The 67,840-nt window shown below is 37.2% G+C and overlaps 1 protein-coding gene and 1 non-coding gene across 5 annotated transcripts; both read right to left on the bottom strand.

Moving 5' to 3' along the window:
* Window positions 1-8,568: 8,568 nt before the first annotated feature.
* Window positions 8,569-58,587, bottom strand: LOC105052397 (uncharacterized). Of its 4 annotated transcripts, XM_073244264.1 has the most exons (9): window positions 58,303-58,587; window positions 57,970-58,208; window positions 25,885-26,015; window positions 22,829-23,076; window positions 21,457-21,609; window positions 21,184-21,340; window positions 19,342-19,496; window positions 19,219-19,254; window positions 8,569-9,757 (listed from the first exon to the last, which is right to left on the bottom strand). In XM_073244264.1, the coding sequence occupies exons 3-9, from the start codon at window positions 25,958-25,960 to the stop codon at window positions 8,858-8,860; spliced, it is 1,725 nt and encodes a 574-aa protein (XP_073100365.1). In that variant the 5' UTR covers window positions 25,961-26,015; window positions 57,970-58,208; window positions 58,303-58,587; the 3' UTR covers window positions 8,569-8,857. The 4 variants fall into 4 exon arrangements, with proteins under 4 accessions (XP_073100365.1, XP_073100364.1, XP_073100366.1 ...); XM_073244263.1 differs by lacking the exon at window positions 57,970-58,208; XM_073244265.1 differs by lacking the exon at window positions 57,970-58,208 and having other exon boundaries at window positions 25,885-26,003.
* LOC140852319 (small nucleolar RNA R71) lies at window positions 44,719-44,824 on the bottom strand. Its single transcript, XR_012135221.1, has one exon. It is a non-coding gene; the product is annotated as a small nucleolar RNA R71 (small nucleolar RNA).
* Window positions 58,588-67,840: the final 9,253 nt, after the last annotated feature.

Below are 67,840 nucleotides of genomic sequence, written 5' to 3'. Positions count from 1 at the left end.
ATATGAATTGGAAGATAATATGAAATTGACAATCTGACTGTGTTGAGGACCCCGCCAATGGGGGCATATACATTGGCAATTGACTGTCCTGAGGATTTATGTCGCCAATGAGACCAGCGACATGTCGCCAGATAGACCAGCGACAAAACTGCCAGCGAGACCAACGGTTCCAAAGGACTTGGCTGCCAGATGATTCGCAGCCCACCGCAAGCAGATACGCGGTATTATGACCCTGCCACAGGGATAATGTGGTCATAGTCATGATTGGTAAGAAGAACTTAAGAAATTGATGAATTTAAGATGAAAAGCATAATTGAAAATTATGATGAATTGACTTTTATATATGATTAATAGTATGATTATGATTTCATGAAATTACATATTGACTTTGTTATATTAGTAAATCGATATGTATAGAAATAATTGCCTGATTTATTCAGTTAAAGGTATACACTGCTTACTGGGCTATTTAGCTCATGATGAGTTTTATGTTTTTCTTACAGATCCAGAAAATTAGCGTGATGCGGGATTTCGGTTGGGAGAGTGATTAGAGATGGAGTTAGTTCATTGATTTAGGATTTTCTCAGAATTTATTTAAGACTTTTAGTTTTGTTTTAGTATTGACTTTGTCAGACAGTTATTTTCTTTTGAACACTGAGTTTTGATTTGTTATTTAAACTAAGGTTTGATTATTAAATATTAAAAAATTTATTTAACTGTTTGTAAAGATATCATGATGAGATGCCTTGTATGCTTATGGAAAAAGTATTCTATAAGTATGCGGCGGTTGCCATGACCCTCGATTCAAATCTCGGGTCGGGGGCGTGACAATTAATATGGTATCAGAGCATAAGTAGATAGATAGAGACATGTAGAATAGAGTGAGAGAGTGATGGGTAGACATTAGGAAATTGAAAGGTTAGTTACGATGATTATGATTTGACTTGTCACAAGTTATAACCTTATTAAGGATAAGTTATTATCTCAAATCTAACATAGGCCATTATGCCTCCACGACGAGCGAGGAATACTCAAGGAGCGGTAGGAGGGACATCAAATCCACCTGGCGATAATACTCCCCAATTAAACAGCGGCACAACTCAGCAGGAGGGAATCCTTGATCCTACCGAAAATACTCCGACAGTACAGGAGGAGCCGAACATGACTCAACTAATGCAAACTCTGATCGGAGTAGTTCAAACACAGCAACAGTTACTTCAACAACAACATGCACAGTCACGTAAGCATTTTCCACCGATACTTGGACATGGAGAACATCCGATGCAGAGAAACAATATCATCAAATTTAAGAAGCTAGCTCCTCCAGCCTTCAAAGGGACCATCGAACCACTGGAAGCAGATAACTGGATTATGAAAATGGAGAAGGTCTTCGCCGTGCAAGAATGCCACGATGAAGAGAAGATCCGCTATACAGTATATCTGTTACAAGGTGAGGCATACAACTGGTGGCGTATACTGGAACAAAAATATGAGTACGATAGGATACCACTCACTTGGGAGAGATTTCGAGACAAATTCTTTGACAAGTATTTTCTCCGAAGTGTTAGAATACAGAAAGAGCAGGAGTTCATTCATCTGAAACAGAGAAACAGATCCGTTGCAGAATATGAAGCTAAATTCACGGAATTAGCCAAGTTTGTTCCAAGATTAGTTGAGATTGAGCAAGACAGAGTACACAAATTTGAAATGAGACTGAAGACAGAAATCAGAAAACAGATTGTACCCTATGAGCTAACTATCTATGCCTCAGTTGTGAACAAAGCTCTAATAATTGAGAGAGAAGTTAATGAAGCTCATGCGGAGCGAGAACGGAATCAGAAGAAGAGAAATAGGTTTAGTGGAACTCAAGGACGAAATCAGAACAATAAGGTTCCAGTAAAGAAGCCAGCAATTGATAAGAATCATGAGAATGAGGCAGCTAGATGTTCGAGATGCGGCCGAAGAGAGCATGAGACTTCTAATTGCCCATGGAATACTGGTTCGTGTTTTAGATGTGGACAGAAAGGATACAAGATTGCAAATTGCCCCCAGATGGACGAAAATAGATCAACACAAGCAAAGGATGGAGGTCAAAGGCCGAAAACTCAAGGAAGGATCTATGCACTCATACAACAGGATGCTCAGGCCTCCAATGCTATGGTGACAGGTACCATTCCTTTATCTGGTTTTCATGCTTCAGTTTTGTTTGATTCTGATGCTACACACTCCTTTATATCCACTACTTTTATTAGACAACATGATATAAGTTGTGAACCCATGAAAACCAAATTATATGTTGAGACACCAGTAGGTGGTATTTTGAGTACTGAAAGTGTGTGCAAGTCCTGTAGTATCAAGATAGGAGAAAGAGAATTACCGACAGATTTGGTAGTCCTGGATATGCATGATTTCAATGTCATTCTAGGAATGGATTGGCTGGCTACTTATCATGCCTCTGTGGATTGTCATGGAAAGAGAGTGAACTTTCACATACCGGAAGAATTAACTTTTAGTTTTGATGGAAGTACAGAAACCACCCCTCCACGTATTATTTCATTTGTGCAAGCTAGACAGATGATAAGAAAGGGATGTAGAGGTTACCTAGTATCAATAAAGAATAAAGAACATGATGAATTGAAGTTACAGGATATTCCTATCGTAAATAAATTTTTGGATGTATTCATTGATGATTTAGTCGGACTACCACTAGATAGAGAAATTAAATTTACTATTGAGTTGGCACCCAATACCAGTCCAATTTCTAAAGCTCCTTACAGAATGGCCCTTATGGAATTAAAGGAGTTAAAAGATCAATTACATGATTTATTGGATAAAGATTTTATAAGGCCTAGTGTATCTCCTTGGGGAGCTCCAGTCTTATTTGTGAAGAAGAAGGATGGTAGTATGAGACTTTGTATCGACTATAGAGAGTTGAATAAAAATACTATCAGAAATAAGTATCTCCTACCTCGAATTGATGATTTGTTTGATCAGCTGCAAGGTGCACAAGTCTTTTCTAAAATTGATCTTCGTTCAAGGTATCATCAGTTAAAAATCAAAACAGAGGACATACCAAAGACTGCATTTAGAACTCGTTATGGACATTATGAATTTCTAGTAATGCCTTTTGGGTTAACCAATGCTCCAGCAGCCTTTATAGATTTAATGAACATAATATTCAAATCCTATCTTGATAAGTTTGTTGTCGTATTTATTGACGATATCTTGATATATTCGAGAAGTAAATTGGAGCATGAAGAACATTTACGGTGTGTACTACAAATATTGAGGAAAGAAAAGCTTTATGCCAAATTTAAGAAGTGTGAATTTTGGTTGGACAAAATAGTCTTTTTAGGACACATCGTATCTAAGGATGGAATTTCTGTGGATCCAGCAAAAGTGGAAGCTGTGATGCAGTGGAACAGACCTACAAACATTTTTGAGATTCGAAGTTTTCTGAGAATGGCAGGATATTACAGACGATTTGTAGAAGGATTCTCCCGCATAGCTACACCTTTGACTCGTCTTACTCAAAAAGGAGTTAAATTCGAGTGGACTGAAGATTGTGAACAGAGTTTTCAAGAATTAAAACAATGATTAGTTTCAGCCCCTATCCTCACTATACCAATAGGAGATGAAGGTTTCACAATATATAGTGATGCATCTAAAAAGGGACTCGGCTGTGTATTGTGCAACATGGTAAGGTAGTGGCCTATGCCTCAAGACAATTGAAACCATATGAACAGAATTATCCGATACATGATTTGAAATTAGCTGCAGTGATTTTTGCCTTAAAAATTTGGAGACATCACTTATACGGTGCACAGTGTGAAGTGTTTACTGATCATAAGAGTTTGAAGTACATTTTTACTCAGAAAGAATTGAACATGAGACAGAGAAGGTGGTTAGAACTGTTGAAGGATTATGATTTAACAATCCATTATCATCCGAGGAAAGCTAATGTTGTTGCTGATGCCCTTAGTAGAAAATCTGTGGAAAATTTAGCAGTTTTAATCACACACCAAAGTCAATTATTGGAGGATATAATAAAACTAGAATTAGACATCCGAATATATGACTCGACAGTACGATTAGCCAACATGAGGGTTCAGCCAACACTCATAGAAAGAATTACAGTTGCCCAGAATGATGATCCACTACTAATGAAAATAAGAAATTCAGTGGAAACTGGTGTTCAATCTGAATTCAAGATATATGAAGACGGTTCGTTAAGGTTCGAAAATAGGATTTGCGTACCCAATGATTCAGCACTCAAGCATGAAATACTTCAGGAGGCACATCAGACCGGCTATACAGTTCATCCGGGAGATACTAAGATGTATAGAGACTTAAAAGAAATGTACTGGTGGAATAATATGAAGAGAGAGATCGCTCAATTCGTGGCTCAATGTTTGGTGTGTCAACAAGTTAAAGCTGAACATCAGAGACCTGTGGGACTACTTCAACCTCTTGATATTCCAGTATGGAAGTGGGAACATATCACTATAGATTTTGTAACTGGACTACCGAAGACTCCCAGTAAAAATGATGCAGCCTGGGTGATTGTGGACCGATTGACAAAGTCTGCACACTTTCTACCAATTAGAGTTGGATTTACCTTGGAAAGACTAGCAAAGTTATATATGAAAGAAATTGTAAGGCTACATGAAATTTCAGTGACCATCGTATCGGATCGAGACACCAGATTTGTATCACAGTTTTGGAAGAGCTTACACAAGGCATTAGGAATAAAATTGAACTTCAGTACAGCTTTTCATCTACAGACTGATGGTCAGTCAGAGAGAACTATTCAGATCTTAGAAGATATGTTGAGAACCTGTATTTTGGATATGAAAAGTTCATGGGATGAGCATCTACCTTTGATTGAGTTCGCTTACAATAACAGTTATCAGGCTAGCATTGGTATGGCACCTTACGAAGCTTTATATGGTAGAAGATGTCGATCACCGATTCACTGGGATGATGTTGGTGAGCGAAGAATATTGGGTCCCGAACTTGTTCAACAAGCAGTCGAGAAGATTCAATTAATTAAAGAACGACTTCGAGCAGCACAAAGCAGACAGAAAAGTTATGCAGACCACAGGAGACGGAAATTAGAATTTCAAATTGGTGACCATGTATTTCTCAAAGTATCTCCTTCAAAAGGAATCTCAAGATTTGGCATTCGTGGCAAATTGAATCCTAGATATGTGGGTCCGTTTGAGATTTTGGAAAGGATTGGTGAGGTGGCTTATCGACTTGCCTTACCCCCTTTACTTGCAGGAGTACATAATATTTTTCATGTTTCTATGTTAAAAAAATATTTACCAGATCCAAGTCACATCGTGGAACTTGAACCAGTACAAGCCAGAAAAGATCTATCATATGAAGAATATCCGATACGGATCGTAGACCGTAAAGAACAGGTGCTGAGACGTCGCAACATTCCTTATGTCAAGGTACAGTGGAGTCGACATTCAGAAAGAGAAGCTACTTGGGAGCTAGAGGAAGAAATGAAGCAAAAATATCCCCAGCTCTTCGAGACTACAGGTATTAAAAATTTCGAGGACGAAATTTTTTTTTAGGGGTGAAGAATATTATAGCCCAAGCCCATGACATCAAGATCCAAGCCCACAAAAAAAAAATAGAGGAAAATCGGGAAGAAGACTCCCGAAAGGAGTCTTCTTCTCCGGCGAAATTCGAGCGATTTGGGAGTCCTAGGACCTCTCGAAGTCCTAGGACCCTCTATAAGAAGATCCCCCCTCTCCTTAGAATCGACCATCGGCCTTCTCTCTCTCTCTTTCTCTCCATCTTTCTCGATCGGAGCCGCGAACACAGTTCGGTTTCTCGCCATGATTTCTCACCGGTGAGGTCACCGGAGGCCGGGGTGAGTCTCCCTCTCCTTCCTCTCTTTCTTCCCTTTCTTCTCATACTTTTGCTTGAGGCTGCCGGCGACGAGTGTCGTCGATTTTCGATCGAGAAAGAGACTCTGTTTTGAGCCTTTTTCCTTGGATTTTCCAGCGCCGGCGATCGAAACCGACCGCCGGCCATGCTCCTCCGGAAACAGGGGAGTGTCCTCCCTCAACCGTCGGTCTCCGCCGCGGCGGCCGCGGCCTGAACGACCGGCCAATGAAGGATCACGCCGGTCCCCTGTTCCGGCGTGGGGAGGGCCGAGAAGAAGAAGAAGAAAAAGAAAAAAAAAGAAGAAAAGGAAAAGAAAAAGAAGAAAAAGAAGAAAAAGAAAAGAAAAAGAAGAAAAAAAAAGGGGGGAGAGAGAAACTCTCTGCTCTGCTCTCTCTCTCTCTCTTTTAGATTTTTAGAATTTATGAAAATAATTAAAAAAATATATAAAATAATAAAAATAAATAAAAATAAATAAATAAATAAATATAATTAGGATATCCATGGATTAGTCCGAAAATCCTGGATGCTGTTGTCAAGTTGATCCTCATGGGGACATTAGATTTTAACAATTTTAATTAGTTTTAATTTGATGAAATTTTGATTAAAAACATGATATTTGACGTATCAAGTTCAGAGAAGGATTTTCGAGATTCCTAGAATTTCTAGTTTGGATTCTCTTTCGAGGTAAGTAGTGTTTACTTTTATTGAATTTATCTGGTAAATTATAAAATTTTGAATTAAATAAATTTATGCATGCTTGTGATTGAAATTATTTATTGAAATAATTGTTGAAATTATTTATGATTAAAGTTAATTGTAGAAATTATTTATGATTGAAATTATTTGTTGAATAATTATTATGATGATGTATGATCACAAAGAATGACATGGTTGATTTGACTCAAATATCATTTATTTATATTATTTTGAAAATAATATATGAATTGGAAGACAATATGAAATTGACAACCTGACTGTGTTGAGGACCCCACCAATGGGGGCATATACATTGGCAATTGACTGTCCTGAGGATTTATGTTGCCAGTGAGACCAGCGACATGTCGCCAAATAGACCAGCGACAAAACCGCCAACGAGACCAGCAGTTCTAAAGGACTTGACTGCCAGATGATTCGCAGTCCACCGCAAGCAGATACGCGGTATTATAACCCTGCCACAGGGATAATGTGGTCATAGTCATAGTTGGTAAAAAGAACTTAAGAAATTGATGAATTTAAGATGAAAAGCATAATTGAAAATTACGGTGAATTGACTTTTATATATGATTGATAGTATGATTATGATTTCATGAAATTACATATTGACTTTGTTATATTAATAAATCGATATGTATAGAAATAATTGCCTGATTTATTCAGTTAAAGGTATACACTGCTTACTGGACTATTTAGCTCATGATGAGTTTTATGTTTTTCTTACAGATCCAGAAAATTAGTGTGATGTGGGATTTCGGTTGGGAGAGCAATTAGAGATGGAGTTAGTTCGTTGATTTAGAATTTTTTCAAAATTTATTTAACACTTTTAGTTTTGTTTTAGTATTGACTTTGTCGGACAGTTATTTTCTTTTGAACACTGAGTTTTGATTTGTTATTTAAACTAAAATTTGATTATTAAATATTAAAAAATTTATTTAACTGTTTGTGAAGATATCATGATGAGATGCCTTGCATGCTTATGAAAAAAATATTCTATAAGTATGCGACGATTGCCATGATCCTCGATTCAAATCTCGGGTCGAGAGCGTGACAAAACATCTCCCACAATTTCTAGCCTTTCTTGGTGCCAGATGTTATGGTGTCAAGACGACAGCAAATAAACCATAATTATGCCACCTAGGCCCAGGCATCATTTGGACATTAAAAACCGCCTCAGGGACAAACCAAGGCCATTCATAACCACAACCATGTCAAGGATTCACAAGCCTTTAATCAGATTTTCTTTAAACCTCCATGATGGCCTAATAATCTATGACTATTAATTATTAAGAAAATTTTCTGTACACCGCATTCAATATAAAAAAAAAAATACACCATCCCATCTGATTGACCACGTAATCATCATTTTTCAACACACACTTAATACCCATAATTTTATTTTTTTATTTAAAATTTTAAATAACAAAAATACTCAACCTCTTCAAAAAAAAATAATTATTACATCCTGCATTAATATTATAACATCCTATTATAACATCCTACACTCAAATTATGGCTTCCTACCTATTATGCCATAATATTTCTTCCAAAAATTATAAAAAAAATATTTTCAATATTAAAAATTTATTAAATTTTTAAATGACGAAAATATCTCTTTTTTTTTTTTATAACATTCTGTGAAAAAATTATGACATCCAATGCAGAAAATTATAATTTAAATAAATCATAATTTGAGTAGAGAATGTCATAATATGATCACAGAATGTCATAATTTTTTTAGAAAAAAAATATTTTCATCATTCAAAATTTCAAATAAAAAAATAAAATTGATATTAAATGTACGTTGGGAAACAGTGACTACATGGCTCAATCAGATGGAACTACATTTTTTCTACATCCAATGTAGTGTACAAAAAATTTCCCTTAATCATTAAGACTTGCATTGGCCCAAAAAACCAACATTATCTGTGAGAAGTGAGAAGATGAGGGTTGTAACGTTAAGTTTACCTCTTCTCTTAATGCCATCAACAGAAATTGGGTCATCATCCAATGAGAACAAAAAACAACTAGACTGTTGAGCTTACAAAGAATGGAGACATGCATGCCCCCACAGATAACAAACCCATGCTTCTGTCAACAGACATTTCCATCAGTGCTGATCCTGCTTTGCCTCGGCTATATCTACCCATTCCATTAAATATGATTACCCAAAAAAAGGGCTACTAATATACATATTAAAACAGATTGGGTCATGTGGAAGACCCGAAGCCAACACTCTTCATTGTCGTTGGACCGGTGGAGTTGTCTGCACCTGCCCATACAAGCCAATTCCTGGGGACCGGTAAAACCCTCCTGGAGCCGACTGCAGCTGCTGTGGCGGCTGCTGCTGCTGAGGCAGTGGCGGAGGTGGAGCGCCAGGTCTTGTCAACCCCATTGATACATGGGTCGGCAGAGGAGGTGGGGGGGGAAGAGGATTACCCACATACCCAAAAGGTACCACGCCTACCATCATTCCACTAGTCTGTTGTGCATACTGCTGCTGCACTGGTGGTGGTGGCACTGGTGGCAAAGGTGGTGGAGGTGGTGAAAATGGTTGACTTGCCTGATTAGCCTGGGAAAATGGCTGCATAGTTGTGGCCGAGCCTTGGGGCAGTGCAAGAGGAATGGATGTCATATGCTGCGGTGCCTGATGCTGAACCTGTCCGAAATAGGACCCATTACTCGTATCAGAGACAGCCATGGGCTTCTCGAGTCGGGGTCTTTTGTCCACTGGGAAAATCTGTGGGCTGCTCGCAAAGACTCCTGTACTTAGACCACTATTTTTGGAAGCAGCTTCTTCAGCAGCCAAAGATGATAGAATAGAGGTCAGCACTTGTGCTGAGGAAGATGAAGCAGCGAGCTTTGCTGCGACAGCTGCTGCTGCTTTCTTTTGCTCCTCTTCTGCACTGGTTAAGGTACTTGCAAAAGTCATCACAGGTTGTGGTGGTTGAACTTGCGGGATGATGGGTTTTGTGGGAGAAAGGTTGGGTTCTGTGACAGGGGTTGCTTCTGGTGGAAAAGTCATGATAGGCTGGGTCATGTTTGGAGGGGCGAGGCTAGGGCTGGCACCATTGCCACTGGTAGCTGAACCAAGTATCTGCCTCATGTTGTTGGCATGTTCAATCTCAGCTTGAGCAACCTGTAAATGAAGTAGGAACATTCAGACCAGTATGAATGCAAGCAAGTGGTTTCACAAAAGATTAGGCCCAAGTATCAGCATGCAGAATGTGGATGATACTTAAAACTAGATTTAGTCCACTCCCCTTTGCTAAGAAAGATAGGAAGAAGCAAAAGCCAATGACTAATCATGATATGGGATGTTAAAAAGTCGTAATATTCCCCCAAAGAAAACATGGAGGCAGATCAACTCATCCACTCCAATGGTGTGAGCAAATGTGTTCATCCAATCATCATGGTTTATTTGCTAAGTGTGAAAAGAAATAATTCAAATCTAAGTTGAGAAGCTTCCACCGATATTAAAGCAGCCAATATGATAGCCATTCTAAGAACTGGTACAGCTGTTGCAAATCTCACAAACTGATACACATACATGATCCTTCAAAATCCCGATATATGATCATTTGAAACTGCTCATAAGGACTAACCCCAATAAACGGCCTTCACCCAAGAGTGGCGCCTTACCTTTTTGCTAAGGGTGGCAAAAATCGACCCGACCCGCATTTGACGCGCCTTAAACAGATTTGGGTTTGGATTAAACGGGTTCAAGTCGTAAACAGGTTGATCTGTTTAACCTGTTTAATAATCGAATCAGATTCAGATTTCAGACAGCTAATCCGTTTAATCCGTTTAATAAATAGGTTGGATCAGATCAAGTCAGATTGTAACAAACCCATTTAACCCATGACACTGGAGAGCTTTAAGGGTTTAGGAATTAAGGGTTCTGTCATTCCTCATTCGACCGGTTCCACTGTTCGCCATCCCATCCTCCTCTCGACGCTCTAGGGTTTTCCATCCCATCTCGTTCTCGACACCCCTCTCGATCGAGGATCCCCCACCATCTTCCACACCGTCGAGGATCCCCCACCGCTGTTTCGATCCACGAGGACCACGCCCCCGCACTCCGTCTCTTCCTCTTTTCCTTCTCCTAAAAAGCCCTAGAGCCCTTCACCCCTTCCATGATACGTCACCGCCACACCCACTCCCTCAGTCGCCTCACCCACTCCCTCCGCCTCACCCAGATCCATTCACCGGTGCCACTCCCGTAGAGCAAACCCTTCCTCCCGCATATGCTCTGGCTCCGAAAGGACAGGCCCGTCAGAGATGAAGATCTTGCCGTTCTCGTCGTATGCCTTCCCGTTGGAGTCCAGCATCCCAAGGGAGAGGGCACCGTGATGTAGCCCTGCTGTGGATCTCCGTGGAAGCAATAGCCCTCAGGGGAGTTGGGCATGCTACCATCGTGGGCGTGGTGGACGGGGACATCATCTTCAATGGCTCCATCGTCGAAGCCTCCGACGTCGCTGGAGGCGACCGAGAGCAAGAGGATGGAGGCCGGAGAGACAGTCGAGTGGAGATGCGGCAAGGGCGAAGATGGAGACGGTCAGCTATAGAGACGAAACAGGTTTTTTTTTAATTTTTTTTATAAACAGGTTGAGTTTTATTTTTTTTAAGGGGTTATAAATGGATTGTAAACAGATCAGGTCGGATAACCTATTTATTAAGTGGGTTGGGTTCGGATTTTAAAATTTGACATGTTTAAATAAATAGGTCAGGTCTAGGTTCAGAGTTTTTTGACTCGATCCGTATTTGATCCGACCCATTTATATCCAACCTGGCCTGACCCAATTGCCACCCCTACTTTTTGCCTTTAGATGCTCCTCTTGGTTTCCAGAGTTTTCATTTTTTGATGGCCAAAGGCTCTGCAGTTCTAGAACAGTCCATCTTTTCTTTCCTCCTAGATCAGTCCATCATCAACATCTCTGAAAAGCCTTGGTTCCCACAAATGAGAAGCAAACACCATCCAGGGCGTAAGTGTAAATCTCGGTGAGAGCTAGTCTCCTAAGTTCCTTTTGTCCTTGGAACCATCTTCTTCACCTTCCCATAGCAAGATGTCGTAGCTTTTAGTTCTTTCAAAAACTCAACAGTGCTACTGACCTTCTCACACACTATTATCATGCCTCATAACCCCTTCATGTAGGCAAAAGTTGGCACAGAAAGCTAGACCTCTAAAATTTAAGCCCCTTAACATGGCCATTGCTTGATGCAACCTCTGATTTTCTGATTCTTTGGAAGAAAGATCTCATTAATTAATTAATTGCTGTTGTACATATAATTTGAATATGACATCATTGACGACAACCTTAGGGTGAATGCCAAGCAAAATGTTTTCCTAGATTGGATCACCACATTGGAAGATTAGTTCAACAGATATGGCATCTTTGGTGAAAGAAAAGTCCACTTAGCCAAAACGTATTCTGATCATTGGTGATGATTTCACAGCGAATGTTGAACCCACATGCTTTTCTAGATTTGATCACGGTATTAAAGAATTATTCCAACTGATATGTCATGTCCAATGAGAGAGCAATCTACAAAACCAATATGAATTTTGATGGGCCAAGCTTAGAGAGTGAAGCAAGATCAACTGGCTCACTAAGGGCACTTGTTTTTAGTTAATTTGCACATGATGAAATAGCTCTTCAACAAAAAATCTTATCACTAAATTCTAAGAAGGTTTACCGGCTACCAAAAGCCACTTGCCAACATACCTCTCTCAGAGTGGTGAATCATCAGGGAACTAACCTATTCTACTCTCTCACATATGCAGAGAAAGAAATTATGATTGATTTTGAAAGTTGAATCAATTTTTAAAGGAAAACTTGCAAAAAGCAAAGAAATTCATAAAACCTGATTCTGGTTATATTTTCTGCGTCAGACCTTTTGCAGGCTTCTATATGAAAAGTCCTATGACATGTTAAAATGAATTTTGTATCTGACAGGGTGATCAACAAGTTGAAACTGCTGGTTGAGATGTACCCACAAACCTACACCATAGAATAGGACAATTGCATGATCATCCTTGTCAAAAAGTTATGTCAAGCTTCCTTTATGCTTGAAAGAATCGACTCTATAATGTGATGCAATATTTATGTAGGACATGCATTGTCATCTCGACTGTTAATCTGTGATTAAGAGATGCAACAAGATAAGAATACAAACACCTTCGCCTCGTGTAGAAGAGTCATAATTTGTGCAATCCAGTGGAGCTCAGGAAGAAAGCAAAAATCCAACAGGGTGAAAGGAGTTGCGCAGACAAAATGGAGCAAGAACAATAGCTAGAGCCTCAGAATAGCTTATGTGAAGATACAACGGGGGAAGAACAAGAAGGCATTGCATAGAAACAGAGAGCAAGAAACCAAAGTGATCTAATTGAAGAAAATGAGGCCATCAATATTAGATATCATGCAACTGTGCCATATGAAGAATAAGAGAAATCTCTCTCTTCCATCATATGACATGATGTCTAACTAGGTTAACATGCATGACAAGATTCCTTTAAAAACCAATATAAGCATGAAGGCATCAAGAATAACAGATTACTATATAGATTGAAATAGAGAGGAGGGCCATAAAATGAAAGCCACATGATACTCGGCTATGTTACCAATTTGCATCCGAACTCAAGATCAAAATTTCCTTCAAGAGAAATATAAGGAACCGTGGATTGCCCAACGATCATATCCAACACTGAACATAATGCTATTCAGTAAAAGGCTATCTCCTGTTGATTGGGTTTCATGTCAAGGATGATGAAAGATGAAAAAACCTACTTTATTAACCATCTTAAGGTCATTAGAATTCAATTTTAGAAAGATAAAGGCATTATCATACAAGGAAATCCGTAAGAATCTGAAATTTGCAGGTTGTTTCATTCTTTCTAGGTATTTTCTGTTTGCATTTAAGAGTCTCTTAGGACTAGATAACCTTCTTTTATGTCACAACATGAGCCCTTAATACTCTCTCTCGCAGAAGGGGTTATTTCCCGATAATATTTTGCATTTCTTGAACAAAAATGAACCTATGACAACCTACATAAAAGCTACCATCCTGATCCATAAACATAAAAACTTCATTTTACTCAATAAAATAAATGGTTTCTCTTCTTTCATAATGTGACATCATGACTAGAAGGCATGATCCTTCTTGACTCTAGGTGCATAATCTAGTTATTTTAGATGTGTCACTCGACCTATCTCTCCATTCTGTCTTTTCTTTTTTATTTTCTTTTAAGTCACACATTTTCTACACAAATCACTGAAAAACGAAGTAATCCATCAGCTTGCTCTCTTCTTCATTTCCAAAGATGCTACTTTAACTTAAACAGGGCCACTAAACTTGGGGTGCATTTGGTTTGCGACCTTAACTGGAATCGGAATGGATTGGCATGGGAATCGGAATGGCCAAATCCCCCGACATGTTTGGGTCGTGACCGAAATCGGAATCAAAATCAAAGTAGAACTTCAATACCAAGGAAGAGTAGGGATTGGATTTTAGGGGATTGGAGCATATTCCCGTTTCCCCCAAGAATTGGATTGGGAATAAGACTTCCCCCAACCAAATGGCTGAAATGGTAGTCACTCATTCCCATACCCATTCTAGAGTCCAACTCCCACAACCAAACATGCCTTTAGTTCTACCAAACCTTGAAAAAGTTTAAATCTCTAATAAAACCTCTCACATCCCTAGGTCGCCTCAATATTATTTTTCTTATGTCAAACACTATATTACATTAATTTCTCTTAAAAGTTTGGACTTCTATATTTCAGCTTAAGCAAACTCATTAGTCTAAGATAGAACCTAAACACTTTAGTTTTAGTTTTGAATATCCATTTATTTTCTGCTACCAAAACTCATAATTCCTCTAATATGTTCATTTCTAATTTTTACCTCTCCTAGTTTTGTACTATAGATCCACACGATCATTCTTCCAATTACACTCTCTCACGCCCTATCTACTTCCTCCTAGATCTATATTGTATGGTTTGGTTCATAAGTATCAAAGATTCAAAGGTACTTAACGATTCAAGCTCTCTAGAGCAAGATTTGTTGTACCAATATCGGTACTATGCAGGTACATTGCTGCTAAGGTGCAATATGCAATGCTCAATATGGTATGGTACAACTCACTTACCAATACATGGTTGAGAGACCCTTTTCTTATGTCCAACCATGTTATAACCCAAAATCCATTTGTACAGGTTGGTACAATACAAAACTGGGCGGAACCAATTGGTTCCACTCAATGCAGGCGAATTCAGCTCCAGCACTATATTGAATCCTGGTATGATACCGGTATTGTACTAGATGCGTACAGTAAGGTATGCTTGATATTGAGCAAAATAGGTCGGTACGGCATGCTATGCTCTAGACTATATATCAGCACATCTCCACTTAGTCCACCCTATTTTGGTTTTTTTTAGTATATCACATTCCATTTTACCATCCTATTGTCATTTCTTTTGGAGATCCCATATTCTAGAATCTAATTAACCATCCTACTACTGGTAGTAGGGTATGCCCTTCAAGCCATCTAGCATATCAATTTTGAGATATCACAACTATCTCTTCTCCATATAGTCATAAAAAATTAAAAAGTTGTATCACACATGGGCCAGTCCGGATACTTGAAAATTATTCACAGCTATGGGTGAGGTTAGATATCGCACTAATATGGCTGCCATTTTATGCAATATCCCATGAAGGATTAGAGTGACTATTTGCTCATAATCATCATAGTGAAAATTAAAAATAGAGATGAAGATGAAGTGAAAATTAAGGATCATGAAATTTCTAAGAGTAATCATGTTCGATATTGAGGCTCAATTATTCACAAGAAAGGAGACATTGAAGAGGATGATATCCTTATGATTAAAGTAGGGTGGATACAATGGAGAGGTGCAACTCGGATATTATGTGACCATAATATACCTACCAAGTTGAAGCAAAAAATTTATAGTACTACCTTATGACCAACTATGCTTTATGGTATAAAATTTGGGTAGTTGGAAAATAATATATGCACCGGATAAGTGTAGCCACAATGAGAATGTTAAAATAGATGCATGGTAGTAAAAGAAAAGATAAATTAAGAAATAGACATTCGTGAGATAGCACCAATTGAGAATAAATTGAGAGAATGACAACAAGAATGGTTTGGACATGTACAAGTAGGCTGATGGATGTACCGGTACAAAGAAGTAATTTGATCCAAATAAAAGGAAGGATGGGTAGAGATAGACCAAATACCACGTGGACCAAATAGTGAAGAAGGACTTGATATCACTACATCTTTCAATATGTGTAACGCTAAATAGAGTGGAATGGAGGAAAAGCATTGATATAGCCGACCCCAACTAGTTTGGGATTAATGCTTAATTGAATTGAGTTGAGTTGAGATGTATCCGACAACCTCAATAGTCCTATGTGATGACCCTCTTAAAGGCCTAGCCAAGAAGGAGCCTAAAGATCAAATTACTTAATATCTTTTATGTATATAAACATTAAGAATATAGCTTTACATATGCACTCCATAGTTTTCTGACAACGGAACAAAAAACTTAAACAGTTCAATAGTTCATATATATGGGAATGAAAAAACAAATCTGTAATATCTTTTATTTAAAAAAAAAAAAAAGATTCTCATGACAAGGTGTCTACAACATTCCAATAATCCATCAAACATTTTAATTCGAAAATGGTTATCTGATTGATATAGATATGCGTGATGGATTCAAGGGCAAGGTATTATGTTATGAATGGCAGTCATTATCATAACTGGTAAACTATTTAGATAGATGGATTCACATTCTTCATTCATGTACCTGTCATGCTTATCTATCTAAAATATTACTTGGAGAGAATTTTCCAAGTATTAAAGGGTGTATTTACTAAAGAAGAGAATATCTTTACATAATTGATAAATATTCTCCCAAGTTTTATTTTTAACTCCTCTTATGTTATACCAATTTGACCAAGTTAATTAACCTACTGGGAGATAATAAACTTTGCCCGCTAGACAATTGACCTACTTGGAGATATCACACTTTGTTTGGGAAATACATGGTGACATAGATGAGCAAGCAATAGTCATGTTTTGTCTATTATGCAATGACCAGCATCACATGACCCATAGGCATAGTTGCGCACTTTATTTTGAACTTGGGTGATATTCTGGCATACTACATTTCTATTATAATCACTGTACATCTTAGGTATTACAGGCAACAATCAAATATCCCTTCCCCTGTTGGTTTCACAGAGCAAAGGCACTTCATTGCAAGTGTTTTTGCTACAAAAGATCCAATTCAAGCAACACAAATATCTATGTTCTGGCTTGAGAGGTATGGTGTTATAATGTCATCATGGTCCTCGCATGGCCTATTATATACACTTCTTTGGTGGCTCTATTTATGATGCAAGCTTAATTACTTAACCTATTCTGATGAAAATAGGTGAAAAGTAAATCATATAGTGATGTAATACAGCCTAAGGAAAATCAACTAGGGGTTTACAATGATATGACAAGGTGAACACTTATTTAATGGTTGACTGGTTTTTCTCCATTGGAACAAAAATCAAAGAGAATGGTCTCTCACCAACATGAATCTAGGTCTCACAACAGGGTTGTAGGTCTTTTCAGGAAAAAAAAAAAGACAGTTATCGCAACCAAACCGGATATTCACCCAGTGAAAGCACTGAATCAACATAACATATGACATGATTATACAATAAAGCTATATAAGAAACATATGCAAAACTTATGGCAATGTATATACTAAATCTGAAATGATTTCTCGCACTAAAATTCCTGAAAATAGTGCAGAATAATGATTGATGTCAGTTATTAATGACTAAAAAATCAACTAAAATACCTAAATGGCTGCATGAATGTTACAGATTAATTGGACAAAGAACAAATTAAATTGACTAAGGCTTTACTAAGTTATTCTTTCTAAAGTAAAGATCAAAAAGATACTAAATGACCATATAGAACCATTGCTTTGAGATTTCCTCTTTCCAAGAGGACCGTGGAGGCTTGAAGCCATGGAGAAAAACAGGCAACCTCAAGCTGGGGATGGGGATGGTCAGTGGCACCAGAGAGCGGGTAGGAGTGCTGGGTCCCAGTGCCGCTCAACATGGGTATATTAGGAGGTTTGGTTCCAAAGCTTGACCCAGAACTTACTCATCCATCAATCATGTCAGGTTCTAGCTGATGTAAAATTATAAGACCCATTGGGTTTATGGGTTAAGCATGGATAGAATATGGATAAGGTCCAGGTCCAGTTAGGTCAAAAGGGAAAGGGCATGATGAAAAAAAAACCAGAGATGCTAATAGGCTGATAACTGAAGGTGGGATGATGCTGGTAATGGACCCTTAAAGTGAGAGGTGACATGGGAGGACCAATGGGTCATGGTGAGGTACAAACTTAGAGTTTATTGATATACTCATACATACATATATATATATAAAGAGAAATTATAAATTATGCAATATATATCGGGTCACTGAAGCTCAAAAGTTGACATAGCATCTCATTTCTTATGCTTTTTTCCTTTTTCTCAAAATTTTCATATGTTTCGATTTCTATAAGTTATTTTATTAATCTCTATCTTATACACATTACCTGTATGCCCAACTGTATCCAGTCTAATATCGGATTCATAATCATACCCATTTATATAGATATATAACTAATATCCAACTTGTATCTATATTTATTTTCAATAAAAATGGAATTAATTGATATACTACTCATAGCAACATCTATTTTTTTTAAAAAAGATAGATGCAAGCAAGGTTTTAAATCCCGTGGGACAATGGTGTCTCATTTTTTCATGGAACGGGATGCCCTGCTGTCCCATCCCGTCCCGGCCCGATAGCAATCCTGATCATGTATCCCAATGAATATCCTCTATCTTTCTCTCCTTCTTCTTTCCTTTCTTTTTTTGTTTTTTTTTTTATCTTTCTTCCTTCTTTTCTTTATTTTCCTCTACCTTCTTTTTTTTCCCTTTCCTTTTTCTTTCTTTGCTTCTCCCTTCCTTTTTTTTTCATTTTTTTCTCCTTTTCTTCCATTTTTTCCTTTTCTTTATCTCTTCTTCCTTTCCTTCTTTCTTGTTTCTTCTCCTCTCCCTACGTGGATGGGTTTCGGTGTCCTAAGCCCATCCCAGTCCTGTTTTCTCACAAAAACGGGACGAGACGACTGGCACGCCCCCCGTCCCGCTGGGACATAAAACCTTGGATACAATCACTTTAAATCCATTAAATATCAGGGTATCTATATATGTATTTATTGAACAAAAATGGGTATGGATATGGAATGCTAACACCAATCCACATCTAATTGGTTCTCAGCCTATCTACCATGTTAAAACCCCAAAACCTGATCTATATTAGAACATCAGAAGTCTAATTACTCAAAAAATATGATGTCACACAGCAACAAAATGATAAAAGATGATCCAGAAAGAAAAAAGAAGTGAGTTTTAAATGATAGTATGATTTAGATATCACCCATTGGAGTGGGATTCCATGGAAAAAGTACAGCCTCAAAATAGCTCTAGTGGGAGAACACTAATACTTACTTGTATTTGAGTGCAGACATGCTCCAGCTTTGATTCCTGAAATAAATCCGATAAGAATGTATAAGAATCAGGAAATCTCAGGATTCAAATATAGATACTGCTCGTTTAACGCAGAATCAAGACCTGTTCCTCAAGTGCTTCTTTTAGCAGAGCAATCAAGGATGATCTAGCCAATTTGACACTTTCGAGTTGCTCAGTGCATTGGTTTAGAATAGTTTCCAGCTCCTGAAGGTCATTTATCAATGGTGATCCTTGCTGATTACCTGAACAAAAAAGCACTTAAATAAGGAAAAACAGGATCAAGAGGATGAAGTGGAAATGATTCCCTACAATGTTAAAAAAGGATGCATAAATGGAGAATCAGTAAAACAGTCGGGCATAGTCAAATGTAAGGTATGTATTTTCGACCATGGGTTCGTATCTAACTGTCCCAGCAATGTGTATACAAGGTTTATTTTGACAGAAGAAAACAATTCATCCTCCCAACTTTAGGAAAAAATTAGAACATAAAACTTAAAAATTTAAAAAAAAATACTGGAAGCATCTTGATGAGGTAGAATTCAACTATATATTAAGAACTTTTTATAAAATTTTTCAAATATAATTCTTCAACAATAATTTAAATCTCATCATAAACTTGAAATAAACAATTAATCAATTGACATGTAAAATGGGAGAAAACACTTTCACAAAAAATTTACAATAAACCAAGTATCTTTAATAATTTAAAGATCTTTACAACCAGGCTTGGATGAGTACTCAACAAAACACAACAAAGATACTTAGATGCACATGCCAATAGAATTCAACAAATAGTGCTGCAATGATGATATTCCACATCCCAATAAGCCTTTCTGTAAAGGACACCAGTTCATGACAAAGTTATAGGGAAAGATTCAAATCCCAGCGGGACGTCTCATGGGACACCGGGACGGAGTACCATCTCATGTGTCGAGACAAAGCCGTCCCGCTAGCATCCCATGGTTCAACAACATTAGCATTCAAAAGAAAATTGCTTAAACTCAACAAAGAATAGGACTATGCTATACATACATACATGCACACACATATATATAAATATATACACATAAATAATATATATATACACACATATAAATACACATATCTGTGTATTTATATATGCATGTATGTATGTACATATACCAAAAATTCAAGTATCCTGCCATGCTGATATATGTTGTTATATGTACCATGCTGACCAAGAATGGGCATAATGCATGGGATATGTACCCGTGTATCCTCCATGTTGGCTTGTGTTGGTCCATACTGGTTAGGTTCATGAGTAGGGGAGATTGTAGTAGATCCTAATTAGCTCAAAGAGGGAGCAGGAGAGAAAGTGATAGGTTTCAAAAAACCTGGCATTGATGTTTTGCACCATCAAGCTTCATAGTAAATTTGACTACAAGATTTTCTAGCATAAGTACTAAATGAAGATAAGTTCCTCATGCCTGAGTAGAAATAAATCAGAAAAGCATAATATTTCACTATGTTCTCTTTTAACTCACATATTAAGTTATATAATTCAAACAAAAAGCATGGCTCTAGACTCTCTGTAAGATAGAATGACTGGAAGTGCGGTTTTAACTGGCTAGGATTACATACAAGATTTTCTCAATCAGATTGGTATCTTACCAGCAGCTGAGGCCAGGAAAAGGCAAAAGAATCAAAGAATGTATTAAACCTTAGTAGATAGGTGCTTCCATTTGTGCAGGTGTGCAAGTGTACATGAACATACATATAATATATCTTACTAATATACGTATAGGTTTGTTTAAGAAATGATGGCATAAAAGGCCATAAGATGATTAAGCAGATTCGATGAAAAACCTCAAAATGATCAATGTGAATGTATCATATACAGTGCACAGTGCTAACATCTATGTTTTCACCAGATTCACAAACATTTACAAGATTTTGAAAGTGATTCTAAAGAATTGTTTATACCTTGAGCACGGGCATCATTAACATCCTTCTCCATCTTCTCAACACAACAAGCAGCAGCTTTGCATTTATTTAAGGCAGTATCTTCATTGAAGTGTTCATCAAGTACGGCTTGATATGCAGTTACTATCTTCTCAGGCATTCCTCCAACAGCCAATTTCTAAATGTTGAACAACCATCCATGATAAATTATGCATTTAAAACCTTACTTGAATGGAAATCCATGAAAAGGAACAGAAAAAGGACCCATGTAGAAGGAAAATTTTAGTAACTCACAATTCTTATTGAACTTGCATCTTTCTTTACTACTTTTATAGGATTCGAACTCTTTCCATTGTTATCCAACAAAGAAGGAGCATTACCAAGAATATCATCTTTAAGGATTCGTCCACGAGAACCAAAGACTTTCCTTTCATCCCATATTTCTACCTGAATCATGGAAAGAAAGATCATGATCAAAGTTTCAACATATAATTTCGTTAATAATTAGCAGAAAGATCAGGCTCCCTATGAGGGATGATGGTCTCTTTCCTCATTCTTCTACAAAGAGTAAAAATATCATTGCTTATTGAAATCCATGGACGAAAAAAAAATAAATCACCATTACTTTGCCGATATTAAATCATAAGGTAGCAATCAATACACTAGAGAAACCCTCAATTAGTCAAAAATTGCTATTGGCTGCAACAAGGATTATATGTGATTATTCAGATAGGAAATGTTCTGGCAAAAAGATCAATTAAACTAAAATTTCTAAAAAAAACCAAAAAAAAAATTCCAGGGACTGCTTTCTTCTGCGACAATCATTCCAGTGTTTCTGCATAAAACCTTCAATCAATCCATTCCCTTAAAAGGCTTTGTCTACAAAGATCTTGGAGTAAATTGTGCATGAAAACAACATATCCATATTTATTACTAAAGAATATATTATGCAAGATAGTACAGCATATTATACACAAGGGGGCAAAAGAAAATTAAACCTAACCAAATAAACAGCTATCTTACTCATAAACTATATCAAGTGTGTTATTATATCAAGATAACTACTACATATTACATACATGTTGAAAAAATAAAAACTAACACGGTCTGATAAACCTAAAATGTCATGGCAACGACAGAAGCTTACAGATTATTCTCTAAAGATAAGCATCCAGTTTAAGGGTCAGAAGCTATTATATATCATGTACCTAAATCAACATCTGAGTGTTCAAGGGGAAAAGTCTGAGTTCAAGGATAAGTGAACACTTTCATGCAAAATTTCTAAATTTATTATATCTCAGCTATCCTTACACCAAATTGCCAACATTGTCGAGGAAATAAAATATTTGTGTGGTCCAATCTTCAGGCAAAGGAACAGTTGAAGTTTCAGGAAATAACCTTTATTGGCAAGAAAAGCGAAGATGTCAGACATTTAAAAACTCAACCAAAAAATATTTGCTAAACATCATAAAAGAAAGAATAATGGCATAAAATAAAACGATGTACAACTGTTAAAAAAAGAAAGAAAAAAGCAAATTTGCATAGGAAAGGCTGCAAGCAAAATGATTGCTTTAACAAAAGAAAAATACAAGCTACAGCTATATATGCAATCACTAGAGAACATCATGCCAAGGTCTTAAAGGCAATGAAAAGGTAGAGAACTTACTAATCTCATGACCACTTTCTTTCCATTTTCTTCTCCATTCTCATATACATTTTTCAAACATCCAGGAAGGACCTTCCAAAACTCATTTACGAACTCACTCCCCTTGCGCCTGCTGTTCTGTAGAATATCATTTGCCAGATACAGAAAAGAGACTTTTTGTTCTTTCGGAGAGCTATTAAACAGTTTCTCCCATGTCTCAACAACTTCTTTGGCTTTCTTCCGGTGAAAAATACACCAATGTGACAATGCTGGTCCAGAGTTAAGAAACACACAAAAACAAGCAGAACTAACCAAAACATTTTTGCTGCATTGACAAAGAAAAATCGCTGAAAGGTACAAGAAAACTATTGAGTCCAGAAAAACAGACCATAGTTGTTATCGCACATTAAATGAACTTGAAACTTCAATCAATGTTTGAAACCATTGACCCATCCTGACCCAATGTCATAGAAGAGTCATGGATGACCAGTCCAACCATGGGTCAACTGGAGTTGGACTGGTCAACCACTCTCCCACAAATCCCATCAATCAAGTGGATCAGTATTTTCCCTAATCTTTTGAGGTGGTCCTATTACCCTTTCAGGATTTCCTCATAAGGCCTTCTTTCAGAAGCCTCGACCAACTTATCTTCCACCTAGATCTCTCTCCCCTTCAATCCATTCACCCATCTACCTTACCTACCTTACATCTTAATTAATCAAATGGGATCCATCCCCCTTCTAGATCGCTCACATGACACGTCCATAGGAGGAATCCAAGAAGAGTTCACATCCTCTCATGGTGATGGTCTCCCTCCTTCAATGGCATCTTTCCCTCCTGCCACCACAGCTTCTCAACCATGAGCCAAGCAACTTGCAAGCTCCTCAAGCTCGACTATTACCGAGCTGAAGTAACTCAAACGATTTTTCGAGTCGAGCTCAAATAGTAAAATACTTGGCTCGAAGGCTCACGAGCCTAGTCGAGTATATATATTTTTGATAATGTTATATTTTATTTATAACACATATTATTAATTTAATATTTTAAAATATAATATTACGTTATATTTTGTTTTTACCATATTTTTTATTATGACCAAGGCTTGAATTCAAGCTTGAACTCGAGCTCGAGTGTCGCTTAGTTGACATTCGAGTCAATCTCAATTATTACTTTGAGCTTGGATATTAAGATTTGATGGATCTTAAGCTAAGTTTCAAGCCCGAGTATTTTAAATGAGTTAAGCTCGAGCCTCTAGCTACTTTGCTCAGCTCAATTGCACCCCTAGGACCAATGGCGGTGTTCAAGTCCCGCTGTGAAAGAGGAAAGGAATGAACAAAAAAAACAGATGCAATGTAGGGGCAGCATTTTCTTTTTAATCTTAATTAGTGAGTCAGCAAGTCAAGCAGAACATTCAAGCTGGAGGGTGTGAACAGTCAAACCAGTAGGGCCAGCAGCCTAATAATTGTTTAGACATTTTTTGAATAAATGTGGTTTTCATGTGACTCAACCCAAAATAGCTTTCGGGTGACAGGTTCATGTTTACAGAAGGAGCATGTATTAAAGTTATTAATATTCGTATGAAGCACCCAAACAAGAGAATGCTGGAACTCTAGGCAATATAAGTCACTTCTAGAATATGATATGCACCACCTCATGAATGTTGAGTTATCTAAAATGTAAAACAACAATTCATAGCTTTACAAAAGAGATACAAATTATGAAAAAATTATGATATACACAACACATCTTAGCTGGCAAACAGTACAACTTTGGGCAGCATATACTAACATTCGTATAATACTAACATTCATGATGTGATATATACAATTTTACAGGATGCAAATATCATAGATCCCAGTTGTCTCAAATGCATATGCTAAGTTTCACAAGCAATAACCACAATCGCATTTTCCTAACTTCAACATGGTCATAGGAACAAGTATCTTGTTAGCTTCATACAACAGTAAATAAGTCATGAATATCAGTTGAAATGAGTTGCAAGCATGGCTTTATTTCAAAAATTAGCAAGGATAATTGCAAAGGCACTGAGGTGAAATATGTGCAGATGCAAAAGAAACAAATGTAATCATTTTTAATCTAAAATATCAATAAACATAAGCTATCATTTTTAAGCTTATTAATATAAATGTATCTATGTATTCTCCTCATCTCTCAGAAGGGCAGCTAGCAATATGTTTAATCAACAGATTAGTATAGCCATCAAAATTAAAGGATAGTCCTATACATGTATATTTATCTCAGTTACACAACAACCATAAAGGCTAGAGCAAATCAAAGACCAACAGGTTGCCCAGGAGAAAGTGAAATAATTGTTATGTGTGAGACTGTGTTTGTCTTGTTCCAATCCGAGACTGTGTTTGTCTGGTTCCAGTCCAAGAGGACAGGGTTAATGCCGGGAAAAAAAAAACAGAAAACAGAAACTTAGCTTCAATAAGTGTCTAAGCTGCAGGTCAAAGGGTATTGTCTTGAATGGCTTTGTGATGTTTTCTTGAAGATTGTTGAGGATATTGATTCCACTTACTCTGTGTTGATTAGGCATGTTAAAAGCCATGTATTAGGGTTTCAGGTATCTACCCTGTTTGCATGATTTTCTCAGTTAACTGCTGGCAACTTGATCAGTATAGCTGGTATTCTCCTTCTCTTTGCTCTGATCACCATAGAACATCAATGAAACCGATTTTAATGAAGGAAATTGACTTTTGCATTCTTGTTGCCCTAATTTCTACTTTCTGTCTTCATTTATGTCTATCCACATGCATGGTACTTTTTGTAGATTCCAACCCCATACTGGGTTTTATACTCATTCTTAAATTTCTGATTATATATGGCATGATACACCACAATAAGCATGATCCTGATTTGACAAATATAGGCATGACATCTAGTCTGCATATTGCATGAAAAGTATGATATTATTTCCTAAAATCTGTTGAGAAGATAAATGTAAGCACAATAAAGAATAAACCATTATACCAATTTCTTTTTGGCATTTTTCAGTTAGGCGCAGCAACCTCTAAATTGTGCATACACATGCAAATAATTCAAGCAAAGGATACTTTCAATGCTTTGTTGTGAATTGTTGAGCTTAGATAACTTTTCAGCTAAAACTTGATTGTTGAAAGTGTTGTTCATTTTGCCTTTCTTACTATTAAGTCCACATAAAATTTCCAGATTCCTGTCCCAAGAGCTGCAAAAGTAAGTTAGCATGTAGTAAGATGAAAATTGCATGTCGGTAAAAGACAGAAAGAAATGCTATCAACTTGCTGAATAAAAACTTTTGTTTCAGAAAGAAATCTGAAAGCAACGAAGCATATCCATATTATTATAGCTTCTCTTTTTGAATATTTTTTTTTTGGAGGGACGAGGGGGTGGTTAGGCAGATATGAACTGGAGTCCAAGACCACCTCTGTGATGCGTCTTTTAAATTGTAAAGATCTCAAGAACTAAATCATAATGACAATTACTCAACGAATGCAAGAAGATCACACCAGAAGAGGGAGAGTGCATGGTTGCTGTTTGTCAAAATTGAGAAGAACAAGACAACTAATGAACTAAAAACATAGGCAACAAAAAGAGTCATATACTAAAAAAACTCCATCAAGAAAGAAGATATAGGCTGACTTTAAAATTACAGATATTATTAGATTTATTCCAGGTCCTTGAAAGCCATTTGAAACACTTTCAGCATTCTTTTGAAATATACAGCGATATTTCATGGTTAGCACAACCATTCGAGTGGTGTTTGCCATAGGTGATATTTTTCCCTTCAAGTACCCAAGTTGTTGGGTTGCATTTATAAAAGGGGGAACTGGGTATTGCGAAACACTTATTTTCTGTTCAAAGATATAGATAAGGCTAGGTATTACTCTAACATGGTTGCGCTGCGTATCATGAGATTACGAATTATTTTGCATCAAACGAGAAAGGTGAAGAGTTGCTCTACAGGTGGTTGTATTTCACATCTAACAGGTTAACACTGTGAATGCATTTCATGAAATGACTGTCGAAGATTGAGATGTAGATTCCAAGTGCACAACTTGCAAGCGTTCCACTAATTTAAAGGCATGATCAAACTATATCTACTTTTCTTCTATTATGAAAGAATAACAAAAGAGAAGGCTAGTGATTCGTTAGACGTCGATCTTCCTCCTATTTCCTCTATTCAGGATACGAGTTTTGGTGGGTGACCGCGATGGATCAACATCTATTCAGCATGCAACAAAATACATTCTTAAGGTGTTAACTGGAATCACCCCACTCACCTTCTACTAGATGCATACTTTTGGATGACCACCCAACCATAAGTCCATTATGTCTTTACTAGAACCCAAACAACTAAATTCGACCCTTTCAGCCACTACTCAGGAGCTTAAATGAGACCTACTACACAGTAACAGTAACATTCATAGAACATAATATTTGATATGCCACATGACAAGTAATATCCATAAGCATCCTCCTTCCTTAGTTTCACCTTGTTCTCAAGGTGAAGAAGCCCAATAATGTTTGTGTGGGGACCCGTACGGGCGTGTATTTACTCCCACATCAGTAATTCACTGGAAAGATCTTGAACACTTATACAGAGCCAAAAAATCCAAATAGTACCTTTCAGCTAATTTTTTTAAGTGAGATCTTAGATTATGACAAATGGTACCAAAGCCAACTCAGCTCACAGCCTATGTGGACTAGGAGATACTGCAGGCTGTAGCACGAGTTCATTGGGACTGACCATGGGCCGATCATGGTGTTTGTAAATGGAAGCATAGGTTTGGACCCTTAGCCCGATGAGGACACCAGGGGCTTAAACAGGGGAAGTATGTGAGGACCCATACGAGCGTGTATTTAATCCCACATCAATTATTCGCTGAAAAGATCTTGGATACTTGTATAGGGCCAAAGAACCCAAAGAATACCTTTCGGCTAGCATTTTTGGGTGAGGTCCTGAGTTGTGACAGTTTGGCATCTCTCTTTTCTGTAAGCTCATCACTATCATTATTGCAAGATCTATTGGCATCAAAAAGACAGATTTTTACAGTGACAACCTAGCAGAAATCATTCAACACAATAATAAAGCACCCCATTTCATGCCATTATCGAGCTTCCATCAATGAAATATGCTTAGCCAATGGTGGTACCGAAGTGGTAGTGAAGTTGTCAATAGAGGCCTTCATGGTGCCATCCACATGTTGTTTCCTATGATGAAGATTAAACTTCCATTCTTGCAAGCAAGCTAAACCATGGCTGCACACCAAGATGTGAGATGAAGCATCTGGACATCAATTCAGATTACATTGACTAGCCCACAAGCAAGGTAGCCAAATAGGAAACTCTGTCAAAGATGATCAGCAAGACAGGCCACGAGCTCAAAGTTGGAGTGCTAATCTTGCGAAGTTGAGGTTTGTCAAAACTTAGCCAAGGCACCAGCCAAGGAAGGCTAAACCGGTACCGATCACTAGCCAATATGGTATGGTACCGGTTCAGTACCATATCGAGTATCGGTATGCATGACCAACATGCCCATTTTTTTTGTTCCCTTTTCTTGACTTCTAAGATATCTAATCAATTTTTTATTATTTTTTGAATGATTTTAAGTCCAAATTGTTGTTTTTTGATCTTATTTGACGTTTGTATCACTCTGATACATTTGCGATTAAGCATGTGATACGGATCTAAATCTAACATAATATTATGTTAGAAGGAAACAATCTTAAAGAACTAAATATTATTGAATCCTAAAATCACTCAAATCAATTAAGAAATATAAAAAATAAATAATCAATACATATCAAGATTTAGAATCTCTTCGAGCATCGATGTCATTCATAAATATCTAAATCATTTACATCATCAAGTGAAACATCAGCCCATTCCTCTAACCATGCAGCACTATAATCCTCTGCGCTCATCTCATAAGTTATGCGTGCTGGATTGTAACTTGTCTCAGATCTGTCGCTGAAGCTTTGATTCTGAGATATATGCTCAGGCTGATAGTACGGCTATAGAGGGATCCATCCAAATATACTGACAGCAAAATTCGATCCGTAAGATACTTCGAACTGTATAATATAATAGCCGCTAAAAGATGATGCCTCGGACGCACCATATCCATATCCATATGGATCATAAGCTGCATGTGGCTGTGAATAAGAAGATCCAAAATACGATGAACCTAATACATCCATGAATCCAACTCCACATGCAAGATCATCTGCAGCTGCATGATATCCTGAATGATCTCGAGAGATACATCATCTATATGAAATTGTATCCTCACGAGCTCTACCAGTTCGTGTCCCATGGTTCCTATCCTGTATGGCATGCATAAATTGAAACTCACCGATGAATCAAAGACCACCTTGTGACTGCATTTCATAAATAGTAGTCTCCTATCTTTTGCTCCATGACTATCAGATCCATGACTATCAAAAGAACCACTATCATCGCTCTACCTAATCTTTGAATCTAAGTGAACTGGATCAACTGACTGCTCTACCCTCTCCATCAAGGCTAGCACTGTCTTTCCTTTTCCTTTGTCTCTGTGTTAAGGAGCTGCCTACCCTCTTATCATGCCTCATGAGGAAGTCTGCTGTGGTTGATCAGTCGGAAGCCTGCGTAGAATATTACTGGTTGCCCATTGCTCAGCATCCACCCTAACTTTACTAGCTATGAAACTGACTGATCGTGGAGGCGATCCTGCTCAGCAAGCCTAACTCCTACTGCTGATCCACAATCCATCCGATCATCAGATCCTCCTCATCATCAATAAAATCATTCGCAGTCAGATTTGGATATTTCGACTCAACTTTCTTTTGAATGTATTTTAGTCTCAACCTCAAATTATAGTGAACATACAAGGTCATTGAGGTATTTCTATATCTAACGGTTTCTCTGCTTGCCATGGATAAGGATAAAGATCGATCAATTGCACTCACAACCATTCAAGGAGACCGTCTAGATCCTCGAGACTTGCCATCCAGATCCTCTCCTAGACGATCAGCCCAAAACATGTCTTGGCCTAACTGGCATGTTTTGGGAGAGGAGACAGCCACTCAATCAACCCAAAACATGAGTCGAGAGCATTGATAAATATACGCCACAACAAGTCATTAGCCTACGTTAAAATGCCCTCCCCACCCCACCGTGGCCACAACACATGCAATGAAGCAATATTAAGGCATTGGGTCCAAGGGAGTTTAGCGATAGAAAAGTTGCTTTGCTTGACAAACCCAACTCATGGGGTTGTTTCCATGGAAGTGTGGGAACTTAACCTAATAGCTCAAGTTTGAATAGCTCCACTTCTTGCAACCCATCCATCTTCAGCATCAATTGGGAGCTAATAACTAATGGGATGCCTCATTGACATCCTCTCTTGCTCCTTAACTAGGTGGAACTGCTTTACCATGGTACCATTTGTTGAGAGTTAATTCCATCATCCAATCTGATTAGTAGTGGGGATTCCTTTGTTAAACAAGGAATCCAAGTTAAACAGCTTCTAGGACAAACAATGACCAAACAAATGTTTCTTGCATTTAGGATCATCTTATCCAATGTTCTTTTTGACAATAGTAATGTTTATTGAATATCTAGTTTATCAAACTTTTCACATGAAATAATTTTAGGTATTGCTGGTGTCTAGTCTTATCTTAGGTCTTCATAGTGAAGATTGAAATGGTTATAAGTATGAAAGTGTCTTAATTTCGCAAGATAATTCAATAATAAAGTAAGATGGCAGGACTCGATTGCAACAAATAGTTGTGCAAGAAGGAAGAACCATCTAGGCACAACTTGTTCAATCAATGGTCTAATATAAAACCACATTAAATTGTAATTTAGTGTCAGTCCATGATAGCTACATTGTAATTTTAGTTGGCCAATATAGAGATGAGTTTTGATCAGCACTAGTGATAACTTGGTTTGAGTTACTTCTTCCTTTTCTTTCATTCTCACTTGACTTCAAGCTAGCACCAAACTCCTCTTGCTTGCCTCCTTAAGGGCGGCTTCCGCCTTGCAAAGGCCAGCCAATCATAGCATATCATTATCTACTTCATGAGAGGCTTTTGGAGATGGAATCCCTTCTCTCTAACTAGACTCTTATGTATAGGTGGATTTTTCCTTCTTAATCTATCTAATGTTCTCTTATCTAGAAAAAATCATATGCATTGTAGGTGCATGAATCTAGTGTTAATGTGCGCACACAATTGTAAAATATCTAACACCCTAGCAAGAAGGCACAAAAGAAAAGAATGAGAGGAGAGTAGAAGAAAGGGAAGTACAATGATTGGGGATGCTTAGCAAGGATTTTAGGTAGAATTTGCAGTTTCCTATGCTTAGTCTACACCTCAAGAGATCATTTCAACCAAGATTTTCTATATTGACCAATATAACCTAGTAACAGGAGTACGATATTAACTCACTAGCGTACCAGTACAATTCGAGGGCTCGATACAATCCTGCACAGACACATAGTACAGCTGCTATGTCACCTCCAATAAGATACCATGTTTTGGTGGTACAGGGCATGTCGTACCAACCCACCTGTGCCGGTAAGCTACCAATACAGAGTCCAGCATTGAAATTTTGAAAACCTTAATTTCAACTCTACCTTTCATCATAACTTTAAAATGCCATATGATTCTTTTTCCTCTTATTCTCTTCTCATGTTTGTGTTCTTCCAGTGATTATTCAAAAGGAAAAGGTCCTTCCATCGTGCTTGCTCCTAGTTCTCCATTTGATCTATTAACTACTGCACACTTCAAAATAGTCATTACAAGATAAATATTGTCTACAATATCATACTTGTAGTCCTAAGGAACTAGCTAGACTGCTTATATTATAAGTTATAACAATATAAAATAGTAAATCACTACCCTCCAAAACTCTGAGATATGAAGCATTCACATGAGATATGAGTTTAAATCAATATAAGACCCTAAGGCTCATAGAAAGCCTTGTTCTATAATCCCACATTTCCATTGCTCTACAGATTGGTGGTTTTTGTATACATGCCTCAAGGCCCCTTAATCATATGTTTCTCAAAATTAGCTTTGCTCTTCACAAAGGTAGCCAAGGAGACATAAACAAGCCATGCATCACTTAACATATTCTAATGTAGGTTTTCCAATATGCCTTGAACTTCATCTACAATCTCTTTTTTGTTTTTATTTATTTTCAATCAACACATGCACTTTGCTCTTCTCATTGCTATCATTTAAATCTTAACATCTCAATCCCTGGGCAGCTAGATAAATGCCCTAAAGGACTCATATATCTTGAGATGAAAAAAATAATTCTTCCTACTACATCTTGAGATAAAAAAATAATTCATTCCACTCCATCATGACATGCGCATCAAGTATATCCTAGGTTATGTAAAAAGCTTAATAGCATCAATATTTGAAGTAATATCTCTACCAAAAGAGAAGCTTCAGAAGGCCAACAATTCAGTTTGTAAAATAAAGCTTCAGCTGCAACCTATATTGGTGAAAACATCAATTGAACAAGTCGCAACATTGGCAGTTTCTTCAATGAGAATAGGTATCTGTGCTTTCAGAAAAGATGACAAATGTAAACCCTAGAACTTGACCAGCAAGTAAGTATTTCCATTTCATAAACTATGAATTAAACTAACCTCACTTCTGGACATTGCACTTTATGAAAGGACCATTTTTCTGCAGGCATTAAGTCAACCTAGACCATTTCTTCTAGATGTTCCTCTTTGACTAGGACTGGTAGTTCCTCTAAATCAATTATTCTCATCATATTCTGAAAGGACAAGTTAACACTTTATTGTTTGAAAGCAACAGAAAGTATATAATTGGCTATGATTTCACAACCAATTTTCAAAACCAATTCAAGGCACCAAAGAAACCTTTAGGCTATCACTGGCCACCACATGAAAGACCTTAAAAGACAGATCATAGAAAGAAATAACTTCCTTAGATTTGACCATCGAAGATCCCCAGTCATCTAGAATCAATAAACCTTTTGTTAAATCGACTCTAGCTGTTCAATTTTACCCTAACTCATGGATCAATTTGGACCATTGGAGTTGAAGAGAAATCTTTTTCACCCTTTTTCTTTTTTGCACTCTGTTTTGGGCCATCTTCATTTTCAATGAATAGAACTATTGATATCTCAGCTAAATGACACCTAGGTGAGCTGCCTTGGTAGACCGAGACAAAGAAAAGCCTTTTTGACCCAATCCCAAGCCAATATACTGGACCAGATGCTACTCATTTATAGTATTGGAGAACGAGAAATCACTATGCCCTAAAACTAGATTTTAGATGCAAATTTTGAAGAGTTGATAGCAATTCCAGCTTGCCACTAAAAGACGATAAACCAAGCACCTGGTAGTTAGCCAAAACACCTATAAACAAAGTCTAAGCCACCACCAAAAACAATTCATTTCTAGCACTTGTGCTCCACAAATTCAGCTGATATAACAAAACTCTACCAATCTACTAATAGTAGCAACAAACTTACACCAATGGTAATACAGACATTTCAGAATCTCAACAAAACAATGCACCAACTTCATAAGTGCTTCCTTATTCTAACTGTTAGATGTATGCCCTAGAAGCCAATCTTAGCTGACGCATATCATTATTCTAGGACATTTTGTAGTTGTCGAATAGTTTTTATTATCAATCATGTTGTATGTGTCTATGATTTGTCCTAGAAATTAATAAAGATGATTTTGTATATTCTCAAAGTGTTAAGAATTTGAGACATACATCATTAGCGGTTAATTTCTAAATACTCCCGATCGGATGATCATCACGAAGGACAGTGATCGATCAAGTTAGATCGGTGTACGGATCACTTTCCTTCCAAACAGATAAGTCTCGAGTCTGCAGTGTGGGGACACTTGGATGAGAGTGTAAATGATTGTTATAGAATAACTTACACTGAGCGTGACCAATACGAGAAACCACTTGGATGTCTACTTACTCATCAGTGGTTTTCTCAATGCTGCAGTGGTGTGTGTGGTCCTTTGATCTGCAATGCCTTGACTATTTGCAGTGAGGTTACTGTAGTTTGACTGAACATTCACTTGATCCCTAACCATTCGGATCATTGCTGTGTATGTTTGCTACAATGGGTTCAAATTTGCTATTTGGAGTAGGATGCATCTAGATGGAATCTATCGATCTGGATAGAAAAATAGTCCTATGCAATTTGTAAAACTGAGTTCAGAAAGTCTCTAACTTAAGCAAGTGTGAATATTGAAAAAGAATTTTCATGAGATTCACAAATGAACTCGAGTCGAGCCAATCTGACATATGACTGACGATGGAGTTTGACGAGTTTTTCATGACCTCCGTCTAGTCGGACTCACGATAGAAAGATTGAATCACACAATAACTACACCTAGGAATTCATATTTTTTTTGTTTTGCTAGGTTACTACTATATGCTGCTAAGCGGTCACTGATGGATTGTAAGAACTCACTAGGATTGTTTTCGGATCAACGATCCTTGTTGGATTGAGTTGGAATTATTCTAGCCCACCGAAAGAAGTTTCGATGATACTGTAATGGAGATCACGGTATATCTCACTACCAGACAGAATAAAACATGAGGGATCACACACAAAAAGAGCTTGACCCGATCAACGACTTGGATCCTATTCGAATTATCAATTGGATTGATGGTTTGAATTAAAAACCTGCTAATTTGTAAGTGTTGCAGATTTAATAACTGCTAATTATTAGCAGAGAGACTTAATTGCAAATGTTGCAATTTAATTGGGCCTAATTAAACTATGAATCAAGTCCTAATTAATTTAAATTAGATTTAATTTAAATGGACTTGATTTAATTTAAGGCTAATTGGGTTTAATTATCCAAGTTGGACTTAGATTGCAATCTTGATTGGATCGAGATTGACAGCCTTTTCAAATTGAATTCGAATTGGATTCGGTTTGAACCCAAATAGGACCCAATTAATGTTGACTACCTAAGCCCACTTTTATTGGGCTTCTCTCCCCTGATCTCATGCAAGAAAGGAGTGGCGCATGAAGATGCACGCTCCTTTGCTCCTTGCATGCGTAAAAAAAAGGGGCACCAATAGTTTGCGCCCCACCCATCTGGGATTCTCTCTTCATGATTTGTTTCCTATTTAAATTTGATTCAAATTAGGATCAAATCTTATCAAGTTATTGCGTTGGAAACAGATTTTTGTCCAATAAAAATTAGAATTAAAGTGGGGGCATGCGGTATGAAATCATGAGAAGGTTTCTTCCTTGCTGCCACTTATTCTCATCGCCCCAAATGCCTTTCTTAAATAAGTTTCCTTTTTAAATATGATTTGAATGGATTCTTATCTGATGGGGTGTGAGAGATTATTTTGTGCGACAAAAAAATATGAAAGAGAAAAGGGGGCATGCGCTACTTCTTCCGTGTAATGACTTCCCTACCGCAAGTCCATCTTCACACCTCCCTTTCTCACATCCAACGCTCCACTTGATCTTAGATCTGATCTGAGATCTAAAGAGAGAATTGAGAGAGAAGAGAAGATGAAAGGTTCTTCTTCATCTTCTTGGTGGCCTTGGTTCGATCTTGTCAGATCAGCGCGAAAAGTTCGTGCTGCAGTCTTGTTCTTCGAGATCTACAAGAATTCTAAATCCAAGTTGAGAAATGAAGCCTGCAAGAAAGCTAGTACTCCGGGGGCTTCGGAGTTTTCATCGGGATCATCTCCATATGAATACCAGCAGAGGTCAGACATTTGCACAGCTCAGATGCAAACCCTGAACATCCGTAGCATCTGAAGCAATCAGGTATGAAGATCGGATCTCCTATTCACCTGTTTACATTTTTCTTTTCTGTTTCAGATTTCAGATTCGTGGTGACGTATTTGTACGAAGATCCGAAGCATGATTTTCAAATGTGATTTGGTACATTTTAAATTATAAATATTTTAATTTTATTTTATTTCCGCTGCATACAAATTTGTTATGTTTAAAAATTTTTAAAACCATACGTATGAAACCACCGCACATGCTAACAATGGTATCAAAGCTACGGGTTCTGATACGAACACGTATTATTTCAGATCTGAAATCTGTTTTGCAGAAATCAGATCTGAAGATTAGTTAATGGTTGACATCGTTCAGACAAATCGTTGCCTAAAAACGATGTAGAACATTAATTAATGGTAGATCTGAAAATTTCTGCATGTTGTAATATGATTACAGGATTGTTTCGGATCTGAAATTGTTTCAGATCTGAAATAAATCGTGAGTTGTTCAGATATGAATTAGTTTCAAATCCGAATACGTTTATTAGGGTTTGGATTGGATCTAAATTTTGTTGTAGAATAGAATTTAGGTTTGAAATTAGTTCGTATAGATCTGAATTTTGTTCATGTATATGATATGTGATTGTATATTTAGATCTGAAATTAATTTCTATGATCTGAATTTAATTCATATATGTGATGTATGATTGCATGCATAAATCTTAATTTTTATTCATAGATCTGAAATTTAATCTGTATACATATTTGACATGTTAGATTAAAATATCTTAGTAGCATAGTACTCAGAATGGGATAATCATCATGGCTGTTCGACCATAAGAGGAAGAAGGGATTAAAGTCCCTCTCTTGCTCATTCGACAGATTCTCTTATTACGTGTAGGAGTGTTGCTTGTGATGTTTCTCATGATGAAGAACCACAAACAAAAAATTGTATGCGATACATGTTTTGGATCTAATTATGCATGTATGTGTTTTAGATCAAAAAATGATATATGTGATATATAGATTTTAACAAATAATCTGAAACTTAATTTCTGCAAAACCCTAGATCCAGAAATCCTAGGATCTGTTTGCATGAAATCTTGAAACTATGGCTAGCACACCTGCTGAGTTGATTCGATTTCTGGTCGAGTCGACTCGAGTCTCTGGCGAGTCGACTCGTTTTTATTGGAGTTGACTCGAGATCCTGATGAGTCAGCTCGTTTGCAGATGAGCCGACTCAGTTGTGCAGGTCGAGACTTACAAGTTTCTATTCGTTACAGGCGAGTCCACTCGGTCTCAAAGACGAGTCGACTCACTGTGGCGAGTCAACTCGAATTCCAAGACAAATCGATTCGATTTTTCAGACAGCAAAATTGTATGAGATACAATACAAATTGGTTTAGACTAAAAATTATTTTGACATCTAAACTAAACCCATATTCATAATGCACTTAATTAAGAATTAAGAATTAAAATTAAAAGATCTAAAATTATGAATTTAAGATCTAAATTTCAATGCATAAAACATGGACTTTGGGTATGAGTTGAACAAATTAGGTCTAGTGACTTGACTACAATTAAAATCATTAATTAGATCAGATTAGAATCTATTCCGATTTTGAGCAGTTGATCGAACCTAATCAAAAGTTGGTTGGGATTAGGTCAAACGAGCTCAAAATTGAGTTTAGTTGTAGTTGGTCAAATTGATTCACATATGATGTGAATAGATTAAATCAAGACCGAATTTGGCTCAGTGGTCCGAGCTCAAGTAACTAGACTGACCTATTCGATTCTAACTGGCCAATTTAGAGCATGCTTACCTGGCCATTTCGATGGTATCTAAGGCAAGCATTGATATATCCTCCCATCGATATCATTTACCTGACCAATTTGGTCGATTATGAATTGAATAAGATTACTTGGTCATTCATGTTCACCGATGCCGACTAGGTTAGTCAAACATGAGATTGTGCTAACCGAACTTAGTCAATCAGATATCAGATGTACTGGCTTAGAAGAGACCTAAACCTAAATCTTTTCATTAAATATTGTCTAGCGATCTTCTACCGTTGTAGAGATGCGAGTGCTTTTTTTGGCATTGATCGTTCTCGACTGGTCACTGTGGTTCGGTTGCATCGGGAAAGCACAACCACTCTATTGACAGTAGATGCCCCGGGGTAAAGATGGGGTTGGGCCCAAAACTGTTAGGTGAGAGATCCAATGACGGCTTTACGCTCGCTAGTGAACGACGGATCGGGCTTAACTAAGAAATATGGTCAATAACTGTTAGGTGAACCCACATAACTTAGAGACCAAGTCGCTACAATATGCTTAAAAAAATATCTGGACAAAGAGTTGTCCACGCATTGGTGTACGTGTTACCAATAACTGTTAGGTGAGGTGCATGACATCGATGAGACTGCAGCACCCACTAGAAGCCCAATTGTCGCATTAGGATTTTCGTTTCTCTACTTAGGGAGTGTGGGATTTGTGAAAATAGTAGAAGCCCTTTGTTTGTTTTAAAGTTCCTAGAACAAACACTTACAAATACAAACATCTAATTAGAATCTTTACTCTTTGCGATTTATAGTATAAGCTTCCAACCCTCCAACTCGAATCCTAGATATCAACCGCTTGATCGAAACTAATTACATATCCTGGCTCAGAAACCTAAAAATCGTTCTTAGTTTTTGGCAATTAAGCCATGTTCACGACCAGATTATCTCTATGTCATCAGCTTGTCCAATCCATAGTCAACGAGCTATTCTTGACAAAATGACTGGACAATGACAATAAGGTTACGTGCTATAAATTGGAATCCATACTTAATGAACTCCAACGTGTACATAAGGAGATGTAGACTGCCAATAACATGCTGATTCATCTGCAACAATTGTGAGGTGATCAGAGTCGCATAGTACATGAGATGCACAATGGACAATTTGTCCATGATCATTGTTTGACAATGATCAAGGATATTGAGAAGCTCGACATGACCATGCACAAGGGATTGCTAGTATATTTGATCCTGCAATCCTTTCCTAATTCATATGGGTATTTTATGAAACTATCATATGAATAATCATTATAGCACCTTATCTGAATTGATCAATATATTGATAACTAAGGAGCCTTGAAAAGTTCAGAGGTACATACCTGGAGAGCCTAAAGAAACATGAACACGCTTTTGGAAGACATGTCAAAAATTGCTCAAAACTTATCTTACGGTTTTTTCTTCTTTCAGTTGAGTATTAGACTCTAGAGCTTGTTTATACACTTCAGTATAGGGTCTAAGGGAAGATAGAGGGCTAAGAGAAGATGAAGTAATCCTTCAAGTCGGCAATGAGGCAAGAGTGCAGTGTGGTCGTGGGCACTTAACCTCTGCGACTACCATTTGATTTAGTTCTCTATCATTTGTATGGTGATGCATATGTGAACTTATTTGAACAAACAGTGAATGTCATTAGGTCTGAGAGATCCAGAAATCAAATAAACCTGAAGTATATATATATATGTGGTACTTTAGGCTGGTCATACAGGAGAAGAAATGATTTACCGACTGGAGAAACATGAGCATTTAGGCTCACTGACTGTTAAGTCATATCTAGTCAATGAATCATCTCTTTGAAGATAAATAGCCCAATTGTACTTCGTGGAATAAGAGGATAGAACCGTTGAGATACTTACCCTGATATACATTTGATGTGTGTGGCCCATTTGATAAGCCAGACAAGGGAGGTTATCTCTACTTCATTACCTTTACCCATGATCAGTCATAGTATGAAAATGTGTATAAGATACAAATCTGAAGCCTTTGAAAGGTTCAAAAAATTCAGATGTGAAGTAGAGAAGTAAACCGAAAAAACTTAAAGGTACTTTGATCAGATCGAGGAGGCAATACCAAAGTTAGAAATTTCTCGATTATCTCATCATAATGGCATATTTTCATAGTGAGACCCCTCCTAGTATATCTCAGCTCAACGAGGTATTTAAAAAGGAAGAAAATGGGACTGTATGAAATATAGTCCAATCCATAATGAACTTCACTGATTTAACCTTTGTTTCTTTAGGGACAAGCTTTAATTCTAAAATTTAATTAGGTTCCCTCTAAATCTGTTCCTACCACACCATATGAGATATGACATGGTGGACAAATTAGAGGCATTAGTCTATAGAACTCATTATCGTGGCATATTCTAAAGAGTTTGGGATACTACTTTTTCCTCCAAATGGATCACAATATGATTGTGAGGTATCATGCTGTCTTCATAGAAAAATTTATCCAGGATAGAGATAGTGGGATGATAAGTTCGAAGAGAGAGTCTCTGAAAAGCAACGAATCATAGGACCTGTACAATCTATTTATAATGAGCCATACATGTAGTACCCCCTCCACCTCGAAGATCTAATAAGATCTTCCATCCTTCTAAAAGATACTTCGTATTCTTACAGAGGATCCAGAGAAAGTGTTTCTCATGGGAGATAGAGATCATAAAGATGATCCCAAAATCTATAACGAGACGATGTTGGACATCGATCCCGAGAAATGGATGTGTAGATAGTCTTCCTAAATAGATATCTTGAAAAGATATCTATATGGAGTGGCTTATGAATTTCACTTCCAGTGATGGAGATCACAATGCAAAGGTCCATACTTGGATTTAAACAATCATCTCGAAGTTGGAATAATCGTTTCAATGATATGATCAAATTGTTTAATTTTATCAAAAACGAGAAGAAATCATGTGTTTACATCAAGATCAGTGGGAGGGTCCCATGCTAACATCGATTAAAATGGGGTTGCATATAAAATTTTCTCATTAAAGACCTAACGCAAGCGTCCTGTATTCTGAGAATAAAGATATATAGAGATAGATCTAAAAGGATATTTGGGTTTTCACAAAAAGATACATAGAAGAAGTGCTGAAAGGGTTCAGCATAGAACTTCCAAGAGGGATCCGTTATCCTCTTGAGCATAGGTGTATGCCATGCTATGTACTCGACTTGATATATCTCTTGCTGTGAGAGTCACGAACAAATATCAGTCAAACCCAGACTGGGAGCATTAAATTACTGTGAAAACATCTCTAAGTACTCGAGAAGCACTAAGGGTTTATTTCTGATCTTTGGAGAAGGATCAGAGCTGAGAGTGGAAGGATACACTGATGCTGATGATAGAATATCTACATCAGAGTGTGTTCTTGAGCAATGTTGGTTCGATATATTGGAAGGGTTCCAAGCAATCGATCAACGGAAGCTGAGTATACTATAGATGTGAGGATACATTCTTGTTTTTATGTTAGTTGTAGAACTGCATGTCATGCCATCAGATGCCATGATACTGTATTGTAAAGACAACAGCCCATAGCCCTAGCTGAAGAGCCTAGATCTCACCAGAAGTCCAAATACATAGAGTAGCGGTATACGTAATTACCTCGAGTAGAAATACATATAGATGCAGAGAGTAGACTCCACATAGGATGTGGTAGGCCTAAGTCACTTAGCCAACTAAAGACCGAAGCCTGTCTTGATTCGAAGGGACTTAGGTATACAGCAGATTGACTTTAGTGCAAATGAAAGATTGTTACATGTATATCCTAGAAGTCAATCTTGGCTGACGCATATCATTATTCTAAAACATGTTTTATACTTGTCGGACAGTTCTTATTATCCATCATGTTGTATGTGTTCATGATTTGACCTAAAAATTAACAAAGATGATTTTGTATATTCTCAAGATATTTAAAATTTGAGATATACATCATTAGTGGTTAATTTCTAAATACTTCCGATCGGAAGATCATCACGGAGGACAGTGATCAATCCAGTTAAATCGGTGCACGGATCACCTCCCTTCTGGACACATGAGTTTCAAGTCTGCAGTGTGGAGACATTGGGATGAATGCAGGTGGTTGTTAGAGAACAACTTGCACTGAACGTGACCAACACGAAAAACCACTTAGATGTCTACTCACTCGTCAGTGATTTTCTTGATACTGCAGTGGTGTGTATGGTCCTTTGACCTGCGATGTCTTGGCTATTCGTAGCGAGGCTACCGTAGTTTGACTGCACATTCACTTGGTCCCTAGCCATTCAGATCCTTACTATGTATGTTGGCTATAGTGAGTTCAAATTCGCTGTTGGAGTAGGATGCATGATAAACATTTAATTTAAGTCATTTAAAGTAGAAAATCATATTTAATTTATTTTATTTACTAAGAATTTGATGCTTCTTTTTATGTTTTACAGAAAAAATGATCGCCGATACAAAGAGTCCGATTCATAGATCAAAAAGACTCAAGTTTGAAGAAAATTGGACTTAAAATAAAATTAAAATAAAAGAAGGATGCATACGGTATTATAGAAAATGAAGATATTATGTAAGGAATCCAAAAGGATATAGACGTCATTATGAAGAAACAAAAGTTTCTTTTTGGAAAAAAAAAAAGCAATGTTCACGCGACAGTGTTCACGCAGGCGCGCGTGGGCGCGCGTGTGCGCGCGTGGGCGCGAGCGCGAACGCAGGGCGGACGCGGCGTGGGCGCGAGCACGGGCACAGGCGCAGCATCGCGAGCGAGCGTGCGCAGACGCGCGGGTGCGGGCGCGCAAGTGCGGGCGCGCGACAGGCGGGTTCGCGGGGAGTTTTTGCTGGCGGACGAACAGATGCTTATTAAAGGAAAAAAATTAATATTTAGAAATACTTTGAGAGGAAAGATTTGTATTTTTTTTATGTATTTGTGATCTTTCCATCTCATCCATCCATCTTTTAGTCTTTAGCATTTTTTTAGTCCCACATCGAAAAATCATGTAAAACTCCTCCCTCCTAACACCTATAAAAAGGCTTTTGTACTCCCATTGGAGGGGGAGCCCAGAAATTCTTCTAGAGCCTTGCATAGAGGAATAGAAAGGGACTACTTCATGAGCACGCAGGGCGGACGCGACGTGGGCGCGAGCACGGGCACAGGTGCAGCATCGCGAGCGAGCGTGCGCAGACGCGCGGGTGCGGGCGCGCAGGTGCGGGCGCGCGGCAGGCGGGTTCGCGGGGAGTTTTTGCTGGCGGACGAACAGATGCTTATTAAAGGAAAAAAATTAATATTTAGAAATACTTTGAGAGGAAAGATTTGTATTTTTTTATGTATTTGTGATCTTTCCATCTCATCCATCCATCTTTTAGTCTTTAGCATTTTTTAGTCCCACATCGAAAAATCATGTAAAACTCCTCCCTCCTAACACCTATAAAAAGGCTTTTGTACTCCCATTGGAGGGGGAGCCCAGAAATTCTTCTAGAGCCTTGCATAGAGGAATAGAAAAGGACTACTTCATGAGCAGCTAGACTAGCAGTCTCGGGAGTGGAGAAAAAATTTTGTAACGACACAGAGATGGTTCATTGTTCTAAACTTTCTTGTATTTCTTTATATGCAATAAAGATTATGCTTTTTATTTAAATCGTCATGAGTTCTTTATTTGCTCTCCTTCATATGCTTTTATTTATGCTTTCTTGTTAGATTAATATTAGGAACAACTTTTACTTTCCGGAGACGCGCCGTGATCTACGGATACGAGACGTGCCGAGGAAAGAAAAGTTGTTTACCTAGTACTTTCCGAAGACGCACCGTGATCTATGGGTACGGAGCGTGCCGAGTTAAGACAGGTATTTTTTCTAAGATTAATCACATCTATTTAATTAAAAAAAAAAATACAACTCTACTAGTGCAAAATTAATTCAAAACTCCCGAGCTCTTTATTTTCTAATTACATCAATTTTAAGATAATTTATTTTCTAAATCAAAAATAACGCTTCTTTCTTTTGCAATCTCAACTTAGCCCAAGATCCTTAAGGATACGATCTCGACTCATCCTACCTACGTAGTGAGTAGAGTTATTTTTGGTGCTATCAACGACTACGCACCAAATTTTGGCGCCGTTGCCGGGGACCTTGGCACGGTTGAAATAAAAAAAAAAAGTCACTGACATTTCATAACACTTAACTAAAATAGCGTAACCTTAAATATAAAAATTTTTAACTTGATTGGACACCTTGTTTCTTTGCATCTCATCTCCATAATTAACTTTTAGGGCGCAACCCATTAACTAAGATAAGGTGGGGATTTGATCACCCTTCTTTGGCCCACAAATCACTACCTTGCATTTGCATAACCTAGACCTTAATCTAAAATTAATTAGACATTGACCCCTAAGGATTTCGAGCTCAATAGGATAAGAAAGCTCTAGAGTTGAACCGAGTGCGGATTGGTTAATTGCTCGGTGTCTAAGGCAAGTGGTTAAAGAAAGTGATTTTCAATTGGTTCCGTTGACTGATCTGGCCAACTCAGTTGGTGTCTAAGCAAAGCAACGAGCAGGGAACCTCCCACATCTTACGCTTACCTGGCCGAGTCAGTTAGTCAATCTTGAGCTTGGAGTGCTCAAAGGCGGTCTTGGAAGTTAGGAACTGTCTAGATCTAAATTAACCTAAGGACAGAGAGTCTATGATTGTTTAAGTTGATTGCAATTAACATCTAAACATTAACTAATTTCTTCCTTTTCATAGATTTAAGATTCTTAGGTTCTTCTCTTTAGATTTTCTTCATTCTTTTCTCACTTTATTATAAAAATATATATATTATAAAAACTAAAATTTTCTGTGTTTGCTCTAAAGTATAATTGTAAGGTGTATGCTTGGCCGTAGATCGTTACGACCAGAAATCCAACCTTTTGATCCAGAAATAGAAATAACCTTTAGAGCCAACAGACGTAAAAATATGGACCGAAATCAGAAGAATGATCCACCCAAGCAATTGAAGGAGTACTTTACTCCTTCCACATATACCTACTCTCCTTGTATTCAAGTGCCCCCTGTGGAGGCCACTCAATATGAAATTAAGTCCAGTATAATCCAAATATTATCTTCATTTTATGGACTTAATAATGAGGATCCTTATAAACATCTTGAAGAATTTCTTGAGATATGCTCAACTGTCAAAATTCACAACTTCTCCGATGATGCTCTTAGGTTAAAATTATTCCATTTCTCACTTAAAGACAAAGCCAAATACTGACTACATACTTTGGATTCCATGACTATATCAACCTGGGACCAGCTGCAAGGAGAGTTTCTCAAGAAATATTTTTCCATAGGAAAAACTAATCAAATAAGGAAAGCCATAACTAGTTTTTCCCAATTAGATGGAGAAATGTTTCATGAAACATGGGAGAGATTAAAGGACCTTATTAGAAAATATCCCCACCATGATGTACCCAAGTGGCAGTTAATCCAATGTTTTTATGATGGGCTATCTGAAAGACATCGACAAATGGTTGATGCATCATGCGGTGGGACATTCATGCTGAAAAGTGAGGATAAGGCATGGCAACTGTTTGAAATTTTAAGAGAAAATTTATTACATCATATGTCTGCCTCTATTAGAGATAAACCCATGTTAAACCCAAAGAGAGGTGGAATATATGAAGTAGGAAATGCCATAGATATCCATCATAAGGTAGATGAACGGTCCCAAAAATTAGATCGTCTTCTAAATACTGGACAATCTCCGATTCCACCTAACCCAATCCAAGAAGTTTGTGCATTGTGTGCAAGTCCGAATCATTTTGTTAGTGAATGCCCAGCCGCACCTCAATTTTCTAAGTTTGTGCACGAGCAGGTTCAACAAGCTCAAGTCCAACAAGCTCGCAGACCAGGAAACGATCCATATTCGAACACTTATAACCCCGACTGGAGAAACCATCCAAATTTTTCTTAGAGACCACACCCAGTGGTTGGCCCTACCGCACCTCGACCTCAATATCAGGACCCAACATATAGGCATGGATCATACCATCAATTTCAAAATCTTTCTCAACCGTCTACTACTGGTCACAACTCAGCTTTTGAGGAAAAAGTTCTGAAAGCACTAGAACGATTAGAAGTCAACACTCAGACCCTTAACTCCCACACACAATCCATTGCTAAGCTAGAGACCCAAATAGGTCAACTAGCGACTGCATTCAGTAGGAGGGAAGGAGGAAAATTACCTAGCCAACCCGAGAGCAACCCAAGAGAGCAATATGTGATTGAGAGCTCTAATACCCCAGAAGTTTTTTCTGAACATGCCAAATCAATCATGACTCTGAGAAGTGGGAAGGTCATTAAACACACTAGTAAAATCAATGAGACCGACCCTAAACCTCTAACCGAAGCCAAATCACCTAAGAACAAGGAAGACCTGAAAATAGAGAAGGAACCAACTGCACCGGAATCATCTTATTTGCCTAAAGCCCCATTTCCGGATGCCCTGAAAGCCCCTATTCCTGCAGATAAGAAGGGAGGAAAACTCGATGAGATGTTGGAATTGTTTAAGCAAGTCCAAATTAATCTTCCCCTTTTAGACGCAATCAAACAGGTCCCTGCTTATGCCAAATTTTTGAAGGATTTGTGCATCCAAAAACGTAAATCTAGATCACAAATCCCAAAAAAAGTACGCCTCACTGAACAGGCTAGTTCTGTTTTCCAGCATGCCACTCCTCCAAAGCTTAAGAACCCAGGAGCCCCCATCATTTCCTGTGTTATAAGAGATTATCACATTGAAAAAGCTCTTCTGGATTTAGAGGCAAGTGTGAATCTTTTATCTAGTTCGGTGTATGAACTTTTTGGATTCGGAGAACTGAAACCCACATCAGTCACACTGCAATTAGCCGACAGATCAATTAAGAAACCACGTGGAATGCTTGAGGATGTCTTGGTCAAGGTAGATGAATTTTACTTTCCAATTGATTTTCTGATTCTCGACATGGAACTAAGTGGCAACCCCAGACAAATTTCCATTATCTTAGGACGACCCTTCCTAGCTACGGCAAATGCATGCATTAATTGTAGGACAGGAGTCATGGATGTATCGTTTGGAAATAAGAAACTAAGACTGAATGTGTTTGGTGCTTCCCAAGGTCCATCAATGGATAGTTGCTTCGAAGTAGATACACTAGAAGACATTATAGAAGATGCAACACCCACAATTCTAGCACCAGACCCCTTAGATACTTGTTTGGCTCACTTTGGAGTGTATGACTTTGAGGAATATATGAAAGAAGATAACATCTTGTTGGATACACCACACGATAAAATCACTCCTCCATGGACAATCAAGTATGAGCCATTGCCCACATTAGCCAGTACACCAATAGTCCCATCTTTAGAATCACCACCTACGTTAGAATTGAAACCCCTTCCTGCTACGCTCAAATATGTATTTCTAGGACTCAATGACATCCTCCCGGCAATCATTGCATCAGACTTGACCCCCAATCAGAAAGCACAATTGGTTGGTATTCTGAAGGAACACAAAGAGGCTATCGGTTGGTCCATTGCCGATTTAAAAGGAATTGACCCCTCCATTTGCATGCACCATATTCATTTTGAGGAACATGCCAAACCCCATCGAGATATGCAGAGGAGATTGAACCCAAACATGCGTGAAGTAGTAAAGAAAGAGGTGGTAAAGTGGTTAGATGCTGGAATCATCTACCTCATATCCGATAGTAAATGGGTCAATCCCACTTAAGTAGTACCTAAGAAATCAGGTATTACTGTGGTTGAGAACGAAGAAGGTGAACTGCTTCCCACTCGCATATCATCTGGATGGCGAGTATGCATAGATTATAGAAAACTAAATGCCGTTACTAGGAAGGACCATTTTTCATTGCCCTTCATCGACCAAATTTTAGAACGATTAGCAGGACAAAGTTTCTATTGTTTTCTTGATGGTTATTCAGGGTACAATCAAGTACCTGTATTTCCGGGTGACCAAGAAAAGACTACCTTCACCTGCCCCTATGGCACCTTCGCTTTTCGGCGTATGCCATTCGGGCTCTGCAATGCACCCGCTACATTTCAACGGTGCATACTGGCCATTTTTTCGGATATGGTGGACAAATATTTTGAAATTTTATGGATGATTTTTCTGTGTTTGGAACCACCTTTGAGAATTGTCTCCATAATCTTTCCAAAGTTCTTAAACGGTGTATGGAGACAAATCTTGTCCTAAGTTGGGAAAAGAACCATTTCATGGTGCGGAAAGGAATTGTATTAGGACATATTATTTCTGAAAGAGGGATCGAGGTAGATAAAGCCAAAGTTGAGGTCATTTCAAAACTACCACCCCCTACTTCAGTCCGACAAATACGATCCTTCTTAGGTCATGCCGGATTTTATAGACGCTTCATCAAAGACTTTAGCAAGATTTCAAGACCCTTGTGCAATCTGTTGGCCAAGGATACACCATTTGTCTTTGACGAAGACTGTTTGAAAGCGTTCAACACATTACGAACAGCCCTGACAATAGCACCCATAATAAAACCCCCTGACTGGTCCATTCCATTTGAGATTATGTGTGATGCCTCTGACTTTGCAATAGGTGCCGTCTTAGGCCAAAAAATCAATAAGAAACCACATGTGATCTATTATGCTAGCAAGACTCTTTCCGATGCCCAATTAAACTACACCACAACAGAAAAAAAGCTACTAGCAGTAGTGTTCGCCCTTGAAAAATTTCGCTCATATCTGTTAGGGTCTAAGGTTCTAGTTTACTCTGATCATGCGGCTCTGAAACATCTCTTCTCAAAGAAAGATACTAAACCGCGTTTGATCAGATGGATCCTTCTTTTACAAAAATTTGATCTGAAAATCCGAGATAAGAAGGATTCCGAGAATGTGGTAGCTGATCATATCTCCAGGATTTTAGTTGAACACACAATAGGCATAGATGAGGTCAAAGAGAAATTTTCTGACGAACAACTTTTCACAATCTCCTCTAGCCGTCTTCCATGGTTTGCCCATATTGTCAATTACTTGTCAACAGGACAAGTACCTTCTCACTGGACAAAACAAGAAAAGGATCGATTTTTTTCGCAAATTAAACATTATTTCTGAGAAGAACCTGAACTATTCAAATACTGTCCTGACCAAGTTATTCGCCGTTGTGTCCCCAAGAGTGAATTTCAAAGCATTCTCACTTTTTGCCATTCTTCGGCATGTGGGGGACATTTCAGTGGAAGGAAAACTGCAGCAAAGGTGTTGCAGAGTGGATTTTATTGGCCGACACTATTCAAAGATGCACATGAATTCAGTCGTAATTGCTTGCGATGCCAGCAAACAGAAAATATTTCGAGAAAAGATATGATGCCCCTGTCCCCTATACTTGTAGTAGAAATTTTTGATGTTTGGGGAATTGATTTCATGGGACCCTTTCCCTCCTCATTTGGATTCGAGTATATTTTGGTAGCAGTGGACTACGTATCAAAATGGGTAGAGGCTATGGCAACCCGAACCAATGATCACAAAATCGTGATCAAGTTCATTCAACATAACATCTTTAGTCGATTTGGATGCCCAAGAGCCATAATTAGCGATGGGGGTACACACTTCACAAATAAGCACTTCGACATGCTAATAAAAAAATACGGAATAACTCATAAAGTTGCCACACCTTATCACCCCCAGACAAGTGGCCAAGTTGAGGTCTCCAATAGGGAGATCAAGCATATTCTTGAGAAAACGGTAAGACCCGATAGAAAAGACTGATCAGCACGCTTAAATGATGCATTATGGGCTTACCGTACTGCTTTTAAGACACCCATAGGAATGTCTCCTTATCGACTTGTATTCGAAAAAGCTTGTCATCTGCCAGTGGAATTGGAACATCGTGCATTTTGGGCCATACGACAATTTAACTTTGATATGAAAAATGCAGGTTCTAATAGGAGACTTCAATTAAATGAACTTGAAGAGCTACGCAATGAAGCGTATGAGAGTGCCAGAATTTATAAGGCTCAAACTAAAGCGTACCACGATAAATTCATTGCACGAAAAACATTCGAGCCCTATCAAAAAGTTTGGCTCTTCAATTCTAGGTTGCGTCTGTTTCCTGGAAAACTTCGCTCACGTTGGGACGGACCTTTCATTGTAACTCAGGTATTTCCTCATTGAGCTATAGAACTCAAAAATCCTAAACAGGGGAACACCTTTAAAGTGAATGATCAGCGATTAAAACCTTACATAGATGGAATTAGTGATGGAGAATTAATTGAATCTATTGATTTAGTGGATCCAATACCGCCATAATACTCAATTCAGTCTGGCTGAAGACGTAAAACTTAGCGCTTGTTGGGAGGCAACCCAACGATTTCATATTTTTTTTTACTTTATTGCAGCTACAGGAATTTAGAACAAGAGCCTATTAATCAATGAAGCTATCTTCACCTTCCGAAGCAAAATTATCCCAGGTGCACTCTCTCCTTTTATTTTCTTTGCTTTCCTACTCCATTGGGGACAATGTAGATTAAGTTGGGGGGGGAAGGAAATTAATCAAATCCTCGAGTATGGTCAGAAATAATTAGTTTTGTGTATCCAAATTTTATTTTGATTAAGAGTCAACTAGGCATCCTAAACAATGAATGATTAATGGTCAAGATAATTTTAGAGATACTGAGGAATAAATTATTAAGAAAATCCAATGAATGGCAGGGTTTAGACTAGACCAAATTTTAGGAGTGATTCTACAACCCTCTTCTTACTAATCTCAATAAAGAATCTGCTTCATGAGAGATTGGGTGGAAAGATCGAGGAATGCAAAAATTCTCCTTAAAATTTACTTAAAAAAAAAAAAACAACATTGGTTTCTTACTGAGTAACCGGGCCCTTTCGCCTAAGTAAGCATTGTGGTTCGCGTAAAAAGGTAGGCAATGTTAAAAAAAAAAAAAAAATAGTGGATAATAAGAGGACTAAATTGCAAGAAGATAATAAACCTCTCTCCCATTAAGTTAGAAGATTTAAATAGTAAAGTGGGAAGTTGGTGAAAGAAAAGTTCTTGAAATTTCTTTAGTTAATACTCAGCCACTAATTGAGTCAAATTGATAATCCAATGAAATATCTCTTTAATGGTTTGACCAGATATCATTTACCTTTTGGGATGCCTAACCTAACTTTTGATTCAAGACCGAGTCGGTACACAATTCTGATATATCTATTTTACTCGAGGACGAGCAAAATTCAAGTTGGGGGGTGTGATAAACATTTAATTTAAGTCATTTAAAGTAGAAAATCATATTTAATTTATTTTATTTACTAAGAATTTGATGCTTCTTTTTATGTTTTACAGGAAAGATGATCGCCGATACAAAGAGTCCGATTCATAGATCAAAAAGACTCAAGTTTGAAGAAAATTAGACTTAAAATAAAATTAAAATAAAAGAAGGATGCATATGGTATTATAGAAAATGAAGATATTATGCGAGGAATCCAAAAGGATATAGACGTCATTATGAAGAAACAAAAGTTTCTTTTTGGAATAAAAAAAACAATGTTCACGCGACAGTGTTCACGCAGGCGCGCGTGGGTGCGCGCGTGCGCGCGTGGGCACGAGCGCGGACTCGGGGCGGACACGGCGTGGGCGCGAGCGCGGGCACAGGCGCGGCATCGCGAGCGGGCGTGCGCAGACGCGCGAGTGCGGGCGCGCAGGTGCGGGCGTGCGGCAGGCGGGTTCGCGGGGAGTTTTTGCTGGCGGACGAACAGATGCTTATTAAAGGAAAAAAATTAATATTTAGAAATACTTTGAGAGGAAAGATTTGTATTTTCTTTATATATTTGTGATCTTTCCATCTCATCCATCCATCTTTTAGTCTTTAGCATTTTTTTAGTCCCACATCGAAAAATCATGTAAAACTCCTCCCTCCTAACACCTATAAAAAGACTTTTGTACTCCCATTGAAGGGGAAGCCCAGAAATTCTTCTAGAGCCTTGCATAGAGAAATAGAAAGGGACTACTTCATGAGCAGCTAGGCTAGCAGTCTCGGAAGTGGAGAAGAAATTTTGTAACGACACAGAGATGGTTCATTGTTCTAAACTTTCTTGTATTTCTTTATATGCAATAAAGATTATGCTTTTTATTTAAATCGTCATGAGTTCTTTATTTGCTCTCCTTCATATGCTTTTATTTATGCTTTCTTGTTAGATTAATATTAGGAACAACTTTTACTTTCCGGAGATGCACCGTGATCTACGGATACGGGGCGTGCCGAGGAAAGAAGAGTTTACCTAGTACTTTCCGGAGACGCGCCGTGATCTACGGGTACAGAGCGTGTCGAGGAAAGACAGGTATTTTTCCTAAGATTAATCACATCTATTTAATTAAAAAAAAATACAACTCTACTAGTGCAAAATTAATTCAAAACTCCCAAGCTCTTTATTTTATAATTACATCAATTTTAAGATAATTTATTTTCTAAATCAAAAACAACGCTTCTTTCTTTTGCAATCTCAACTTAGCCCAAGGTCCTTGAGGATACGATCTCGACTCATCCTACCTACGTAGTGAGTAGAGTTATTTTTGATGCTATCAACGACTATGCATCAAATTTTTTTTTCTTTTAATTAAATAGATGCGATTAATCTTAGGAAAAATACCTATCTTTCCTCGGCACGCCCCGTACCCGTAGATCACGGCGCGTCTCCGGAAAGTATGCACCTAAATAGAATCTATCGACCATGATAGAAAAGTAATAGTCCTATGCGATTCGCAAGACTGAGTTCATAAAGTCTCTGACCTGAGCAAGTGTGAATATTGGAAAAGAGTTTCCATGAGATTCATAAATGAACTCGAATCGAGCCAATCTGACATATGACTAACGATGGAATTTGACAAGTTCTCCATGACCTCCGTCTAGTCGGGACTCACGATAAAAGGACTGAATCATGCAATAACTGCACCTAGAAATTCATATTTTCTATTCTGTTAGATTGCCAATACATGCTGCTAGACGTCACTGATGGATTGTGAGAACTCACTAAGATTATTTTCGGATCAACGATCTTTGTTGAGTTGAGTTGGAATTATTCCAGTCCATCGAAAGAAGTTTCGATGATACTGTGATGGAGATCACGATATATCTCACTACCAGACAGAATAGAATCTGAGGGATCATACACAAAAGAAGCTTGACTCGATCAACGACTTGAATTCTATTCGAATTATCAATTGGATTGATGGTTTGAATTAAGAAACTGTTAATTTATAAGTGTTACAGATTTAGTAACTGCTAATTATTAGCAAAGGGACTTAATTACAAGTGTTGCAATTTAATTGGATCTGATTAAATTATGAATCAAGTCCTTATTAATTTAAATTAGATTTAATTTAAATGGGCTAGATTTAATTTAAGGCTAATTGGGTTTAATTATCCAAATTGGACTTGAATTGCAATCCTGATTGGATCAGAGTTGACAGTCTTTTCAAATTGGATTCAAATTGGACTCGAATTGGATTCGATCTGAACCGAAATAGGATCCAATTAATGTTGACTACCTAAGCCCACTTTCACTGAGCTTCTCTCTCTTGATCTCACGCAAGAAAGGAGGGGCGCATGAAGACGTGCGCTCCTTTGCTCCCTACGTGCGTGAAAGAAAGGGGCGCCAACTAGTGGCACCCCACCCATCTGAGATTCTCTCTCTTCAATATTTGTTTTCTATTTGAATTTGATTCAAATTAGAAAATCTTATCAGGTTATTGCGTTAGAAACAGATTTTTGTGCAACAAAAATCAGAATTAAAGTGGGGGCATGCGGTATGAAATCATGAGATGGTTTTTTCCTTGCCGCCACTTATTCTCGTCGCCCCAAATGCCTTTCTTAGATAAGTTTCCTTTTTAAATATGATTTGAATGGATTCTTATCCGATGGGGCGTGAGGGATTATTTTGTGCAACAAAAAATATGAAAGAAAAAAGGAAGCGTGCCCTACTTCTTCCGTGTGATAACTTCCCTACCGTAAGTCCATCTTCACGCCTCCTTCCCTTTCTCACATCCAACACTCCACTTGATCTTAGATCTGATCTGAGATCTAAAGAGAGAATTGAGAGAGAAGAGAAGAAGAAAGATTCTTTTTCATCTTTTTGGTGGTCTTGATTAGATCTCGTCAGATCATTACGAAGGGTTCATTCTGCAGCCCTGTTCTTCGAGATCTACAAGAAGAATTCTAGATCCAAGCCAAAGAACTAAGCCTGCAAGAAAGCTAACACTCTGGAAACTTTGGAGTTCTGATCGGGATCATCTCCGTGTGGATACCAATAAAGACCGGGCGTTTACGCGGCTCAGATACGAACCCTGGACATCCGCAGCATCCGAAGCAATCAGGTATGGAGATCGGATCTCCTGTTTACATTTTTTCTTTTCTATTTCAAATTTCAGATTCATGGTGATGTATTCGTACAAAGATCCTAAGTGTGGTTTTCAGATGTGATCCAGTACGTTTTAAATTAAAAATATTTTAATTTAATTTTATTTCCACTACATATAAATCTGTTATGTTTAAAAAATTTTAAAACCACACGTACGAAACCACCACACATGCTAACACTAACATGATCCAACAAAATCATTGAAGGCAGCAAAATTTGATGCCTCAAAAACCCTCCCCCTTATGATAAGGGTTCCTTCTTCAAGAAGAGAGAACACCCAGCAAAATCATCTCTCATCCATCTCTTCTAAGCATTTTATCACATAGAAGAGGAGCATTTTCAATTTCTGGTCAAGATTATTAACTTTTAAGAAATTTCCCCTCCGACAAGGATATGAATATTTAAACCTATGTAGCTAAATACCATAAAGATCTTCATGCTTCGAAAAAATAAAAAACACAGTGGGACCTCCAAAATGAACTTTTCGGTTCGAGAATAGTTTGTGAAGAATGAAACTGATCATTTTACAGTCAAGAATATAGTAAAACCCAATATAGTCAACTTAATGCCAAGGAGTAATCAGAGGAAAGATGACCTCCAAAAAACCAAAAGCAACAAAAGAAAAGAATGCCAAAAATAGTCAATCTCAAAGTTGCAGCAAAGAATGACAAAATTAAGGCCATTAATCAGCACCCAACATGGTCACCAAGTAACTCTATCCACAATCTAACTCTGAACTTTCTACAAGCATTATTTCCTGATAAAACATATCACCAAATGGAAAAGTAGATAAGATCCTACTTCCCATTCTTTGTCAATAGTAATTCCGTTCTAATCAAAATAGTGCACTTACAGATGTTGAATAGGCCACTATGTCTCACTTAAGTTTCGAAAATTGTTCTGGAAACTAGTATGCGACATTATAACCTTCCTCGTATAGCATACACATGTAGTCCAAGTTTGACCCACTTCGATAATTATAACATGCCATTATATGCCTAACGATCACAAGCAAGAAAAATAGACTGTTCAAAATACCAAAAGTTCCCAAATCACACACTAAAGAAGTGGAATAACATCAATTTTTATTTTACTGAAAAAAGGAAATTATTCTCTAATGTCCAACAACTTCACTGAATTCATGATAGGCAGGCCCAAAAAGTCATGAGGTGGAGACAGTTCTAGGTTGTAACTACAATTTCACTGCAGGCAGGGAAGCCATGCCATTTTCTACCATGCAATCCTATATGTCTTAGACCAAAAGCTAGAATCAGAAATTGTAACAAAAGAATGACATAACGAAGAATGACACAAGAAATTATTTCCAAAATCTAGCAATACTTCATCTTCCAATCTTATAACTAATATCATATATAAGGTCCCTAGATTGATAAATACCCTTCCACATGCATTAGGAACTTGCTGCTGTACCTCCAATGAGTGACCATGTTAAAGCCCTTATAAATTTCGATTCAAGGTTTCAATTGCCATCCCATGCCAATTCCTGATAGATAGCATGCACCATGCAGAGCCAATACTGGCACCCAGGATGAGCCAATAGAACACTTTTTAATTATTTATTAATTTTATAAGTAAAAAGCATACTCAGCCAGTCAGCCTAGGTTAGAATTTTCACTTCAATATGGCATAACAGATGCCAGTTGGCAAGAAACACATCGTTTTAATTATATATTAAATTTGTAAGTAAAAGGCATATAGAACCTAGTTCAACATTTTCATTTCAACATGGTATAACACATGCCAGCCTGGCAAAGAACACATAATGGCAGCTAATGGATGGCATGTTCATTGGCACTAAAGCTTAAAATATTGTTTCTATTTGTAGTAATTTTCCTTTCATCAAGTCGCCAAATAATCGATATGTATCAAAAGCTAATGTACAGCTCCTATAACATTAAGCAATCCATCTCACAGGCTTTTCTTGATGTACAAGGTGGCATCAAAAGCATACCTAACCTAATAGATAATAATGGAAAGACACTGAAGGATGGGAAAGCAAGATTTGTAAAGACACCCCATAGATAATAATTTGCAAATGTCATGTGAACAATATCCTATGATAAAACCCATTTAAAACAAGCAATTGACTTAATTTCAAGCCTAATGACATGCAAAAGGTTACCGTCAATCCTTTTAATTTAATTTGGCAAATCCAACTTCCTTATCAAGGTAATAAATCCCCATGAATTTAATGCAACAACCTTTCTCTTATGTCAAGACTCTTAAAACAATGGAAAATGTTACATGTTGACATTACACGTAAGGATCTTCCTCAAGATCACAAATCAAGAATATTACCACATTTTTAATGAAAAGAGATGGACTAAACATTACTTGTGAGAGAAAAAAGATTTATTTCCACTAGCAAAATGTAGAAGGATTTTTCATATGTAGACATTAAAGAAGATCAAGAAAAGAAACAAATCTATAACGGCAATCCTTCCCCCTTTTTTTCATGCAAAACAAGTACCATGCCACTACAATCCCCTCTCAGTATAGAGCACTCCTGCACCAAACACTATCTTTGAAGCAATAACTAAAAAACAAGATAGGCAACTTCAGATTGCAAAAAACCAACATTGCGTAACTTTTCAAAAAGACAATCATTATGAGAAATTTGTGATAGTTCTAATAGGTAGATAATTCACCCTCCCTATCTAAAACATCTAAATCTAATTACCTCTCTTCATGTGCCCACCTCCCCTTTGTATTTAGTTACCAACCCACCATGAACATTTTACTAGTAATGTCAGGTTCATCACCTAAGGTTCATTGATCAATTGACCCATTTCTCTTTTAAACTCAATGTTTGCTTACAACATGGTGCCCACCATGACTGTCAACTCCACTAGCTTTCAATATGAATGTTCTCTATGTTTTATCAACTCTGTTAATAACACTCAAAAAGAAAAAATGCCAACATCCAACCAGAGTTTTTCATCTAGGACTGATAACCAAATCATGCTTTCTCACTCCCCAAATTCTCAATGAGAGGCTGAGATATCTTTTATAAGTCATCTGCATACTTCATCCTAGATGATATGTTTCTTACTTGTCGAAAAACAACTAGGGCAATTTGATTGCGGAAAGTTGCACTTTAGAATGGGAATAGAATGAGTGACTCCCATTCCAGCCGTTTGGTTTGGAGGGGAGGGATGGCGGGGTTCCCATTCCTATTCCGATTCCGAGGAGAATAGGAATGTCCCAATCCCCCAAAATCCAATTCTTACTGTCCTCTAGTATTCAAATTCTATTCCAATTCTGATCACGATTCAAATGCATCGGGTGATATGGCCATTCTAATTCCCATTCCAAGCCATTCTGATTCCGATTCCGATCATGAACCAAACGCAGCCCTAGCTCATTCATACACATGTATGGTTGTCCAAGCAATACGTAAAAGCACTATTACCCATCCATAACACCCTAAAAGAATCCCTATACAACCTACGAATCACCAAAGTAGCATCAGTTTGGTCAATCACCAACATATTTATGCCTGAAACTCCTCTAGTGATTTATGAAGCAAGGTCATTGCATAAAAATTATTGGTTTAGTCCAAAATAAAAGTGAAAAACAAACAAAGGCCCTCAAGATGTGAATGTGACGTTAACCCAGTTAAAATCAGGATGTTCATCTTAGGTCCCTTTTCAGGTCACAACAAATTTTCAGGACAATAGGGAACTGGCCTACAGGCAAAACATACTCGTATGAGTCAAAACCTATATTCCACTACTCATGTCGAACAAAAAGCTCATCACTTAAACACTAGATATTAGGGTTTTGACCATAAGATCATGAGATACAATCGGTTATAACCCAACAGAAGTTAGAACAATTACCCATTTGGGTTTGCATGAAAATTCCCTTTTCATCAGAACACCTAGTGAAGGCACTAGAAGTTAAAGATTACTAATTTACTCTTGAGACACATTTCCTCTCGGAGGATTCTGTGGCATAAAAATCATGCAGCAACAGCAAAAATATACCATTCGTGAGAACAGTAGTAACTAAAAAAAAAAAAAAAGCAGCCAACATACACTGCCTGTAAACCAGACCCCACCTAGAAACAGACAAATAATGAGACCAAAAACAGAAACGCAAAATGAAATGCCTTTCTAACTCGGAGACAAAAAGCCAGAAAGACGTTGTCATCATACCCTCAAATGTTCATCATAAAGCTCTTCAAGAAACCCATACCAATGAGTTACTTCTCCATAAGGGCATCGAGATTCGATCCATACCCCAAAAAAAAACTTCGATATCGCGTCCAGGATCCCTAGATAAGGCTACAAATATCCACCCCCACTCTTCTTGAAAACATTGACCGAATAGAAGAAAAGGCCCCTTTTCACTTTCTTCTTCTCCCAATCATAACAAACGCTAAAGTACCTTGCTTCTAAAGCAAAAAAAACAAAATTTTAAGAATTCCAGATGACTAGTCCTAATCTACAACAAGAAACGGCTAGAAAACCCTGAGAAAGCATTCATACCGATCCACCTGCACAAGGAATTAGGGAAGAAAAAGAAGAACTGATGCAATCCAAGGCTTCCGCCGTTCCAGAGCGCTTTCTCTAAAGGCTTCTACGATCCGATCTACGACTACGAGCGTTCGTCTCCAAGAATCTCTTCGGGGCAAGACGAGAAGACGGGACAGGGTTCCCGTCTGTTCCTCGCTCGTTCTCCCGCTTCAGAGGAGAGAGAAGGGACGAAGGCGACGACGGGACGAGGCCATCCAAGACGCCCTTTTCGCTGAGCTCCGCCGTAGCCTGGGTTTAATGCCCAACGTCCGATAAAATCTGGGTTTTTTTGGAGAGAGCCGGTTCAAGATGGCCGGGTCAACCATACCAAACAAACCCGGTCCAAGAGGGGGAAGAGAGCGCGGGTCATAACAATTGCCGTCTATACAATTCACTAGCATCATTACTTGGTTGTCTAGGGATTTTATTTATACCAATGCAACAATGTGGGGACCAACAACTGTGGTTGTTATATGCTAGTACTTACTATGGATGTTGATGCAATATGCAAAGAACATGCGAACTCTGCGTGACCATAAATATTTATTGATTCATTGTTCATGTATGATAATGACATTTCATGTATAACTAATGTATCTCCATCATTATACATGCACTTCATCTAAGTATGAACATTTAATGTGTATCATTTTCTTGAATTTTATTTAGGATGCTACCCTTGTGTCCCTTGTAATGAGATATGTTAGGTACTTATTTAGCTGATTATCACATTTATGCATGGATCCTTGTTTGATAAATAGTTACCATCCTTGACAAATTATGTTGTTAGTTTGTTTATTCATAAAGTTAATCTGATGCAATATGAAAAGTGGATTTTATTTTGAAAAAAGTATTTTTTGTCATCATGTTCACATAAATCTTTTTTTTTAATTGGCTTTACTTCGAAACTTCAAAGCCTAATGGGTGGTTTATTTCTCATCCAAAAAATAAAAAAATAAAAAATGATAAATGCAGTTCGTTTAAGATGGGTGTGGGTTTGGTTTTTAGTCTGGTGAGCCAGACTCGGGAAGAAATTTGAGCTTGTGCTTTAGATGGGTCAAGCTCAAGTTTGCATCATTCCGACTCGAGTCAGTTATTTAAATTAATATATATGATATCTCTTAAATATTCTTAGGGATGCATTCCTTTGAGGGTAAAAAAATTTATCTAGGAATTTGTATTTTTCTAGTAAGTATTTTTCAGACAACATTTAGACAAAAAACTAATTTATCCCTCTTATTTTATGAATTGAAAAATAGCTTAGGAATATATTATCAATATTCTTTTGCATTACTAGTTTTCTAGATAAGTTGCTAAAATCTATCTATATTTTTTATAATATCTTTTATTATATAAATATTATTATATATATTAGTATAGTATAATATATTATATTATAATATATTTTATTTTATATATAATATTATATAATATATATTTATAAATATAGTTAATATATATTATATATAATATTAAATTATATTATAATAATATATTATGTTAATATTATATTATAATAATAAAATAATATTTTATACTCTAATATTATATTATTATAATATTATACTATATTAAAATAATAAAATATTATTATCTAATAATAATATTATATTATATATAAGATAGTATTATATATTATTATATTATCATTATAAGGTTAGAGATATATTAGGAATAAAATAAAAAAAATATATTTTTTCAGTTGATGAAAAAATGACCGATCCATCCCTAGATAATAGATTGTTGAAAATTGTGTCTCAAAGTCAATCATCAATCTATTGATGGTTGAGCTCATATATGTAAATTGTATATCAATTATTCATTAATAAAAATTATTTGATTTTCATTATAAATTATACATCTTCTTTTATGAACTCTTTGTGTGATGATGAAGTCCTTAGGACTATTTTAATCGATAAGAAGGATTTATCGTTGAGTCTTTAAACTAGTTCATAATCAAACGATATGCTATTACTAGGATGATAGTGATTATCAAGTATAGGTTATTGTCTGCCATATAGGTCAGTCGTCCTCTTAACCAAAGAGTATGAAGAAACTGATATGGCATGTAGATGAGATGTAAAAATACATCTCACTGAACATGATCCAATTGCAGAGCACTCTGATGTCAAGAGTAGCTCACGAAGAATATGAATATAAGTGTCCCTTCAACCTAAAATCATCACGATGACTTGCAAGTAACTCACTGTGCTTTAGTGCTGGACTATCTGAATTTCTAATTCAGTAATGAAAGATTTTTGGACATAGTCAAGTACTTGTGAAGTCAGTATATGAATCAAGATAAAATTAATCGCTCTTAGTTTTAGGAGTTAGTACTACTTTATATTTCAATTTTGTAAAATCTTGATCAGGATAGTCTTTGTGAGGAGTCACAAGATTTATAAGATTGAGATATATAATGGATGTGCTGATTAAGAGTTGATAGTTTAACTCTAAGGCATCCTAAGTGCTAAGGGTCAAAGGGATGAATTATACGGTTACCATACGTCAAGTGTTCTTGAATATTGCTTTGCAATTATTCGGCCTATGCAGACATCGGATATCATTGCGAGATGGTCACTTCGATTGATACAAAAATTTATTTCTGTGCTATTGACCTAGATTCGAACCTATGGGGTCACACTCATAAGAAATTTTTGACTGATCAGATGGTTGATCGACGATTGAGAATTATTCAAAAATTTAATTATCAATTTGATTGATATTTAACCTTATACAAAAATTATGATGAAATAATTCACTAAGGGTTAGTGAATTATAGGAGAATTAATTAGTAATTAGATTGTTTATTAGCTTAATTTTATTGAGCAATATGGTTTAGTTTAAGTCTGATTGAATTAGATTCAATTAAGTTTGATCCGATTAGATTATGAGATGACCTAATTGTTAAGGATGTTTAATTCTTAATTGATAAGGACTTGGGCTTAATTAATTTTTAATTAGATTAAAATTTAATCAAGTTGGTTTAATGCCTAATTAGATTGGGCTCAGGTATCTTATTGGGTCTAATTTAATTTGATTTGGATAAGACCTAAATGAGAAACCCTAGAGTCCAAATTTGATTGGACTCATCCTAGCGCCAACCACCATTTCCATGCCAATCTTCATCATACAAATTTAGAATTTGCATGATGAATTCCCACTCAAATGAAAGGGTCCTTGTCCCTTCTCAATGCCCCTAGTGGATAAGAGATTGGTTGGTTTGGTTTGAATTCAAATTGGTTTGAATCTGAACTAAATAACCTAGTGATTATCTTTTCCTATCTAATCCCCATGCCAACCTTAGGAAGGGCTGAATTTTGTGCAACAAAATTCAGATGCAATTCACCGTGAGATAATCTGAGTGAGGGCATGAGGTCTAGGGGTGGGAAGCTTTGCTTTGGTGTATATGCTTAAAGGAGCTTTATCTCCTCTTGGGTGAGAGATCTAGATCTGATCTAGAGTTTCAAGTGAAGAAAAATCAAAGAGAGAATAGAGTTCTCCTCCCTCCTTCCAGCACCACATCCTTCCCCTTGTTAGCCTTCATCTCTAGAAAGAGTCCGTGAGTTCCGAAGAAGGAATGAAATTAGCCATCAACAGGATGTGTGTGCGAGCTAGCACTCTCAGAGAGATTGATCAGCATAGGACTTTGAATGGACGTTTCATAGAGCTCGGATATCCTGTACGACTACGAGCAACCAGCAAGATCATAAATCCATGATATTCAATCATGGTGATCAGCTACCAGCACGCAAACATTGGGTTCGAAACTCTATCACTTAGTAGATGTGATCTATTGTAGATATGATCTACTGCATACATTGATACGATCATTGCATACTATTTTTATTTTCAGATCTTATATATGCAATAGATCATGTTATATATCCTAGGATAGGTGTTTGTAGATATGATCTAAAGCATGCTTATTAGATTAAATCGTTTAATCCGATATGCTTTCGCTGAAAATTTTTGAAATATATGCTTAAAATGCCTATCGATTCTTTCAGTAGTATCGAAGTAAGGCTTATTATGACATGACATATGTACATATAAAGATCTGATTTCTTATTATTGAGATTAGATCTAAATAATTTTTATGCTCAAATTTGATATTTGATCAGTTAGATTAGATGTCCTAGTAGCTAGTATTCAGATTGAGTTGATCACCAGGCCATCTGATCATAGAAGCAAGTAGGATTTAAAGACCCTCTCTTTTCATTTGATGAGATGTTTCAATGACGTGTAGGGATGTCATGTGATTATATCCCATGAAGAAAAATATGAAAGGAAGAAAAAGTTATTTTTCTATCAAATCTTATATCTTAAAATCTTAGGATTTGTTGTATGTGATATAAGTTGTACAAAAAATAATAACATCTAATCTTTATGATTAAAATTATTTTAATTATGAAAAATAAAATATGAAATCATAAAAAGTTTAGATTGAATCTAAAAATTTATTTATGATTGATTTTATTTCAATTTATGTGAAATATTTCAAATCTGAAACTTTGCAATAGTTGTTGCATGCCTGCTGAGCCGACTCAGTCCCTTGGTTATTCAATCCAATCCCCTGCTGAGCCGATCTAGTTATAACAGGCACATAAAATAGATTACTGTTCATTTACAGTGAGTCAACTAAGTCTCAAAACTTAGTAGACCCACTGTAGTGAGTCGGTTCAGTCCAAGGGTGAGCCGACTAAGTTTTAGAATAAAATTTTTTTGCATAAAATCGATGTAAAATATTTTCAAATTGAAATTATTTCAAACCTAAATCTTAACCCATGTTGATTTTACACTTAATTAAAAATTAAGGATTGAATCATTTAGATCTAGAATTATGAATTAAAGATTTAATAATATTTGCATAAAATATGGATCTATGGGTTAGCTTGATCAGATCCTCTTAATTGGGTTAGACCTAAGATTATAATCAAATATATTAAATAAAAAAATTGATTAAATCTAATCAAAAATTAAATTAGATTAAATCAGAATTTTTCTAAATCAAATGCAATAGTTATAGTTGGTCAAGTCTATATCTTTGATTAGATCCAAATGGATCTGATTTTTAGCTCAGCAGTCGAACCCAAGTGTATATACTGATCAAATTGAAACTAATTAATCAGTTGGTGTCTAAGATAAGTCCGATAGTTCTGATTAGTGGTCTTTAATTGGCAGCCGCTTACTCGGCTATTTCGATGGTGTCTAAGGCAAGCTCGATAGACCCTTCCATCGATCTCACTTATCTAGCCAATATGATGAATTATGTTTTGATCAGATCGTCTAATGATTAGGGTTAACCCATGCTAGCCAGAAAATCAGTATGACTGATTTAAGTATCCCTGGATCGACTTGTCTCTAATCTTCTTTGATATGACTTGGTGAAGTCAGTGAGAGGATTATAATTAGCTGGTCAATCTCTTCTCTTTTCTTAAAACATTAACTAAATCTTCTAAATTATTAGATCTCTAAAATAATATAGTTATGGAGATAACTAAATCATTACCTCCCATTAAGTTGGATAATAATGGGTCCAATAGTTTAAAATCATTGGAGGCGCCACACACCTGGTGCTCATCTAGCTGTCAGAATTATCATTCATAATATGATGCTTCAGATGTGTTTTTCTAACAGTGGTTAGGTTGGTCAAGCTACACTCAGGCCTGATCATTCATTTGTCAGATACACTAAGTTCTGTCATGTTAATGGTTGAACCTAATCAAAATTTTCTGTGGAAGCACTACACGCCTACTGAAAAGGTGCTTGGGGCGAAATTAATACTAGAAATTGTTTAAAGAAATAATTAGTTAAGCACCTACCTATAGATGGACATAGGTTGGCCGAGCCACACTCGGATCCATATGCAATCTATGTGGATTCTAATATCTGCTAAGGAATTAAGATAATTTCTCGAATTGGAGATAGAGGCTATCAATTCATATAAAATAATGGAAGAACCTTTAGACTAAAGTTCAAATCTTTAAGCTTTAATAATTCAAATACTAATTAGACTTTTATTTTTTTTCTTTTATACAATAATGGCCACCACCTTGTCGCTTCAACTACTGTTAGACAATGATAAGTTGACGGGATCCAATTTCGATAGCTGGTATCGAAAACTGAAAATAATTCTAGAGTACGAGCGAATCTTGTATGTTTTGATAGATCCGACACTAAAGGAGCCTACTTCGAACGCACATGGTACGATACGAGATACTTATCAGAAGTGGCTTAATGACCATACCATGATACGTTGCATTATGTAGGTGGCAATGAATGATAAATTCAGCCACAAGTTCGAGGATGCTCAATCAGAGGAGATGTTACAAGTGTAATCCTTCAGTACTCCTAGTAATGTTGAGAGGCACAAGATTAGTTATGTCATCTTCAATGCTCACATGAGGGAGGAGACGTCGGTCATCGATCATGTATTGTACATGCATGATCGAATAGATCGAGCATCTAAGCAAGCTCAAATTTTTCTTGTACGAACAGCTTAGAAAAGATGCGATATTGAACTCCCTGTCCAAATCTTATCCCCTCTTTCTCAATCAATATAGAATGACGAAGCCTGCAATCAACTACCACGATTTGCTGGGATTGCTGCAGACTTTTGAAAAGAATCACCAACTTCACAAGAAGACAGTGAACATAGTGGGAGGATCTTCTTCAATGGGACATCATCCCTTTAAGAAAGAAAAGAAAAAAAATAAAAATAAAAAGGTATAGTATACTGGGGGTTAGATCAAGAAGTCTAAATTCGATTAAAGTCAGGCAGAGTACTTCTACTGTAAGAAGCAGATGTTGGGAATAGTGTCCCAAAGCCAATCATCAGCCTGTTGACGGTTGTGCTCCTTTTGTATTAGTACATGAATTATAAATAAATAAAAATTATTTTGATATTTTTTCATCACAAATGTTTCATCTTCTAATGAACTCCTGTGTTGTGGTGAAGTCCTTAGAACTATTTAGACTCGACAAAAGAGGATTTGTCGCTTAGTCCTTAAACATGTTCGCGACCAAATGATACGTTGTTACCAAGGACAACAACGTTTGTCGAGCATAGGTCGTTGTGTGCCATATGGGTTGGTTGTCCTCATAACCAAAGAGTGTAGAGACACTCCTATGGCATACAGGTGAGATGTAATGGTACATCTGCACTGAATGTGACCAACTCCAGAGCTATTTCTGCTGTCAAGATTTGCTCCGATGGGATATGGGTATAAATGTCCCTCCGACCTGAGACCGCCACGGTGACTTGCAAGCAACTCACTGCACTTAGGCACTGGACTACCTGAATTTCTAATCCAATGATGGAAGGCTGCTGGGTGTAGTCAAGTACTTGACTTGTCGGTGCGTGTATCAAGATGGGATTGACCACTCCAGTTTAGGAGCTCTGTACAGTCATGTTTCAATTTAGCAAAACCTTGGTCAGGGTAGTCCTAGTGAGGAGTCACAGGACTAATTGAGTTGAGCACGATTCGGATGATATCATCAGGGTTGACAGTTTAACCCTGAGTCGTCCTAAACACAGGGGTCAAAAGGGATGAATTATATGGTAACCATATTCACGTAGATTCTGAATGTTGCGATTGTGATTATTCGACCTATCCGATCATCGGATACCATTGCTAGATGGTCACTTCGATTAGTACAGGAATTGGTTCCTGTGCTACCGGCTTAGGTTCGAACCTGCGGGGTCACACACATTAGTGGTTCCTTTCTGATCAGATGGCTGATTATGAGTCTTATGTATTTGGAACTCTATGATTGAGAATTAGGATTCTCTGATCATGAGTTCCACATATTTTGGATACCGGGGTCAAAATTTTGAATTTTAAATTTTGAATTTGAAATTTGAATTCTTTGATCAGGGTTTCATATCGATGGTCTCTGATGCCTGATTGCCCATCAGATTTGGACTCAATATTTATGAGAGGTTTAATTAGTGATTTGATCGCTAATTAACTCAATTTGATTGAGTAATTATTTTTGGATCAAGTCCAATTGAATTGGATTCAGTTTGGATTGACCCGATTAGGTTAAATGTTGACCTAATTGCTAAGGTGGTTTAGTCCCTGATTTGATCAGGGATTAGGTTTAGTTAATTTCTGATTTGATTAGAATTTTATTAAGCTTAATTAAGTTGAATTTAATTTATTCTAATTGTGCTTAACCTATTTAGATTAGGTTGGCTCAATTAGGTTCAAACCACCTTGACTTTTCTCCCTGCGCCACCTCACTTCTTCTGTGCATATTTAAATTCACGAGAAGTAACTTCTCATGAATTTTCTCCACGCAGAAGCCATCCCACGCCCACCCTTGTGTGCCAAATATCTGGATAAAAATAAGTTGGTTGGCCATTCAAATTCAAAAGAAAGTTTGAATTTGAATGAGCAACCAACTAATCCATGCGCCATGGTCTTATCTTGTGCGCCCCATATTTTGTATGAGAAAATATTTCTCGTGTAAACTCTCCACACACAATTCAACTCACGCCCCTTCTCTTCTCACGCACAAGTAGATAGGGATGAGTTGGTTTTGCATTTGAATTCAAATTTGATTTGAATTCAAATGTGCAACCACTTATCTTTATCCTCTCACGCGGATAAGACACGTTCGACGTTGTTTTAAAAAGAGGAGAAAGGTGGGACGTGCATAAATTTTTTAGGAGAGAAACTTTGGGGTGTGAGGAAAGTTTGTGCATAAGGTGAAGGTCTAAAACCTTTCGAGAGAAAAAGAAAGAAAAGAAAAAAAATTGAGCGCAGGATTTCTAGTGTGTACCCTAGGGTTTCTACTTAGGGTTTGGGAAGTGAGATTGGTGTGCCACGAGTGTCGTGAGTCCACCAAATTTCAAGAAGAGATCCATCAGCCTCTCAAACAACCGTGCAAATGATCCAGAGCATCCGAAGAGTCAGCACACATTGATCGAAGGAGTTCGATCAACATCTGCCATCAAAAGGGTGAAATCACGAACTAGCATTCGTGAGGAGCTGATCAGACGGGAGCTTCGTGTGGACGATCCGCAGAGGCCAGATATTTGTGTGGCTATGATGTGACGATCAGAGCCCCCCAATGGTGATCAGATTGTGGTGATCGACTATCCGTAAAAGGTGATGTGTTCTGAACACAGTACTGTAAAAGGTTTACTGATTCAAATTTGAATTTCAAATTTAAATGCATACTGTTGTATCATATTTAGATCCTAGTGTAGGGTTAATTAGTATTAATTAATGAGATTAATTAATAATTCTACTGTAAAATAGTAATTTTGAAAAAGTTTTAAAATTACCATTTTGCCCCTGCACTAAATTTTCGCTACAAATGGTATCAGAGCATGGTTCTAGAATATGATATACATATGCATGCGTAGATTAAGGTGTAATCTATAAGTTTAAATTTAAAATTCAAAATTCAAAATTTAAAATTCAAAAAAATTTAAAATTTGAAATTTGAAATTTAAAATTTGTTAGAAGTTTCAAATTTGAAATTCAAAATTTGAAAT

The sequence above is a fragment of the Elaeis guineensis genome, chromosome 10 (assembly GCF_000442705.2).
Source record: "Elaeis guineensis isolate ETL-2024a chromosome 10, EG11, whole genome shotgun sequence".
Taxonomy (NCBI): domain Eukaryota; kingdom Viridiplantae; phylum Streptophyta; class Magnoliopsida; order Arecales; family Arecaceae; genus Elaeis; species Elaeis guineensis.
The sequence above is the reverse complement of the archived record's forward strand: the minus strand, read 5'-3'. Positions and strand labels throughout refer to the sequence as shown.

Excerpts from the sequence above, each read along its gene's own strand:
- LOC105052397 (XM_073244264.1), bottom strand. The coding sequence starts at position 25,960 with ATGAACAACACTTTCAACAATCAAGTTTTAGCTGAAAAGTTATCTAAG. Across the intron at positions 19,497-21,183 it reads TAATGATGCCCGTGCTCAAG|TGCTTTTTTGTTCAGGTAAT; the intron begins GTATAAACAATT and ends TCCTTATTTAAG. Across the intron at positions 19,255-19,341 it reads AAGAAGCACTTGAGGAACAG|GAATCAAAGCTGGAGCATGT; the intron begins GTCTTGATTCTG and ends GATTTATTTCAG.